Genomic DNA, 66,161 nt, shown 5'->3' on the forward strand with positions numbered 1-66,161 from the left:
CAGTCAAAGACAGGCAAGCAGATGAAAGAATGGATGGAGGCCACAGGCTAAGAGTGGATATGGATGACCATCTTTTCAGTGCTGCTGGGAAAACTGGCCAATATGTAAAAAAGTGAAAGCCATGTGCCTATACAGAAAATAAAACACAAAATGATTACAAAGACCCTGTGAAGACTGTAACTTAACTTTAAAAATCTTATTTAGGAAACATAAATATAACAAGTAAACTTATTCAATTATTGCACTAAGAATCCACTGTGATCCTACCCCAAGAAATGAAAATAAAAACAAGACCTATTAATTAAAGTTTAAAACTTTGTAAAGATAAACCAGGTTGAAAAGAAACCTCAGAATGGGAGAAGAAAAAGCAAAAAGCGAAAAAAAAAAAGAAAGAAAGAAAGAAAAAAAAAAAACTGACAAAGGAGATTACTTCCAAAATTATACGAGGAGTTAAAAATTCAATAAGAACACAGAGCCCCCCCAAAATGGGGCCAACAAAAATACTCCGCAAGAATAGGGATGCTAATAAAAAAGAAGAACTGAAATAAAGGTCTCATTTCAGGAAAAGCTACATGAGACAATGGAAATAATCAGAAACTCATAATAATGTGTGGAGAGGGTAAGGAAAAGGGAAAGTGTTCACTGTGGTGGAACTAAAGAACACTAGAGAAAGGCCACAGATATATATAAAAAAAAAAAGAACCCAAAAAATGGAAGAAGGAAAAGGAAGCAAAAAAGGCCACGGAGAGAGAAAAGGAGCTGAAGAAAGGAATCCAAAGTTGCAGCAAGCCCATGCCTTTGTAAATGAGCTCGCTTTGGGTCGTGACCCACGGCCCTGAAGGGAGGAAAACGTATGTGCCAGACTCCCGGCGTCTTTCGGTGCCAGGACCCCGAACGCTAGAAGAGTGGCGAGTGAGAAACCATAGAACATGGAGTGGCCCTCACTCGAGAGCCAAGTTGAGGCAAGGGTTTAGTGTTGTCCGGGGAGGGGTTGTCCTCAGGCAGGGGTCTGGGGTGGGGATGACCGGTAAAGGGGAGCGGGCAGGTGGGCGGACAGGTGTGCGTTTCCACAAGTGTGTTAGGATCTGAATGGTGAGCCCACGGAATTCCTCCCCAGCCCGCATCTGTGTGCTGAACTTGGAAGCCCCGCGGCGCATCTCCAGCGGGCAAGGCCGGAAGGAAGGCCAAATGCCCGCGAATAACACTCGCGTCCCGAGCCCTTTGGTCCGGGGGGCCAGGTCGGAAGTGCGTGCGGGGCTTGGTCAGGGGGAATTCCCCGAGAAGAGGGTGGGCGGTGGGATGTGGCGGGAGTGGGAGTGACACGCCCTCGGCCGCCTCAGCCAATGAGGAGCCTGCACGTGCGGGGGCGGGGCGGTGGGACAGCCCCCGAGGGGCCGAGGGGGCGGGGCCCGGGCCCTCTTTCGGAGGCCGGCCGTCGGAGGGAAGGAGGCGTCGTGGTGCAGCTGCAGGTAGGAGATGGAAACCCTCGTGGGCCTTGTTGGCAGAGACCCGGGGGCTGCTTCTGAGCACGGGGGAGGTGCGGGTCGGTCTCCCTTCCACGCCTTCCCCGGAGGGCAAGGTTGTCGGCCCAGCGCCGCTGGTGCGGATGCCCTTCGGGGACCCTCTGTCCCCGAGGGGCCGTCGCCGGCGGTTGGGCGCCCCCAGCGGGGTGACTTGGCTCCTGGGTCAGCAGGGCCGGCGCCCGGCCAGGAAGTCGCCCTGAGGTGGAGGGGGCCGTGGGGGGTGGGGGCTGGGCTTCAGAACCTGGGGAACACCTGCTACGTGAATGCGGCGCTGCAGTGTCTGAGCCACACGCCGCCCCTGGCCAGCTGGATGGTGTCCCAGCGGCACGCCGCCCTCTGTCCGGCCCGCAGCCCCTGCAGGCTCTGTGCCGTGCGAGCTCACGTGACCCGAGCCCTCCTTCACGCGGGAGAGGTGATCCGGCCCCGCAAGGCCCTGCTGGCGGGCTTCCACAGACACCAGCAGGAAGATGCCCACGAGTTTCTGATGTTCACTCTGAATGCCATGCAGCACGGGTGCTTGAGTGCACCCCAGCCGTCGGGCCACCCCTCCGAGGACACCACCCTCGTCCGTCAGATCTTCGGCGGGACCTGGAGGTCTCAGGTCCAGTGTCTCCGCTGCCTCGGTGTCTCGGACACGTTCGACCCTTATCTGGACATCAGCCTGGATATCTCGGCGGCTGAGAGCGTGGAGCAAGCGCTGAGAGAGCTGGTGAAGCCCGAGAAGCTGGACGCCGAAAATGCCTATGACTGTGGCATTTGTCTCCGGAAGGTGCCTGCCACCAAGAGGTTGACTCTGCACGGCACCTCCCAGGTCCTGGTGCTGGTGCTGAAGCGGTTCACGCAGGTGAACGGGGCCAAAAGGGCTCAGGAGGTGCGCTATCCCCAGTGCCTCGACGTGCAGCCCTACACGTCTGAGCGGAAGGCGGGGCCCCTGGGCTACGTGCTCTATGCCGTGCTGGTGCACTCCGGGTGGAGTTGTGAGCGAGGACACTACTTCTGTTACGTCCGAGCGGGCAACGGCCAGTGGTATAAGATGGACGATGCCAAGGTGACCGCCTGTGACGAGACCGCTGCCCTGAGCCAGAGTGCCTACGTCCTCTTCTACGCCCGGGAGGGTGCGTTGGAAGGGGGCGCTGGGCGAGGGGCAGCGGCCCCCCTCGGGGCAGACCCCACAGACCCCGGGCAGCCTGCAGGAGACGCCAGCGGCAGAGCTCCTGGGTCGGAGGTGTCCCCGGGGGACACAGAGGTCGAAGGGATGAGCTTAGAGCAGTGGAGACGCCTGCAAGAGCACAACCGACCCAAGCCGGCCTTCGACCTCCGGAAGATCCAGTCCGCCCTGCCTGCCGGCGCAGTCGTGATTCACCACTCCAGAGGCGGAGGAGGGAGAAACCGCACGCCCCCCGAACAGGAGCACGACCTGCGCGACCGTCCCGCCACGGACAGCCCGCCTCTGGGGCCGACAAACGTGGGCAACGGCCCTTGTGCCAGCGGGAGGGCCAGAGCGACCAAGGGGAAGAACAAGAAGCCGCGGCCGTCGCTGGGGCTGTGGCGGTAGGCAGGCTCTGCCGCACGTGCGTGCAGGCGCCCACGCACACGCTGTGTGCGGCACGCCCTGAGGGACGCACCCGACAGTTCCCACGAGGATCCAGTTCCTCTCAGCGGCGGCGGCGGCGGCGGCGGCGTTTGTGAGGCAGCCTCCCGGGGCCTCGGTGTTCAGCTTGGGACGTGTTCGTGCCTGAGCGGCTGAGCTCTGGAGCGCTGGCTCTGCGGGGAAGTCGCTGGAGAGGATGGGGGTGCATGACCGGGCCCGAGCCCGGTCCGAGGGCCTTCCCACTTCTGCGGGGGTGGCGGGAGAGTCCTCTCTGGCTGGGGCCCGTGTGGGTTTGCCTCTCTTTCCCCGTCTCCTCTCACTGGCCGCACCGCTGGCCTCTGGTGAGTGAGGGACGCGGCCCGGAGACGCCTGCCAGAACGCTCACAGCCAGCCAGCCAGCCAGCCGAGCACGGAGACGATCTCCGGAGCCCTTCGGGGGGCAGGGAGGAGCGGGTGCAGGTCCGTGAATCGTCTCCTTCCGGCCGGTCAGGCCCTCGGAAACGCCCCACACGTCGCGCAGCGTCCGGGGAGAAGATGGGCAAGCAGTCTTTACGGGTGGCCGTCCTTGGGAGGCCCAGGGCTACTCGGGAAAGGGTGCGGCACGAATGACGCGGGCATCCGTGCGTCACCGGCACAACAGTCATCCGCAGAGACCCCTGGGGCTCCATTTCCGGTGCACGGAGGATGCTGGAGACGCTCCAAGTGCCGAACGGGAGCAGCGACCCACAGTGCCACGAGCGCCCCCCACGGGCGCCACCGGCACCGCCACGCAGGCCAAGGGGAGAAGGGTCACCCGGCGGGTCCCGGAGAAACCTCTCCACCAGCACTGCGCTGGTGCCCGAGCGGAGACACGTCATGCGGCCTTCATTTCCGAAGGCAGAGGTCCTCCGCGCCGCCCTGGGGAAAGACCCAAGCCCGACCAAGACTGGGAGAGCAAGTCAACTGGACTTCCGACCCTGCCCGTCCTGTGTGTCAGTCAGTTGTCTCGTCCAGCTTGGCCCCGGACAAACGCCGCTGGACGCGAGGAGACGCGGCCGGCCTCCAAAGTGTCCGGGGCGGTGGCGACACTGTCCTCCCCTAGCTGCTTTCTCGACTGCCTCATGATCCCGTGACCCGGTGGAGGGGCGCCCGAGCACCCTTACCGGTCACCTCTTGCGTTTCATTTCTTTTTCCTGGCTGTTGGCTTCAAACCCCCAAACCCTCCATCAAACGGCAGCTCGGGGAATTTGCGATTTAGCCTCTCAGACCTCGAGGGACAACTGTGGCTGCTGACTGCGCTGGTCGGCTTGGCGAGGATCGGAGAACGTTCCGATGGCTTGTTTCCCCCGCACGGTTACCTGCACCGCACCAAGCGGAGAGGAAGAAGAATGCCGGGGCAGTCTCTTGCCCCAAGGACACGAGCAAGCGTGCCCTGGACGAGGAAGTGGAGCCACCCGCAGCCCGCCCCCCTCGTCACCACCCGTCTTCCTCCGCCCCAGCGCCTCAAATGGACTTACTGCTAGCCCCATCCACACCCTCTGAAGAAGAAGAAGAGAAAGGAGAAGACTGGCGATTGGAGCGGCGTGGCCGAGGGCATGGGAAGGTGGGGAAATCCGCGCAAAAGAGAGAAAAAGCCCGGCTGATCTGGCTTCTCTGTGCCATGGGAAGGAGGCAAAAGGGCAGCAAGGGTGTGAGCGCTTGGATGATAAGGCACAAAGCCGTAGGGTCCTGGGAGGGGGTGGGGGAGCGGGAGGTGGGAGGGGTGCAATAGGCTGAGGAGGAAAGCGGGGTCAGGGCCGTCCTTTCCTAGTAAGGACCAACGGAATCAACACTTCAGCTGTGGTAAACCCGTGGACTGTGGAACCCACAGAGGCCCGGAAGGCAAGCATAACGTCCAGGACGGGAGAGCAAACAAACACACGTGTCACACACCAAGAAGGAAACCAACAAGTCATCCTCCCCCAGGACGGAAATCTTTTGTTTACCTTGAGTTATAGAGCGTTTGGAGCCCCTGAATTGGAGAGACGACTCTACGAGGCAGCTAGTGTATTTAAAACAGGGAAAGAGAATGAAAGCAACAAAAAGATAATAAAATGAACACAAAACCCAAGAAAAAAGTTTAAAAGAGAAAGGGAAAAACGAAAACAAAAACCACAAAAAACCCCAAAACCAACCAACCAACCAACCAAAGGAAAAACCCCCGCAAAATGGAAGGAGGAAAAGGAAGCAAAAAAGGCCACGGAGAGAGAAAAGGAGCTGAAGAAAGGAATCCAAAGTTGCAGCAAGCCCATGCCTTTGTAAATGAGCTCGCTTTGGGTCGTGACCCACGGCCCTGAAGGGAGGAAAACGTATGTGCCAGACTCCCGGCGTCTTTCGGTGCCAGGACCCCGAACGCTAGAAGAGTGGCGAGTGAGAAACCATAGAACATGGAGTGGCCCTCACTCGAGAGCCAAGTTGAGGCAAGGGTTTAGTGTTGTCCGGGGAGGGGTTGTCCTCAGGCAGGGGTCTGGGGTGGGGATGACCGGTAAAGGGGAGCGGGCAGGTGGGCGGACAGGTGTGCGTTTCCACAAGTGTGTTAGGATCTGAATGGTGAGCCCACGGAATTCCTCCCCAGCCCGCATCTGTGTGCTGAACTTGGAAGCCCCGCGGCGCATCTCCAGCGGGCAAGGCCGGAAGGAAGGCCAAATGCCCGCGAATAACACTCGCGTCCCGAGCCCTTTGGTCCGGGGGGCCAGGTCGGAAGTGCGTGCGGGGCTTGGTCAGGGGGAATTCCCCGAGAAGAGGGTGGGCGGTGGGATGTGGCGGGAGTGGGAGTGACACGCCCTCGGCCGCCTCAGCCAATGAGGAGCCTGCACGTGCGGGGGCGGGGCGGTGGGACAGCCCCCGAGGGGCCGAGGGGGCGGGGCCCGGGCCCTCTTTCGGAGGCCGGCCGTCGGAGGGAAGGAGGCGTCGTGGTGCAGCTGCAGGTAGGAGATGGAAACCCTCGTGGGCCTTGTTGGCAGAGACCCGGGGGCTGCTTCTGAGCACGGGGGAGGTGCGGGTCGGTCTCCCTTCCACGCCTTCCCCGGAGGGCAAGGTTGTCGGCCCAGCGCCGCTGGTGCGGATGCCCTTCGGGGACCCTCTGTCCCCGAGGGGCCGTCGCCGGCGGTTGGGGGCCCCCAGCGGGGTGACTTGGCTCCTGGGTCAGCAGGGCCGGCGCCCGGCCAGGAAGTCGCCCTGAGGTGGAGGGGGCCGTGGGGGGTGGGGGCTGGGCTTCAGAACCTGGGGAACACCTGCTACGTGAATGCGGCGCTGCAGTGTCTGAGCCACACGCCGCCCCTGGCCAGCTGGATGGTGTCCCAGCGGCACGCCGCCCTCTGTCCGGCCCGCAGCCCCTGCAGGCTCTGTGCCGTGCGAGCTCACGTGACCCGAGCCCTCCTTCACGCGGGAGAGGTGATCCGGCCCCGCAAGGCCCTGCTGGCGGGCTTCCACAGACACCAGCAGGAAGATGCCCACGAGTTTCTGATGTTCACTCTGAATGCCATGCAGCACGGGTGCTTGAGTGCACCCCAGCCGTCGGGCCACCCCTCCGAGGACACCACCCTCGTCCGTCAGATCTTCGGCGGGACCTGGAGGTCTCAGGTCCAGTGTCTCCGCTGCCTCGGTGTCTCGGACACGTTCGACCCTTATCTGGACATCAGCCTGGATATCTCGGCGGCTGAGAGCGTGGAGCAAGCGCTGAGAGAGCTGGTGAAGCCCGAGAAGCTGGACGCCGAAAATGCCTATGACTGTGGCATTTGTCTCCGGAAGGTGCCTGCCACCAAGAGGTTGACTCTGCACGGCACCTCCCAGGTCCTGGTGCTGGTGCTGAAGCGGTTCACGCAGGTGAACGGGGCCAAAAGGGCTCAGGAGGTGCGCTATCCCCAGTGCCTCGACGTGCAGCCCTACACGTCTGAGCGGAAGGCGGGGCCCCTGGGCTACGTGCTCTATGCCGTGCTGGTGCACTCCGGGTGGAGTTGTGAGCGAGGACACTACTTCTGTTACGTCCGAGCGGGCAACGGCCAGTGGTATAAGATGGACGATGCCAAGGTGACCGCCTGTGACGAGACCGCTGCCCTGAGCCAGAGTGCCTACGTCCTCTTCTACGCCCGGGAGGGTGCGTTGGAAGGGGGCGCTGGGCGAGGGGCAGCGGCCCCCCTCGGGGCAGACCCCACAGACCCCGGGCAGCCTGCAGGAGACGCCAGCGGCAGAGCTCCTGGGTCGGAGGTGTCCCCGGGGGACACAGAGGTCGAAGGGATGAGCTTAGAGCAGTGGAGACGCCTGCAAGAGCACAACCGACCCAAGCCGGCCTTCGACCTCCGGAAGATCCAGTCCGCCCTGCCTGCCGGCGCAGTCGTGATTCACCACTCCAGAGGCGGAGGAGGGAGAAACCGCACGCCCCCCGAACAGGAGCACGACCTGCGCGACCGTCCCGCCACGGACAGCCCGCCTCTGGGGCCGACAAACGTGGGCAACGGCCCTTGTGCCAGCGGGAGGGCCAGAGCGACCAAGGGGAAGAACAAGAAGCCGCGGCCGTCGCTGGGGCTGTGGCGGTAGGCAGGCTCTGCCGCACGTGCGTGCAGGCGCCCACGCACACGCTGTGTGCGGCACGCCCTGAGGGACGCACCCGACAGTTCCCACGAGGATCCAGTTCCTCTCAGCGGCGGCGGCGGCGGCGGCGGCGTTTGTGAGGCAGCCTCCCGGGGCCTCGGTGTTCAGCTTGGGACGTGTTCGTGCCTGAGCGGCTGAGCTCTGGAGCGCTGGCTCTGCGGGGAAGTCGCTGGAGAGGATGGGGGTGCATGACCGGGCCCGAGCCCGGTCCGAGGGCCTTCCCACTTCTGCGGGGGTGGCGGGAGAGTCCTCTCTGGCTGGGGCCCGTGTGGGTTTGCCTCTCTTTCCCCGTCTCCTCTCACTGGCCGCACCGCTGGCCTCTGGTGAGTGAGGGACGCGGCCCGGAGACGCCTGCCAGAACGCTCACAGCCAGCCAGCCAGCCAGCCGAGCACGGAGACGATCTCCGGAGCCCTTCGGGGGGCAGGGAGGAGCGGGTGCAGGTCCGTGAATCGTCTCCTTCCGGCCGGTCAGGCCCTCGGAAACGCCCCACACGTCGCGCAGCGTCCGGGGAGAAGATGGGCAAGCAGTCTTTACGGGTGGCCGTCCTTGGGAGGCCCAGGGCTACTCGGGAAAGGGTGCGGCACGAATGACGCGGGCATCCGTGCGTCACCGGCACAACAGTCATCCGCAGAGACCCCTGGGGCTCCATTTCCGGTGCACGGAGGATGCTGGAGACGCTCCAAGTGCCGAACGGGAGCAGCGACCCACAGTGCCACGGGCGCCCCCCACGGGCGCCACCGGCACCGCCACGCAGGCCAAGGGGAGAAGGGTCACCCGGCGGGTCCCGGAGAAACCTCTCCACCAGCACTGCGCTGGTGCCCGAGCGGAGACACGTCATGCGGCCTTCATTTCCGAAGGCAGAGGTCCTCCGCGCCGCCCTGGGGAAAGACCCAAGCCCGACCAAGACTGGGAGAGCAAGTCAACTGGACTTCCGACCCTGCCCGTCCTGTGTGTCAGTCAGTTGTCTCGTCCAGCTTGGCCCCGGACAAACGCCGCTGGACGCGAGGAGACGCGGCCGGCCTCCAAAGTGTCCGGGGCGGTGGCGACACTGTCCTCCCCTAGCTGCTTTCTCGACTGCCTCATGATCCCGTGACCCGGTGGAGGGGCGCCCGAGCACCCTTACCGGTCACCTCTTGCGTCTCATTTCTTTTTCCTGGCTGTTGGCTTCAAACCCCCAAACCCTCCATCAAACGGCAGCTCGGGGAATTTGCGATTTAGCCTCTCAGACCTCGAGGGACAACTGTGGCTGCTGACTGCGCTGGTCGGCTTGGCGAGGATCGGAGAACGTTCCGATGGCTTGTTTCCCCCGCACGGTTACCTGCACCGCACCAAGCGGAGAGGAAGAAGAATGCCGGGGCAGTCTCTTGCCCCAAGGACACGAGCAAGCGTGCCCTGGACGAGGAAGTGGAGCCACCCGCAGCCCGCCCCCCTCGTCACCACCCGTCTTCCTCCGCCCCAGCGCCTCAAATGGACTTACTGCTTGCCCCATCCACACCCTCTGAAGAAGAAGAAGAGAAAGGAGAAGACTGGCGATTGGAGCGGCGTGGCCGAGGGCATGGGAGGGTGGGGAAATCCGCGCAAAAGAGAGAAAAAGCCCGGCTGATCTGGCTTCTCTGTGCCATGGGAAGGAGGCAAAAGGGCAGCAAGGGTGTGAGCGCTTGGATGATAAGGCACAAAGCCGTAGGGTCCTGGGAGGGGGTGGGGGAGCGGGAGGTGGGAGGGGTGCAATAGGCTGAGGAGGAAAGCGGGGTCAGGGCCGTCCTTTCCTAGTAAGGACCAACGGAATCAACACTTCAGCTGTGGTAAACCCGTGGACTGTGGAACCCACAGAGGCCCGGAAGGCAAGCATAACGTCCAGGACGGGAGAGCAAACAAACACACGTGTCACACACCAAGAAGGAAACCAACAAGTCATCCTCCCCCAGGACGGAAATCTTTTGTTTACCTTGAGTTATAGAGCGTTTGGAGCCCCTGAATTGGAGAGACGACTCTACGAGGCAGCTAGTGTATTTAAAACAGGGAAAGAGAATGAAAGCAACAAAAAGATAATAAAATGAACACAAAACCCAAGAAAAAAGTTTAAAAGAGAAAGGGAAAAACGAAAACAAAAACCACAAAAAAACCCCAAAACCAACCAACCAACCAACCAAAGGAAAAACCCCCGCAAAATGGAAGGAGGAAAAGGAAGCAAAAAAGGCCACGGAGAGAGAAAAGGAGCTGAAGAAAGGAATCCAAAGTTGCAGCAAGCCCATGCCTTTGTAAATGAGCTCGCTTTGGGTCGTGACCCACGGCCCTGAAGGGAGGAAAACGTATGTGCCAGACTCCCGGCGTCTTTCGGTGCCAGGACCCCGAACGCTAGAAGAGTGGCGAGTGAGAAACCATAGAACATGGAGTGGCCCTCACTCGAGAGCCAAGTTGAGGCAAGGGTTTAGTGTTGTCCGAGGAGGGGTTGTCCTCAGGCAGGGGTCTGGGGTGGGGATGACCGGTAAAGGGGAGCGGGCAGGTGGGCGGACAGGTGTGCGTTTCCACAAGTGTGTTAGGATCTGAATGGTGAGCCCACGGAATTCCTCCCCAGCCCGCATCTGTGTGCTGAACTTGGAAGCCCCGCGGCGCATCTCCAGCGGGCAAGGCCGGAAGGAAGGCCAAATGCCCGCGAATAACACTCGCGTCCCGAGCCCTTTGGTCCGGGGGGCCAGGTCGGAAGTGCGTGCGGGGCTTGGTCAGGGGGAATTCCCCGAGAAGAGGGTGGGCGGTGGGATGTGGCGGGAGTGGGAGTGACACGCCCTCGGCCGCCTCAGCCAATGAGGAGCCTGCACGTGCGGGGGCGGGGCGGTGGGACAGCCCCCGAGGGGCCGAGGGGGCGGGGCCCGGGCCCTCTTTCGGAGGCCGGCCGTCGGAGGGAAGGAGGCGTCGTGGTGCAGCTGCAGGTAGGAGATGGAAACCCTCGTGGGCCTTGTTGGCAGAGACCCGGGGGCTGCTTCTGAGCACGGGGGAGGTGCGGGTCGGTCTCCCTTCCACGCCTTCCCCGGAGGGCAAGGTTGTCGGCCCAGCGCCGCTGGTGCGGATGCCCTTCGGGGACCCTCTGTCCCCGAGGGGCCGTCGCCGGCGGTTGGGGGCCCCCAGCGGGGTGACTTGGCTCCTGGGTCAGCAGGGCCGGCGCCCGGCCAGGAAGTCGCCCTGAGGTGGAGGGGGCCGTGGGGGGTGGGGGCTGGGCTTCAGAACCTGGGGAACACCTGCTACGTGAATGCGGCGCTGCAGTGTCTGAGCCACACGCCGCCCCTGGCCAGCTGGATGGTGTCCCAGCGGCACGCCGCCCTCTGTCCGGCCCGCAGCCCCTGCAGGCTCTGTGCCGTGCGAGCTCACGTGACCCGAGCCCTCCTTCACGCGGGAGAGGTGATCCGGCCCCGCAAGGCCCTGCTGGCGGGCTTCCACAGACACCAGCAGGAAGATGCCCACGAGTTTCTGATGTTCACTCTGAATGCCATGCAGCACGGGTGCTTGAGTGCACCCCAGCCGTCGGGCCACCCCTCCGAGGACACCACCCTCGTCCGTCAGATCTTCGGCGGGACCTGGAGGTCTCAGGTCCAGTGTCTCCGCTGCCTCGGTGTCTCGGACACGTTCGACCCTTATCTGGACATCAGCCTGGATATCTCGGCGGCTGAGAGCGTGGAGCAAGCGCTGAGAGAGCTGGTGAAGCCCGAGAAGCTGGACGCCGAAAATGCCTATGACTGTGGCATTTGTCTCCGGAAGGTGCCTGCCACCAAGAGGTTGACTCTGCACGGCACCTCCCAGGTCCTGGTGCTGGTGCTGAAGCGGTTCACGCAGGTGAACGGGGCCAAAAGGGCTCAGGAGGTGCGCTATCCCCAGTGCCTCGACGTGCAGCCCTACACGTCTGAGCGGAAGGCGGGGCCCCTGGGCTACGTGCTCTATGCCGTGCTGGTGCACTCCGGGTGGAGTTGTGAGCGAGGACACTACTTCTGTTACGTCCGAGCGGGCAACGGCCAGTGGTATAAGATGGACGATGCCAAGGTGACCGCCTGTGACGAGACCGCTGCCCTGAGCCAGAGTGCCTACGTCCTCTTCTACGCCCGGGAGGGTGCGTTGGAAGGGGGCGCTGGGCGAGGGGCAGCGGCCCCCCTCGGGGCAGACCCCACAGACCCCGGGCAGCCTGCAGGAGACGCCAGCGGCAGAGCTCCTGGGTCGGAGGTGTCCCCGGGGGACACAGAGGTCGAAGGGATGAGCTTAGAGCAGTGGAGACGCCTGCAAGAACACAACCGACCCAAGCCGGCCTTCGACCTCCGGAAGATCCAGTCCGCCCTGCCTGCCGGCGCAGTCGTGATTCACCACTCCAGAGGCGGAGGAGGGAGAAACCGCACGCCCCCCGAACAGGAGCACGACCTGCGCGACCGTCCCGCCACGGACAGCCCGCCTCTGGGGCCGACAAACGTGGGCAACGGCCCTTGTGCCAGCGGGAGGGCCAGAGCGACCAAGGGGAAGAACAAGAAGCCGCGGCCGTCGCTGGGGCTGTGGCGGTAGGCAGGCTCTGCCGCACGTGCGTGCAGGCGCCCACGCACACGCTGTGTGCGGCACGCCCTGAGGGACGCACCCGACAGTTCCCACGAGGATCCAGTTCCTCTCAGCGGCGGCGGCGGCGGCGGCGTTTGTGAGGCAGCCTCCCGGGGCCTCGGTGTTCAGCTTGGGACGTGTTCGTGCCTGAGCGGCTGAGCTCTGGAGCGCTGGCTCTGCGGGGAAGTCGCTGGAGAGGATGGGGGTGCATGACCGGGCCCGAGCCCGGTCCGAGGGCCTTCCCACTTCTGCGGGGGTGGCGGGAGAGTCCTCTCTGGCTGGGGCCTGTGTGGGTTTGCCTCTCTTTCCCCGTCTCCTCTCACTGGCCGCACCGCTGGCCTCTGGTGAGTGAGGGACGCGGCCCGGAGACGCCTGCCAGAACGCTCACAGCCAGCCAGCCAGCCAGCCGAGCACGGAGACGATCTCCGGAGCCCTTCGGGGGGCAGGGAGGAGCGGGTGCAGGTCCGTGAATCGTCTCCTTCCGGCCGGTCAGGCCCTCGGAAACGCCCCACACGTCGCGCAGCGTCCGGGGAGAAGATGGGCAAGCAGTCTTTACGGGTGGCCGTCCTTGGGAGGCCCAGGGCTACTCGGGAAAGGGTGCGGCACGAATGACGCGGGCATCCGTGCGTCACCGGCACAACAGTCATCCGCAGAGACCCCTGGGGCTCCATTTCCGGTGCACGGAGGATGCTGGAGACGCTCCAAGTGCCGAACGGGAGCAGCGACCCACAGTGCCACGGGCGCCCCCCACGGGCGCCACCGGCACCGCCACGCAGGCCAAGGGGAGAAGGGTCACCCGGCGGGTCCCGGAGAAACCTCTCCACCAGCACTGCGCTGGTGCCCGAGCGGAGACACGTCATGCGGCCTTCATTTCCGAAGGCAGAGGTCCTCCGCGCCGCCCTGGGGAAAGACCCAAGCCCGACCAAGACTGGGAGAGCAAGTCAACTGGACTTCCGACCCTGCCCGTCCTGTGTGTCAGTCAGTTGTCTCGTCCAGCTTGGCCCCGGACAAACGCCGCTGGACGCGAGGAGACGCGGCCGGCCTCCAAAGTGTCCGGGGCGGTGGCGACACTGTCCTCCCCTAGCTGCTTTCTCGACTGCCTCATGATCCCGTGACCCGGTGGAGGGGCGCCCGAGCACCCTTACCGGTCACCTCTTGCGTCTCATTTCTTTTTCCTGGCTGTTGGCTTCAAACCCCCAAACCCTCCATCAAACGGCAGCTCGGGGAATTTGCGATTTAGCCTCTCAGACCTCGAGGGACAACTGTGGCTGCTGACTGCGCTGGTCGGCTTGGCGAGGATCGGAGAACGTTCCGATGGCTTGTTTCCCCCGCACGGTTACCTGCACCGCACCAAGCGGAGAGGAAGAAGAATGCCGGGGCAGTCTCTTGCCCCAAGGACACGAGCAAGCGTGCCCTGGACGAGGAAGTGGAGCCACCCGCAGCCCGCCCCCCTCGTCACCACCCGTCTTCCTCCGCCCCAGCGCCTCAAATGGACTTACTGCTTGCCCCATCCACACCCTCTGAAGAAGAAGAAGAGAAAGGAGAAGACTGGCGATTGGAGCGGCGTGGCCGAGGGCATGGGAGGGTGGGGAAATCCGCGCAAAAGAGAGAAAAAGCCCGGCTGATCTGGCTTCTCTGTGCCATGGGAAGGAGGCAAAAGGGCAGCAAGGGTGTGAGCGCTTGGATGATAAGGCACAAAGCCGTAGGGTCCTGGGAGGGGGTGGGGGAGCGGGAGGTGGGAGGGGTGCAATAGGCTGAGGAGGAAAGCGGGGTCAGGGCCGTCCTTTCCTAGTAAGGACCAACGGAATCAACACTTCAGCTGTGGTAAACCCGTGGACTGTGGAACCCACAGAGGCCCGGAAGGCAAGCATAACGTCCAGGACGGGAGAGCAAACAAACACACGTGTCACACACCAAGAAGGAAACCAACAAGTCATCCTCCCCCAGGACGGAAATCTTTTGTTTACCTTGAGTTATAGAGCGTTTGGAGCCCCTGAATTGGAGAGACGACTCTACGAGGCAGCTAGTGTATTTAAAACAGGGAAAGAGAATGAAAGCAACAAAAAGATAATAAAATGAACACAAAACCCAAGAAAAAAGTTTAAAAGAGAAAGGGAAAAACGAAAACAAAAACCACAAAAAAACCCCAAAACCAACCAACCAACCAACCAAAGGAAAAACCCCCGCAAAATGGAAGGAGGAAAAGGAAGCAAAAAAGGCCACGGAGAGAGAAAAGGAGCTGAAGAAAGGAATCCAAAGTTGCAGCAAGCCCATGCCTTTGTAAATGAGCTCGCTTTGGGTCGTGACCCACGGCCCTGAAGGGAGGAAAACGTATGTGCCAGACTCCCGGCGTCTTTCGGTGCCAGGACCCCGAACGCTAGAAGAGTGGCGAGTGAGAAACCATAGAACATGGAGTGGCCCTCACTCGAGAGCCAAGTTGAGGCAAGGGTTTAGTGTTGTCCGAGGAGGGGTTGTCCTCAGGCAGGGGTCTGGGGTGGGGATGACCGGTAAAGGGGAGCGGGCAGGTGGGCGGACAGGTGTGCGTTTCCACAAGTGTGTTAGGATCTGAATGGTGAGCCCACGGAATTCCTCCCCAGCCCGCATCTGTGTGCTGAACTTGGAAGCCCCGCGGCGCATCTCCAGCGGGCAAGGCCGGAAGGAAGGCCAAATGCCCGCGAATAACACTCGCGTCCCGAGCCCTTTGGTCCGGGGGGCCAGGTCGGAAGTGCGTGCGGGGCTTGGTCAGGGGGAATTCCCCGAGAAGAGGGTGGGCGGTGGGATGTGGCGGGAGTGGGAGTGACACGCCCTCGGCCGCCTCAGCCAATGAGGAGCCTGCACGTGCGGGGGCGGGGCGGTGGGACAGCCCCCGAGGGGCCGAGGGGGCGGGGCCCGGGCCCTCTTTCGGAGGCCGGCCGTCGGAGGGAAGGAGGCGTCGTGGTGCAGCTGCAGGTAGGAGATGGAAACCCTCGTGGGCCTTGTTGGCAGAGACCCGGGGGCTGCTTCTGAGCACGGGGGAGGTGCGGGTCGGTCTCCCTTCCACGCCTTCCCCGGAGGGCAAGGTTGTCGGCCCAGCGCCGCTGGTGCGGATGCCCTTCGGGGACCCTCTGTCCCCGAGGGGCCGTCGCCGGCGGTTGGGGGCCCCCAGCGGGGTGACTTGGCTCCTGGGTCAGCAGGGCCGGCGCCCGGCCAGGAAGTCGCCCTGAGGTGGAGGGGGCCGTGGGGGGTGGGGGCTGGGCTTCAGAACCTGGGGAACACCTGCTACGTGAATGCGGCGCTGCAGTGTCTGAGCCACACGCCGCCCCTGGCCAGCTGGATGGTGTCCCAGCGGCACGCCGCCCTCTGTCCGGCCCGCAGCCCCTGCAGGCTCTGTGCCGTGCGAGCTCACGTGACCCGAGCCCTCCTTCACGCGGGAGAGGTGATCCGGCCCCGCAAGGCCCTGCTGGCGGGCTTCCACAGACACCAGCAGGAAGATGCCCACGAGTTTCTGATGTTCACTCTGAATGCCATGCAGCACGGGTGCTTGAGTGCACCCCAGCCGTCGGGCCACCCCTCCGAGGACACCACCCTCGTCCGTCAGATCTTCGGCGGGACCTGGAGGTCTCAGGTCCAGTGTCTCCGCTGCCTCGGTGTCTCGGACACGTTCGACCCTTATCTGGACATCAGCCTGGATATCTCGGCGGCTGAGAGCGTGGAGCAAGCGCTGAGAGAGCTGGTGAAGCCCGAGAAGCTGGACGCCGAAAATGCCTATGACTGTGGCATTTGTCTCCGGAAGGTGCCTGCCACCAAGAGGTTGACTCTGCACGGCACCTCCCAGGTCCTGGTGCTGGTGCTGAAGCGGTTCACGCAGGTGAACGGGGCCAAAAGGGCTCAGGAGGTGCGCTATCCCCAGTGCCTCGACGTGCAGCCCTACACGTCTGAGCGGAAGGCGGGGCCCCTGGGCTACGTGCTCTATGCCGTGCTGGTGCACTCCGGGTGGAGTTGTGAGCGAGGACACTACTTCTGTTACGTCCGAGCGGGCAACGGCCAGTGGTATAAGATGGACGATGCCAAGGTGACCGCCTGTGACGAGACCGCTGCCCTGAGCCAGAGTGCCTACGTCCTCTTCTACGCCCGGGAGGGTGCGTTGGAAGGGGGCGCTGGGCGAGGGGCAGCGGCCCCCCTCGGGGCAGACCCCACAGACCCCGGGCAGCCTGCAGGAGACGCCAGCGGCAGAGCTCCTGGGTCGGAGGTGTCCCCGGGGGACACAGAGGTCGAAGGGATGAGCTTAGAGCAGTGGAGACGCCTGCAAGAACACAACCGACCCAAGCCGGCCTTCGACCTCCGGAAGATCCAGTCCGCCCTGCCTGCCGGCGCAGTCGTGATTCACCACTCCAGAGGCGGAGGAGGGAGAAACCGCACGCCCCCCGAACAGGAGCACGACCTGCGCGACCGTCCCGCCACGGACAGCCCGCCTCTGGGGCCGACAAACGTGGGCAACGGCCCTTGTGCCAGCGGGAGGGCCAGAGCGACCAAGGGGAAGAACAAGAAGCCGCGGCCGTCGCTGGGGCTGTGGCGGTAGGCAGGCTCTGCCGCACGTGCGTGCAGGCGCCCACGCACACGCTGTGTGCGGCACGCCCTGAGGGACGCACCCGACAGTTCCCACGAGGATCCAGTTCCTCTCAGCGGCGGCGGCGGCGGCGGCGTTTGTGAGGCAGCCTCCCGGGGCCTCGGTGTTCAGCTTGGGACGTGTTCGTGCCTGAGCGGCTGAGCTCTGGAGCGCTGGCTCTGCGGGGAAGTCGCTGGAGAGGATGGGGGTGCATGACCGGGCCCGAGCCCGGTCCGAGGGCCTTCCCACTTCTGCGGGGGTGGCGGGAGAGTCCTCTCTGGCTGGGGCCTGTGTGGGTTTGCCTCTCTTTCCCCGTCTCCTCTCACTGGCCGCACCGCTGGCCTCTGGTGAGTGAGGGACGCGGCCCGGAGACGCCTGCCAGAACGCTCACAGCCAGCCAGCCAGCCAGCCGAGCACGGAGACGATCTCCGGAGCCCTTCGGGGGGCAGGGAGGAGCGGGTGCAGGTCCGTGAATCGTCTCCTTCCGGCCGGTCAGGCCCTCGGAAACGCCCCACACGTCGCGCAGCGTCCGGGGAGAAGATGGGCAAGCAGTCTTTACGGGTGGCCGTCCTTGGGAGGCCCAGGGCTACTCGGGAAAGGGTGCGGCACGAATGACGCGGGCATCCGTGCGTCACCGGCACAACAGTCATCCGCAGAGACCCCTGGGGCTCCATTTCCGGTGCACGGAGGATGCTGGAGACGCTCCAAGTGCCGAACGGGAGCAGCGACCCACAGTGCCACGGGCGCCCCCCACGGGCGCCACCGGCACCGCCACGCAGGCCAAGGGGAGAAGGGTCACCCGGCGGGTCCCGGAGAAACCTCTCCACCAGCACTGCGCTGGTGCCCGAGCGGAGACACGTCATGCGGCCTTCATTTCCGAAGGCAGAGGTCCTCCGCGCCGCCCTGGGGAAAGACCCAAGCCCGACCAAGACTGGGAGAGCAAGTCAACTGGACTTCCGACCCTGCCCGTCCTGTGTGTCAGTCAGTTGTCTCGTCCAGCTTGGCCCCGGACAAACGCCGCTGGACGCGAGGAGACGCGGCCGGCCTCCAAAGTGTCCGGGGCGGTGGCGACACTGTCCTCCCCTAGCTGCTTTCTCGACTGCCTCATGATCCCGTGACCCGGTGGAGGGGCGCCCGAGCACCCTTACCGGTCACCTCTTGCGTCTCATTTCTTTTTCCTGGCTGTTGGCTTCAAACCCCCAAACCCTCCATCAAACGGCAGCTCGGGGAATTTGCGATTTAGCCTCTCAGACCTCGAGGGACAACTGTGGCTGCTGACTGCGCTGGTCGGCTTGGCGAGGATCGGAGAACGTTCCGATGGCTTGTTTCCCCCGCACGGTTACCTGCACCGCACCAAGCGGAGAGGAAGAAGAATGCCGGGGCAGTCTCTTGCCCCAAGGACACGAGCAAGCGTGCCCTGGACGAGGAAGTGGAGCCACCCGCAGCCCGCCCCCCTCGTCACCACCCGTCTTCCTCCGCCCCAGCGCCTCAAATGGACTTACTGCTTGCCCCATCCACACCCTCTGAAGAAGAAGAAGAGAAAGGAGAAGACTGGCGATTGGAGCGGCGTGGCCGAGGGCATGGGAGGGTGGGGAAATCCGCGCAAAAGAGAGAAAAAGCCCGGCTGATCTGGCTTCTCTGTGCCATGGGAAGGAGGCAAAAGGGCAGCAAGGGTGTGAGCGCTTGGATGATAAGGCACAAAGCCGTAGGGTCCTGGGAGGGGGTGGGGGAGCGGGAGGTGGGAGGGGTGCAATAGGCTGAGGAGGAAAGCGGGGTCAGGGCCGTCCTTTCCTAGTAAGGACCAACGGAATCAACACTTCAGCTGTGGTAAACCCGTGGACTGTGGAACCCACAGAGGCCCGGAAGGCAAGCATAACGTCCAGGACGGGAGAGCAAACAAACACACGTGTCACACACCAAGAAGGAAACCAACAAGTCATCCTCCCCCAGGACGGAAATCTTTTGTTTACCTTGAGTTATAGAGCGTTTGGAGCCCCTGAATTGGAGAGACGACTCTACGAGGCAGCTAGTGTATTTAAAACAGGGAAAGAGAATGAAAGCAACAAAAAGATAATAAAATGAACACAAAACCCAAGAAAAAAGTTTAAAAGAGAAAGGGAAAAACGAAAACAAAAACCACAAAAAACCCCAAAACCAACCAACCAACCAACCAAAGGAAAAACCCCCGCAAAATGGAAGGAGGAAAAGGAAGCAAAAAAGGCCACGGAGAGAGAAAAGGAGCTGAAGAAAGGAATCCAAAGTTGCAGCAAGCCCATGCCTTTGTAAATGAGCTCGCTTTGGGTCGTGACCCACGGCCCTGAAGGGAGGAAAACGTATGTGCCAGACTCCCGGCGTCTTTCGGTGCCAGGACCCCGAACGCTAGAAGAGTGGCGAGTGAGAAACCATAGAACATGGAGTGGCCCTCACTCGAGAGCCAAGTTGAGGCAAGGGTTTAGTGTTGTCCGGGGAGGGGTTGTCCTCAGGCAGGGGTCTGGGGTGGGGATGACCGGTAAAGGGGAGCGGGCAGGTGGGCGGACAGGTGTGCGTTTCCACAAGTGTGTTAGGATCTGAATGGTGAGCCCACGGAATTCCTCCCCAGCCCGCATCTGTGTGCTGAACTTGGAAGCCCCGCGGCGCATCTCCAGCGGGCAAGGCCGGAAGGAAGGCCAAATGCCCGCGAATAACACTCGCGTCCCGAGCCCTTTGGTCCGGGGGGCCAGGTCGGAAGTGCGTGCGGGGCTTGGTCAGGGGGAATTCCCCGAGAAGAGGGTGGGCGGTGGGATGTGGCGGGAGTGGGAGTGACACGCCCTCGGCCGCCTCAGCCAATGAGGAGCCTGCACGTGCGGGGGCGGGGCGGTGGGACAGCCCCCGAGGGGCCGAGGGGGCGGGGCCCGGGCCCTCTTTCGGAGGCCGGCCGTCGGAGGGAAGGAGGCGTCGTGGTGCAGCTGCAGGTAGGAGATGGAAACCCTCGTGGGCCTTGTTGGCAGAGACCCGGGGGCTGCTTCTGAGCACGGGGGAGGTGCGGGTCGGTCTCCCTTCCACGCCTTCCCCGGAGGGCAAGGTTGTCGGCCCAGCGCCGCTGGTGCGGATGCCCTTCGGGGACCCTCTGTCCCCGAGGGGCCGTCGCCGGCGGTTGGGGGCCCCCAGCGGGGTGACTTGGCTCCTGGGTCAGCAGGGCCGGCGCCCGGCCAGGAAGTCGCCCTGAGGTGGAGGGGGCCGTGGGGGGTGGGGGCTGGGCTTCAGAACCTGGGGAACACCTGCTACGTGAATGCGGCGCTGCAGTGTCTGAGCCACACGCCGCCCCTGGCCAGCTGGATGGTGTCCCAGCGGCACGCCGCCCTCTGTCCGGCCCGCAGCCCCTGCAGGCTCTGTGCCGTGCGAGCTCACGTGACCCGAGCCCTCCTTCACGCGGGAGAGGTGATCCGGCCCCGCAAGGCCCTGCTGGCGGGCTTCCACAGACACCAGCAGGAAGATGCCCACGAGTTTCTGATGTTCACTCTGAATGCCATGCAGCACGGGTGCTTGAGTGCACCCCAGCCGTCGGGCCACCCCTCCGAGGACACCACCCTCGTCCGTCAGATCTTCGGCGGGACCTGGAGGTCTCAGGTCCAGTGTCTCCGCTGCCTCGGTGTCTCGGACACGTTCGACCCTTATCTGGACATCAGCCTGGATATCTCGGCGGCTGAGAGCGTGGAGCAAGCGCTGAGAGAGCTGGTGAAGCCCGAGAAGCTGGACGCGGAAAATGCCTATGACTGTGGCATTTGTCTCCGGAAGGTGCCTGCCACCAAGAGGTTGACTCTGCACGGCACCTCCCAGGTCCTGGTGCTGGTGCTGAAGCGGTTCACGCAGGTGAACGGGGCCAAAAGGGCTCAGGAGGTGCGCTATCCCCAGTGCCTCGACGTGCAGCCCTACACATCTGAGCGGAAGGCGGGGCCCCTGGGCTACGTGCTCTATGCCGTGCTGGTGCACTCCGGGTGGAGTTGTGAGCGAGGACACTACTTCTGTTACGTCCGAGCGGGCAACGGCCAGTGGTATAAGATGGACGATGCCAAGGTGACCGCCTGTGACGAGACCGCTGCCCTGAGCCAGAGTGCCTACGTCCTCTTCTACGCCCGGGAGGGTGCGTTGGAAGGGGGCGCTGGGCGAGGGGCAGCGGCCCCCCTCGGGGCAGACCCCACAGACCCCGGGCAGCCTGCAGGAGACGCCAGCGGCAGAGCTCCTGGGTCGGAGGTGTCCCCGGGGGACACAGAGGTCGAAGGGATGAGCTTAGAGCAGTGGAGACGCCTGCAAGAACACAACCGACCCAAGCCGGCCTTCGACCTCCGGAAGATCCAGTCCGCCCTGCCTGCCGGCGCAGTCGTGATTCACCACTCCAGAGGCGGAGGAGGGAGAAACCGCACGCCCCCCGAACAGGAGCACGACCTGCGCGACCGTCCCGCCACGGACAGCCCGCCTCTGGGGCCGACAAACGTGGGCAACGGCCCTTGTGCCAGCGGGAGGGCCAGAGCGACCAAGGGGAAGAACAAGAAGCCGCGGCCGTCGCTGGGGCTGTGGCGGTAGGCAGGCTCTGCCGCACGTGCGTGCAGGCGCCCACGCACACGCTGTGTGCGGCACGCCCTGAGGGACGCACCCGACAGTTCCCACGAGGATCCAGTTCCTCTCAGCGGCGGCGGCGGCGGCGGCGTTTGTGAGGCAGCCTCCCGGGGCCTCGGTGTTCAGCTTGGGACGTGTTCGTGCCTGAGCGGCTGAGCTCTGGAGCGCTGGCTCTGCGGGGAAGTCGCTGGAGAGGATGGGGGTGCATGACCGGGCCCGAGCCCGGTCCGAGGGCCTTCCCACTTCTGCGGGGGTGGCGGGAGAGTCCTCTCTGGCTGGGGCCTGTGTGGGTTTGCCTCTCTTTCCCCGTCTCCTCTCACTGGCCGCACCGCTGGCCTCTGGTGAGTGAGGGACGCGGCCCGGAGACGCCTGCCAGAACGCTCACAGCCAGCCAGCCAGCCAGCCGAGCACGGAGACGATCTCCGGAGCCCTTCGGGGGGCAGGGAGGAGCGGGTGCAGGTCCGTGAATCGTCTCCTTCCGGCCGGTCAGGCCCTCGGAAACGCCCCACACGTCGCGCAGCGTCCGGGGAGAAGATGGGCAAGCAGTCTTTACGGGTGGCCGTCCTTGGGAGGCCCAGGGCTACTCGGGAAAGGGTGCGGCACGAATGACGCGGGCATCCGTGCGTCACCGGCACAACAGTCATCCGCAGAGACCCCTGGGGCTCCATTTCCGGTGCACGGAGGATGCTGGAGACGCTCCAAGTGCCGAACGGGAGCAGCGACCCACAGTGCCACGGGCGCCCCCCACGGGCGCCACCGGCACCGCCACGCAGGCCAAGGGGAGAAGGGTCACCCGGCGGGTCCCGGAGAAACCTCTCCACCAGCACTGCGCTGGTGCCCGAGCGGAGACACGTCATGCGGCCTTCATTTCCGAAGGCAGAGGTCCTCCGCGCCGCCCTGGGGAAAGACCCAAGCCCGACCAAGACTGGGAGAGCAAGTCAACTGGACTTCCGACCCTGCCCGTCCTGTGTGTCAGTCAGTTGTCTCGTCCAGCTTGGCCCCGGACAAACGCCGCTGGACGCGAGGAGACGCGGCCGGCCTCCAAAGTGTCCGGGGCGGTGGCGACACTGTCCTCCCCTAGCTGCTTTCTCGACTGCCTCATGATCCCGTGACCCGGTGGAGGGGCGCCCGAGCACCCTTACCGGTCACCTCTTGCGTCTCATTTCTTTTTCCTGGCTGTTGGCTTCAAACCCCCAAACCCTCCATCAAACGGCAGCTCGGGGAATTTGCGATTTAGCCTCTCAGACCTCGAGGGACAACTGTGGCTGCTGACTGCGCTGGTCGGCTTGGCGAGGATCGGAGAACGTTCCGATGGCTTGTTTCCCCCGCACGGTTACCTGCACCGCACCAAGCGGAGAGGAAGAAGAATGCCGGGGCAGTCTCTTGCCCCAAGGACACGAGCAAGCGTGCCCTGGACGAGGAAGTGGAGCCACCCGCAGCCCGCCCCCCTCGTCACCACCCGTCTTCCTCCGCCCCAGCGCCTCAAATGGACTTACTGCTTGCCCCATCCACACCCTCTGAAGAAGAAGAAGAGAAAGGAGAAGACTGGCGATTGGAGCGGCGTGGCCGAGGGCATGGGAGGGTGGGGAAATCCGCGCAAAAGAGAGAAAAAGCCCGGCTGATCTGGCTTCTCTGTGCCATGGGAAGGAGGCAAAAGGGCAGCAAGGGTGTGAGCGCTTGGATGATAAGGCACAAAGCCGTAGGGTCCTGGGAGGGGGTGGGGGAGCGGGAGGTGGGAGGGGTGCAATAGGCTGAGGAGGAAAGCGGGGTCAGGGCCGTCCTTTCCTAGTAAGGACCAACGGAATCAACACTTCAGCTGTGGTAAACCCGTGGACTGTGGAACCCACAGAGGCCCGGAAGGCAAGCATAACGTCCAGGACGGGAGAGCAAACAAACACACGTGTCACACACCAAGAAGGAAACCAACAAGTCATCCTCCCCCAGGACGGAAATCTTTTGTTTACCTTGAGTTATAGAGCGTTTGGAGCCCCTGAATTGGAGAGACGACTCTACGAGGCAGCTAGTGTATTTAAAACAGGGAAAGAGAATGAAAGCAACAAAAAGATAATAAAATGAACACAAAACCCAAGAAAAAAGTTTAAAAGAGAAAGGGAAAAACGAAAACAAAAACCACAAAAAAACCCCAAAACCAACCAACCAACCAACCAAAGGAAAAACCCCCGCAAAATGGAAGGAGGAAAAGGAAGCAAAAAAGGCCACGGAGAGAGAAAAGGAGCTGAAGAAAGGAATCCAAAGTTGCAGCAAGCCCATGCCTTTGTAAATGAGCTCGCTTTGGGTCGTGACCCACGGCCCTGAAGGGAGGAAAACGTATGTGCCAGACTCCCGGCGTCTTTCGGTGCCAGGACCCCGAACGCTAGAAGAGTGGCGAGTGAGAAACCATAGAACATGGAGTGGCCCTCACTCGAGAGCCAAGTTGAGGCAAGGGTTTAGTGTTGTCCGAGGAGGGGTTGTCCTCAGGCAGGGGTCTGGGGTGGGGATGACCGGTAAAGGGGAGCGGGCAGGTGGGCGGACAGGTGTGCGTTTCCACAAGTGTGTTAGGATCTGAATGGTGAGCCCACGGAATTCCTCCCCAGCCCGCATCTGTGTGCTGAACTTGGAAGCCCCGCGGCGCATCTCCAGCGGGCAAGGCCGGAAGGAAGGCCAAATGCCCGCGAATAACACTCGCGTCCCGAGCCCTTTGGTCCGGGGGGCCAGGTCGGAAGTGCGTGCGGGGCTTGGTCAGGGGGAATTCCCCGAGAAGAGGGTGGGCGGTGGGATGTGGCGGGAGTGGGAGTGACACGCCCTCGGCCGCCTCAGCCAATGAGGAGCCTGCACGTGCGGGGGCGGGGCGGTGGGACAGCCCCCGAGGGGCCGAGGGGGCGGGGCCCGGGCCCTCTTTCGGAGGCCGGCCGTCGGAGGGAAGGAGGCGTCGTGGTGCAGCTGCAGGTAGGAGATGGAAACCCTCGTGGGCCTTGTTGGCAGAGACCCGGGGGCTGCTTCTGAGCACGGGGGAGGTGCGGGTCGGTCTCCCTTCCACGCCTTCCCCGGAGGGCAAGGTTGTCGGCCCAGCGCCGCTGGTGCGGATGCCCTTCGGGGACCCTCTGTCCCCGAGGGGCCGTCGCCGGCGGTTGGGGGCCCCCAGCGGGGTGACTTGGCTCCTGGGTCAGCAGGGCCGGCGCCCGGCCAGGAAGTCGCCCTGAGGTGGAGGGGGCCGTGGGGGGTGGGGGCTGGGCTTCAGAACCTGGGGAACACCTGCTACGTGAATGCGGCGCTGCAGTGTCTGAGCCACACGCCGCCCCTGGCCAGCTGGATGGTGTCCCAGCGGCACGCCGCCCTCTGTCCGGCCCGCAGCCCCTGCAGGCTCTGTGCCGTGCGAGCTCACGTGACCCGAGCCCTCCTTCACGCGGGAGAGGTGATCCGGCCCCGCAAGGCCCTGCTGGCGGGCTTCCACAGACACCAGCAGGAAGATGCCCACGAGTTTCTGATGTTCACTCTGAATGCCATGCAGCACGGGTGCTTGAGTGCACCCCAGCCGTCGGGCCACCCCTCCGAGGACACCACCCTCGTCCGTCAGATCTTCGGCGGGACCTGGAGGTCTCAGGTCCAGTGTCTCCGCTGCCTCGGTGTCTCGGACACGTTCGACCCTTATCTGGACATCAGCCTGGATATCTCGGCGGCTGAGAGCGTGGAGCAAGCGCTGAGAGAGCTGGTGAAGCCCGAGAAGCTGGACGCCGAAAATGCCTATGACTGTGGCATTTGTCTCCGGAAGGTGCCTGCCACCAAGAGGTTGACTCTGCACGGCACCTCCCAGGTCCTGGTGCTGGTGCTGAAGCGGTTCACGCAGGTGAACGGGGCCAAAAGGGCTCAGGAGGTGCGCTATCCCCAGTGCCTCGACGTGCAGCCCTACACGTCTGAGCGGAAGGCGGGGCCCCTGGGCTACGTGCTCTATGCCGTGCTGGTGCACTCCGGGTGGAGTTGTGAGCGAGGACACTACTTCTGTTACGTCCGAGCGGGCAACGGCCAGTGGTATAAGATGGACGATGCCAAGGTGACCGCCTGTGACGAGACCGCTGCCCTGAGCCAGAGTGCCTACGTCCTCTTCTACGCCCGGGAGGGTGCGTTGGAAGGGGGCGCTGGGCGAGGGGCAGCGGCCCCCCTCGGGGCAGACCCCACAGACCCCGGGCAGCCTGCAGGAGACGCCAGCGGCAGAGCTCCTGGGTCGGAGGTGTCCCCGGGGGACACAGAGGTCGAAGGGATGAGCTTAGAGCAGTGGAGACGCCTGCAAGAACACAACCGACCCAAGCCGGCCTTCGACCTCCGGAAGATCCAGTCCGCCCTGCCTGCCGGCGCAGTCGTGATTCACCACTCCAGAGGCGGAGGAGGGAGAAACCGCACGCCCCCCGAACAGGAGCACGACCTGCGCGACCGTCCCGCCACGGACAGCCCGCCTCTGGGGCCGACAAACGTGGGCAACGGCCCTTGTGCCAGCGGGAGGGCCAGAGCGACCAAGGGGAAGAACAAGAAGCCGCGGCCGTCGCTGGGGCTGTGGCGGTAGGCAGGCTCTGCCGCACGTGCGTGCAGGCGCCCACGCACACGCTGTGTGCGGCACGCCCTGAGGGACGCACCCGACAGTTCCCACGAGGATCCAGTTCCTCTCAGCGGCGGCGGCGGCGGCGGCGTTTGTGAGGCAGCCTCCCGGGGCCTCGGTGTTCAGCTTGGGACGTGTTCGTGCCTGAGCGGCTGAGCTCTGGAGCGCTGGCTCTGCGGGGAAGTCGCTGGAGAGGATGGGGGTGCATGACCGGGCCCGAGCCCGGTCCGAGGGCCTTCCCACTTCTGCGGGGGTGGCGGGAGAGTCCTCTCTGGCTGGGGCCTGTGTGGGTTTGCCTCTCTTTCCCCGTCTCCTCTCACTGGCCGCACCGCTGGCCTCTGGTGAGTGAGGGACGCGGCCCGGAGACGCCTGCCAGAACGCTCACAGCCAGCCAGCCAGCCAGCCGAGCACGGAGACGATCTCCGGAGCCCTTCGGGGGGCAGGGAGGAGCGGGTGCAGGTCCGTGAATCGTCTCCTTCCGGCCGGTCAGGCCCTCGGAAACGCCCCACACGTCGCGCAGCGTCCGGGGAGAAGATGGGCAAGCAGTCTTTACGGGTGGCCGTCCTTGGGAGGCCCAGGGCTACTCGGGAAAGGGTGCGGCACGAATGACGCGGGCATCCGTGCGTCACCGGCACAACAGTCATCCGCAGAGACCCCTGGGGCTCCATTTCCGGTGCACGGAGGATGCTGGAGACGCTCCAAGTGCCGAACGGGAGCAGCGACCCACAGTGCCACGGGCGCCCCCCACGGGCGCCACCGGCACCGCCACGCAGGCCAAGGGGAGAAGGGTCACCCGGCGGGTCCCGGAGAAACCTCTCCACCAGCACTGCGCTGGTGCCCGAGCGGAGACACGTCATGCGGCCTTCATTTCCGAAGGCAGAGGTCCTCCGCGCCGCCCTGGGGAAAGACCCAAGCCCGACCAAGACTGGGAGAGCAAGTCAACTGGACTTCCGACCCTGCCCGTCCTGTGTGTCAGTCAGTTGTCTCGTCCAGCTTGGCCCCGGACAAACGCCGCTGGACGCGAGGAGACGCGGCCGGCCTCCAAAGTGTCCGGGGCGGTGGCGACACTGTCCTCCCCTAGCTGCTTTCTCGACTGCCTCATGATCCCGTGACCCGGTGGAGGGGCGCCCGAGCACCCTTACCGGTCACCTCTTGCGTCTCATTTCTTTTTCCTGGCTGTTGGCTTCAAACCCCCAAACCCTCCATCAAACGGCAGCTCGGGGAATTTGCGATTTAGCCTCTCAGACCTCGAGGGACAACTGTGGCTGCTGACTGCGCTGGTCGGCTTGGCGAGGATCGGAGAACGTTCCGATGGCTTGTTTCCCCCGCACGGTTACCTGCACCGCACCAAGCGGAGAGGAAGAAGAATGCCGGGGCAGTCTCTTGCCCCAAGGACACGAGCAAGCGTGCCCTGGACGAGGAAGTGGAGCCACCCGCAGCCCGCCCCCCTCGTCACCACCCGTCTTCCTCCGCCCCAGCGCCTCAAATGGACTTACTGCTTGCCCCATCCACACCCTCTGAAGAAGAAGAAGAGAAAGGAGAAGACTGGCGATTGGAGCGGCGTGGCCGAGGGCATGGGAGGGTGGGGAAATCCGCGCAAAAGAGAGAAAAAGCCCGGCTGATCTGGCTTCTCTGTGCCATGGGAAGGAGGCAAAAGGGCAGCAAGGGTGTGAGCGCTTGGATGATAAGGCACAAAGCCGTAGGGTCCTGGGAGGGGGTGGGGGAGCGGGAGGTGGGAGGGGTGCAATAGGCTGAGGAGGAAAGCGGGGTCAGGGCCGTCCTTTCCTAGTAAGGACCAACGGAATCAACACTTCAGCTGTGGTAAACCCGTGGACTGTGGAACCCACAGAGGCCCGGAAGGCAAGCATAACGTCCAGGACGGGAGAGCAAACAAACACACGTGTCACACACCAAGAAGGAAACCAACAAGTCATCCTCCCCCAGGACGGAAATCTTTTGTTTACCTTGAGTTATAGAGCGTTTGGAGCCCCTGAATTGGAGAGACGACTCTACGAGGCAGCTAGTGTATTTAAAACAGGGAAAGAGAATGAAAGCAACAAAAAGATAATAAAATGAACACAAAACCCAAGAAAAAAGTTTAAAAGAGAAAGGGAAAAACGAAAACAAAAACCACAAAAAAACCCCAAAACCAACCAACCAACCAACCAAAGGAAAAACCCCCGCAAAATGGAAGGAGGAAAAGGAAGCAAAAAAGGCCACGGAGAGAGAAAAGGAGCTGAAGAAAGGAATCCAAAGTTGCAGCAAGCCCATGCCTTTGTAAATGAGCTCGCTTTGGGTCGTGACCCACGGCCCTGAAGGGAGGAAAACGTATGTGCCAGACTCCCGGCGTCTTTCGGTGCCAGGACCCCGAACGCTAGAAGAGTGGCGAGTGAGAAACCATAGAACATGGAGTGGCCCTCACTCGAGAGCCAAGTTGAGGCAAGGGTTTAGTGTTGTCCGAGGAGGGGTTGTCCTCAGGCAGGGGTCTGGGGTGGGGATGACCGGTAAAGGGGAGCGGGCAGGTGGGCGGACAGGTGTGCGTTTCCACAAGTGTGTTAGGATCTGAATGGTGAGCCCACGGAATTCCTCCCCAGCCCGCATCTGTGTGCTGAACTTGGAAGCCCCGCGGCGCATCTCCAGCGGGCAAGGCCGGAAGGAAGGCCAAATGCCCGCGAATAACACTCGCGTCCCGAGCCCTTTGGTCCGGGGGGCCAGGTCGGAAGTGCGTGCGGGGCTTGGTCAGGGGGAATTCCCCGAGAAGAGGGTGGGCGGTGGGATGTGGCGGGAGTGGGAGTGACACGCCCTCGGCCGCCTCAGCCAATGAGGAGCCTGCACGTGCGGGGGCGGGGCGGTGGGACAGCCCCCGAGGGGCCGAGGGGGCGGGGCCCGGGCCCTCTTTCGGAGGCCGGCCGTCGGAGGGAAGGAGGCGTCGTGGTGCAGCTGCAGGTAGGAGATGGAAACCCTCGTGGGCCTTGTTGGCAGAGACCCGGGGGCTGCTTCTGAGCACGGGGGAGGTGCGGGTCGGTCTCCCTTCCACGCCTTCCCCGGAGGGCAAGGTTGTCGGCCCAGCGCCGCTGGTGCGGATGCCCTTCGGGGACCCTCTGTCCCCGAGGGGCCGTCGCCGGCGGTTGGGGGCCCCCAGCGGGGTGACTTGGCTCCTGGGTCAGCAGGGCCGGCGCCCGGCCAGGAAGTCGCCCTGAGGTGGAGGGGGCCGTGGGGGGTGGGGGCTGGGCTTCAGAACCTGGGGAACACCTGCTACGTGAATGCGGCGCTGCAGTGTCTGAGCCACACGCCGCCCCTGGCCAGCTGGATGGTGTCCCAGCGGCACGCCGCCCTCTGTCCGGCCCGCAGCCCCTGCAGGCTCTGTGCCGTGCGAGCTCACGTGACCCGAGCCCTCCTTCACGCGGGAGAGGTGATCCGGCCCCGCAAGGCCCTGCTGGCGGGCTTCCACAGACACCAGCAGGAAGATGCCCACGAGTTTCTGATGTTCACTCTGAATGCCATGCAGCACGGGTGCTTGAGTGCACCCCAGCCGTCGGGCCACCCCTCCGAGGACACCACCCTCGTCCGTCAGATCTTCGGCGGGACCTGGAGGTCTCAGGTCCAGTGTCTCCGCTGCCTCGGTGTCTCGGACACGTTCGACCCTTATCTGGACATCAGCCTGGATATCTCGGCGGCTGAGAGCGTGGAGCAAGCGCTGAGAGAGCTGGTGAAGCCCGAGAAGCTGGACGCCGAAAATGCCTATGACTGTGGCATTTGTCTCCGGAAGGTGCCTGCCACCAAGAGGTTGACTCTGCACGGCACCTCCCAGGTCCTGGTGCTGGTGCTGAAGCGGTTCACGCAGGTGAACGGGGCCAAAAGGGCTCAGGAGGTGCGCTATCCCCAGTGCCTCGACGTGCAGCCCTACACGTCTGAGCGGAAGGCGGGGCCCCTGGGCTACGTGCTCTATGCCGTGCTGGTGCACTCCGGGTGGAGTTGTGAGCGAGGACACTACTTCTGTTACGTCCGAGCGGGCAACGGCCAGTGGTATAAGATGGACGATGCCAAGGTGACCGCCTGTGACGAGACCGCTGCCCTGAGCCAGAGTGCCTACGTCCTCTTCTACGCCCGGGAGGGTGCGTTGGAAGGGGGCGCTGGGCGAGGGGCAGCGGCCCCCCTCGGGGCAGACCCCACAGACCCCGGGCAGCCTGCAGGAGACGCCAGCGGCAGAGCTCCTGGGTCGGAGGTGTCCCCGGGGGACACAGAGGTCGAAGGGATGAGCTTAGAGCAGTGGAGACGCCTGCAAGAACACAACCGACCCAAGCCGGCCTTCGACCTCCGGAAGATCCAGTCCGCCCTGCCTGCCGGCGCAGTCGTGATTCACCACTCCAGAGGCGGAGGAGGGAGAAACCGCACGCCCCCCGAACAGGAGCACGACCTGCGCGACCGTCCCGCCACGGACAGCCCGCCTCTGGGGCCGACAAACGTGGGCAACGGCCCTTGTGCCAGCGGGAGGGCCAGAGCGACCAAGGGGAAGAACAAGAAGCCGCGGCCGTCGCTGGGGCTGTGGCGGTAGGCAGGCTCTGCCGCACGTGCGTGCAGGCGCCCACGCACACGCTGTGTGCGGCACGCCCTGAGGGACGCACCCGACAGTTCCCACGAGGATCCAGTTCCTCTCAGCGGCGGCGGCGGCGGCGGCGGCGGCGTTTGTGAGGCAGCCTCCCGGGGCCTCGGTGTTCAGCTTGGGACGTGTTCGTGCCTGAGCGGCTGAGCTCTGGAGCGCTGGCTCTGCGGGGAAGTCGCTGGAGAGGATGGGGGTGCATGACCGGCCCGAGCCCGGTCCGAGGGCCTTCCCACTTCTGCGGGGGTGGCGGGAGAGTCCTCTCTGGCTGGGGCCTGTGTGGGTTTGCCTCTCTTTCCCCGTCTCCTCTCACTGGCCGCACCGCTGGCCTCTGGTGAGTGAGGGACGCGGCCCGGAGACGCCTGCCAGAACGCTCACAGCCAGCCAGCCAGCCAGCCGAGCACGGAGACGATCTCCGGAGCCCTTCGGGGGGCAGGGAGGAGCGGGTGCAGGTCCGTGAATCGTCTCCTTCCGGCCGGTCAGGCCCTCGGAAACGCCCCACACGTCGCGCAGCGTCCGGGGAGAAGATGGGCAAGCAGTCTTTACGGGTGGCCGTCCTTGGGAGGCCCAGGGCTACTCGGGAAAGGGTGCGGCACGAATGACGCGGGCATCCGTGCGTCACCGGCACAACAGTCATCCGCAGAGACCCCTGGGGCTCCATTTCCGGTGCACGGAGGATGCTGGAGACGCTCCAAGTGCCGAACGGGAGCAGCGACCCACAGTGCCACGGGCGCCCCCCACGGGCGCCACCGGCACCGCCACGCAGGCCAAGGGGAGAAGGGTCACCCGGCGGGTCCCGGAGAAACCTCTCCACCAGCACTGCGCTGGTGCCCGAGCGGAGACACGTCATGCGGCCTTCATTTCCGAAGGCAGAGGTCCTCCGCGCCGCCCTGGGGAAAGACCCAAGCCCGACCAAGACTGGGAGAGCAAGTCAACTGGACTTCCGACCCTGCCCGTCCTGTGTGTCAGTCAGTTGTCTCGTCCAGCTTGGCCCCGGACAAACGCCGCTGGACGCGAGGAGACGCGGCCGGCCTCCAAAGTGTCCGGGGCGGTGGCGACACTGTCCTCCCCTAGCTGCTTTCTCGACTGCCTCATGATCCCGTGACCCGGTGGAGGGGCGCCCGAGCACCCTTACCGGTCACCTCTTGCGTCTCATTTCTTTTTCCTGGCTGTTGGCTTCAAACCCCCAAACCCTCCATCAAACGGCAGCTCGGGGAATTTGCGATTTAGCCTCTCAGACCTCGAGGGACAACTGTGGCTGCTGACTGCGCTGGTCGGCTTGGCGAGGATCGGAGAACGTTCCGATGGCTTGTTTCCCCCGCACGGTTACCTGCACCGCACCAAGCGGAGAGGAAGAAGAATGCCGGGGCAGTCTCTTGCCCCAAGGACACGAGCAAGCGTGCCCTGGACGAGGAAGTGGAGCCACCCGCAGCCCGCCCCCCTCGTCACCACCCGTCTTCCTCCGCCCCAGCGCCTCAAATGGACTTACTGCTTGCCCCATCCACACCCTCTGAAGAAGAAGAAGAGAAAGGAGAAGACTGGCGATTGGAGCGGCGTGGCCGAGGGCATGGGAAGGTGGGGAAATCCGCGCAAAAGAGAGAAAAAGCCCGGCTGATCTGGCTTCTCTGTGCCATGGGAAGGAGGCAAAAGGGCAGCAAGGGTGTGAGCGCTTGGATGATAAGGCACAAAGCCGTAGGGTCCTGGGAGGGGGTGGGGGAGCGGGAGGTGGGAGGGGTGCAATAGGCTGAGGAGGAAAGCGGGGTCAGGGCCGTCCTTTCCTAGTAAGGACCAACGGAATCAACACTTCAGCTGTGGTAAACCCGTGGACTGTGGAACCCACAGAGGCCCGGAAGGCAAGCATAACGTCCAGGACGGGAGAGCAAACAAACACACGTGTCACACACCAAGAAGGAAACCAACAAGTCATCCTCCCCCAGGACGGAAATCTTTTGTTTACCTTGAGTTATAGAGCGTTTGGAGCCCCTGAATTGGAGAGACGACTCTACGAGGCAGCTAGTGTATTTAAAACAGGGAAAGAGAATGAAAGCAACAAAAAGATAATAAAATGAACACAAAACCCGAGAAAAAAGTTTAAAAGAGAAAGGGAAAAACGAAAACAAAAACCACAAAAAACCCCAAAACCAACCAACCAACCAACCAAAGGAAAAACCCCCGCAAAATGGAAGGAGGAAAAGGAAGCAAAAAAGGCCACGGAGAGAGAAAAGGAGCTGAAGAAAGGAATCCAAAGTTGCAGCAAGCCCATGCCTTTGTAAATGAGCTCGCTTTGGGTCGTGACCCACGGCCCTGAAGGGAGGAAAACGTATGTGCCAGACTCCCGGCGTCTTTCGGTGCCAGGACCCCGAACGCTAGAAGAGTGGCGAGTGAGAAACCATAGAACATGGAGTGGCCCTCACTCGAGAGCCAAGTTGAGGCAAGGGTTTAGTGTTGTCCGGGGAGGGGTTGTCCTCAGGCAGGGGTCTGGGGTGGGGATGACCGGTAAAGGGGAGCGGGCAGGTGGGCGGACAGGTGTGCGTTTCCACAAGTGTGTTAGGATCTGAATGGTGAGCCCACGGAATTCCTCCCCAGCCCGCATCTGTGTGCTGAACTTGGAAGCCCCGCGGCGCATCTCCAGCGGGCAAGGCCGGAAGGAAGGCCAAATGCCCGCGAATAACACTCGCGTCCCGAGCCCTTTGGTCCGGGGGGCCAGGTCGGAAGTGCGTGCGGGGCTTGGTCAGGGGGAATTCCCCGAGAAGAGGGTGGGCGGTGGGATGTGGCGGGAGTGGGAGTGACACGCCCTCGGCCGCCTCAGCCAATGAGGAGCCTGCACGTGCGGGGGCGGGGCGGTGGGACAGCCCCCGAGGGGCCGAGGGGGCGGGGCCCGGGCCCTCTTTCGGAGGCCGGCCGTCGGAGGGAAGGAGGCGTCGTGGTGCAGCTGCAGGTAGGAGATGGAAACCCTCGTGGGCCTTGTTGGCAGAGACCCGGGGGCTGCTTCTGAGCACGGGGGAGGTGCGGGTCGGTCTCCCTTCCACGCCTTCCCCGGAGGGCAAGGTTGTCGGCCCAGCGCCGCTGGTGCGGATGCCCTTCGGGGACCCTCTGTCCCCGAGGGGCCGTCGCCGGCGGTTGGGGGCCCCCAGCGGGGTGACTTGGCTCCTGGGTCAGCAGGGCCGGCGCCCGGCCAGGAAGTCGCCCTGAGGTGGAGGGGGCCGTGGGGGGTGGGGGCTGGGCTTCAGAACCTGGGGAACACCTGCTACGTGAATGCGGCGCTGCAGTGTCTGAGCCACACGCCGCCCCTGGCCAGCTGGATGGTGTCCCAGCGGCACGCCGCCCTCTGTCCGGCCCGCAGCCCCTGCAGGCTCTGTGCCGTGCGAGCTCACGTGACCCGAGCCCTCCTTCACGCGGGAGAGGTGATCCGGCCCCGCAAGGCCCTGCTGGCGGGCTTCCACAGACACCAGCAGGAAGATGCCCACGAGTTTCTGATGTTCACTCTGAATGCCATGCAGCACGGGTGCTTGAGTGCACCCCAGCCGTCGGGCCACCCCTCCGAGGACACCACCCTCGTCCGTCAGATCTTCGGCGGGACCTGGAGGTCTCAGGTCCAGTGTCTCCGCTGCCTCGGTGTCTCGGACACGTTCGACCCTTATCTGGACATCAGCCTGGATATCTCGGCGGCTGAGAGCGTGGAGCAAGCGCTGAGAGAGCTGGTGAAGCCCGAGAAGCTGGACGCCGAAAATGCCTATGACTGTGGCATTTGTCTCCGGAAGGTGCCTGCCACCAAGAGGTTGACTCTGCACGGCACCTCCCAGGTCCTGGTGCTGGTGCTGAAGCGGTTCACGCAGGTGAACGGGGCCAAAAGGGCTCAGGAGGTGCGCTATCCCCAGTGCCTCGACGTGCAGCCCTACACGTCTGAGCGGAAGGCGGGGCCCCTGGGCTACGTGCTCTATGCCGTGCTGGTGCACTCCGGGTGGAGTTGTGAGCGAGGACACTACTTCTGTTACGTCCGAGCGGGCAACGGCCAGTGGTATAAGATGGACGATGCCAAGGTGACCGCCTGTGACGAGACCGCTGCCCTGAGCCAGAGTGCCTACGTCCTCTTCTACGCCCGGGAGGGTGCGTTGGAAGGGGGCGCTGGGCGAGGGGCAGCGGCCCCCCTCGGGGCAGACCCCACAGACCCCGGGCAGCCTGCAGGAGACGCCAGCGGCAGAGCTCCTGGGTCGGAGGTGTCCCCGGGGGACACAGAGGTCGAAGGGATGAGCTTAGAGCAGTGGAGACGCCTGCAAGAACACAACCGACCCAAGCCGGCCTTCGACCTCCGGAAGATCCAGTCCGCCCTGCCTGCCGGCGCAGTCGTGATTCACCACTCCAGAGGCGGAGGAGGGAGAAACCGCACGCCCCCCGAACAGGAGCACGACCTGCGCGACCGTCCCGCCACGGACAGCCCGCCTCTGGGGCCGACAAACGTGGGCAACGGCCCTTGTGCCAGCGGGAGGGCCAGAGCGACCAAGGGGAAGAACAAGAAGCCGCGGCCGTCGCTGGGGCTGTGGCGGTAGGCAGGCTCTGCCGCACGTGCGTGCAGGCGCCCACGCACACGCTGTGTGCGGCACGCCCTGAGGGACGCACCCGACAGTTCCCACGAGGATCCAGTTCCTCTCAGCGGCGGCGGCGGCGGCGGCGTTTGTGAGGCAGCCTCCCGGGGCCTCGGTGTTCAGCTTGGGACGTGTTCGTGCCTGAGCGGCTGAGCTCTGGAGCGCTGGCTCTGCGGGGAAGTCGCTGGAGAGGATGGGGGTGCATGACCGGGCCCGAGCCCGGTCCGAGGGCCTTCCCACTTCTGCGGGGGTGGCGGGAGAGTCCTCTCTGGCTGGGGCCTGTGTGGGTTTGCCTCTCTTTCCCCGTCTCCTCTCACTGGCCGCACCGCTGGCCTCTGGTGAGTGAGGGACGCGGCCCGGAGACGCCTGCCAGAACGCTCACAGCCAGCCAGCCAGCCAGCCGAGCACGGAGACGATCTCCGGAGCCCTTCGGGGGGCAGGGAGGAGCGGGTGCAGGTCCGTGAATCGTCTCCTTCCGGCCGGTCAGGCCCTCGGAAACGCCCCACACGTCGCGCAGCGTCCGGGGAGAAGATGGGCAAGCAGTCTTTACGGGTGGCCGTCCTTGGGAGGCCCAGGGCTACTCGGGAAAGGGTGCGGCACGAATGACGCGGGCATCCGTGCGTCACCGGCACAACAGTCATCCGCAGAGACCCCTGGGGCTCCATTTCCGGTGCACGGAGGATGCTGGAGACGCTCCAAGTGCCGAACGGGAGCAGCGACCCACAGTGCCACGGGCGCCCCCCACGGGCGCCACCGGCACCGCCACGCAGGCCAAGGGGAGAAGGGTCACCCGGCGGGTCCCGGAGAAACCTCTCCACCAGCACTGCGCTGGTGCCCGAGCGGAGACACGTCATGCGGCCTTCATTTCCGAAGGCAGAGGTCCTCCGCGCCGCCCTGGGGAAAGACCCAAGCCCGACCAAGACTGGGAGAGCAAGTCAACTGGACTTCCGACCCTGCCCGTCCTGTGTGTCAGTCAGTTGTCTCGTCCAGCTTGGCCCCGGACAAACGCCGCTGGACGCGAGGAGACGCGGCCGGCCTCCAAAGTGTCCGGGGCGGTGGCGACACTGTCCTCCCCTAGCTGCTTTCTCGACTGCCTCATGATCCCGTGACCCGGTGGAGGGGCGCCCGAGCACCCTTACCGGTCACCTCTTGCGTTTCATTTCTTTTTCCTGGCTGTTGGCTTCAAACCCCCAAACCCTCCATCAAACGGCAGCTCGGGGAATTTGCGATTTAGCCTCTCAGACCTCGAGGGACAACTGTGGCTGCTGACTGCGCTGGTCGGCTTGGCGAGGATCGGAGAACGTTCCGATGGCTTGTTTCCCCCGCACGGTTACCTGCACCGCACCAAGCGGAGAGGAAGAAGAATGCCGGGGCAGTCTCTTGCCCCAAGGACACGAGCAAGCGTGCCCTGGACGAGGAAGTGGAGCCACCCGCAGCCCGCCCCCCTCGTCACCACCCGTCTTCCTCCGCCCCAGCGCCTCAAATGGACTTACTGCTTGCCCCATCCACACCCTCTGAAGAAGAAGAAGAGAAAGGAGAAGACTGGCGATTGGAGCGGCGTGGCCGAGGGCATGGGAAGGTGGGGAAATCCGCGCAAAAGAGAGAAAAAGCCCGGCTGATCTGGCTTCTCTGTGCCATGGGAAGGAGGCAAAAGGGCAGCAAGGGTGTGAGCGCTTGGATGATAAGGCACAAAGCCGTAGGGTCCTGGGAGGGGGTGGGGGAGCGGGAGGTGGGAGGGGTGCAATAGGCTGAGGAGGAAAGCGGGGTCAGGGCCGTCCTTTCCTAGTAAGGACCAACGGAATCAACACTTCAGCTGTGGTAAACCCGTGGACTGTGGAACCCACAGAGGCCCGGAAGGCAAGCATAACGTCCAGGACGGGAGAGCAAACAAACACACGTGTCACACACCAAGAAGGAAACCAACAAGTCATCCTCCCCCAGGACGGAAATCTTTTGTTTACCTTGAGTTATAGAGCGTTTGGAGCCCCTGAATTGGAGAGACGACTCTACGAGGCAGCTAGTGTATTTAAAACAGGGAAAGAGAATGAAAGCAACAAAAAGATAATAAAATGAACACAAAACCCGAGAAAAAAGTTTAAAAGAGAAAGGGAAAAACGAAAACAAAAACCACAAAAAACCCCAAAACCAACCAACCAACCAACCAAAGGAAAAACCCCCGCAAAATGGAAGGAGGAAAAGGAAGCAAAAAAGGCCACGGAGAGAGAAAAGGAGCTGAAGAAAGGAATCCAAAGTTGCAGCAAGCCCATGCCTTTGTAAATGAGCTCGCTTTGGGTCGTGACCCACGGCCCTGAAGGGAGGAAAACGTATGTGCCAGACTCCCGGCGTCTTTCGGTGCCAGGACCCCGAACGCTAGAAGAGTGGCGAGTGAGAAACCATAGAACATGGAGTGGCCCTCACTCGAGAGCCAAGTTGAGGCAAGGGTTTAGTGTTGTCCGGGGAGGGGTTGTCCTCAGGCAGGGGTCTGGGGTGGGGATGACCGGTAAAGGGGAGCGGGCAGGTGGGCGGACAGGTGTGCGTTTCCACAAGTGTGTTAGGATCTGAATGGTGAGCCCACGGAATTCCTCCCCAGCCCGCATCTGTGTGCTGAACTTGGAAGCCCCGCGGCGCATCTCCAGCGGGCAAGGCCGGAAGGAAGGCCAAATGCCCGCGAATAACACTCGCGTCCCGAGCCCTTTGGTCCGGGGGGCCAGGTCGGAAGTGCGTGCGGGGCTTGGTCAGGGGGAATTCCCCGAGAAGAGGGTGGGCGGTGGGATGTGGCGGGAGTGGGAGTGACACGCCCTCGGCCGCCTCAGCCAATGAGGAGCCTGCACGTGCGGGGGCGGGGCGGTGGGACAGCCCCCGAGGGGCCGAGGGGGCGGGGCCCGGGCCCTCTTTCGGAGGCCGGCCGTCGGAGGGAAGGAGGCGTCGTGGTGCAGCTGCAGGTAGGAGATGGAAACCCTCGTGGGCCTTGTTGGCAGAGACCCGGGGGCTGCTTCTGAGCACGGGGGAGGTGCGGGTCGGTCTCCCTTCCACGCCTTCCCCGGAGGGCAAGGTTGTCGGCCCAGCGCCGCTGGTGCGGATGCCCTTCGGGGACCCTCTGTCCCCGAGGGGCCGTCGCCGGCGGTTGGGGGCCCCCAGCGGGGTGACTTGGCTCCTGGGTCAGCAGGGCCGGCGCCCGGCCAGGAAGTCGCCCTGAGGTGGAGGGGGCCGTGGGGGGTGGGGGCTGGGCTTCAGAACCTGGGGAACACCTGCTACGTGAATGCGGCGCTGCAGTGTCTGAGCCACACGCCGCCCCTGGCCAGCTGGATGGTGTCCCAGCGGCACGCCGCCCTCTGTCCGGCCCGCAGCCCCTGCAGGCTCTGTGCCGTGCGAGCTCACGTGACCCGAGCCCTCCTTCACGCGGGAGAGGTGATCCGGCCCCGCAAGGCCCTGCTGGCGGGCTTCCACAGACACCAGCAGGAAGATGCCCACGAGTTTCTGATGTTCACTCTGAATGCCATGCAGCACGGGTGCTTGAGTGCACCCCAGCCGTCGGGCCACCCCTCCGAGGACACCACCCTCGTCCGTCAGATCTTCGGCGGGACCTGGAGGTCTCAGGTCCAGTGTCTCCGCTGCCTCGGTGTCTCGGACACGTTCGACCCTTATCTGGACATCAGCCTGGATATCTCGGCGGCTGAGAGCGTGGAGCAAGCGCTGAGAGAGCTGGTGAAGCCCGAGAAGCTGGACGCGGAAAATGCCTATGACTGTGGCATTTGTCTCCGGAAGGTGCCTGCCACCAAGAGGTTGACTCTGCACGGCACCTCCCAGGTCCTGGTGCTGGTGCTGAAGCGGTTCACGCAGGTGAACGGGGCCAAAAGGGCTCAGGAGGTGCGCTATCCCCAGTGCCTCGACGTGCAGCCCTACACGTCTGAGCGGAAGGCGGGGCCCCTGGGCTACGTGCTCTATGCCGTGCTGGTGCACTCCGGGTGGAGTTGTGAGCGAGGACACTACTTCTGTTACGTCCGAGCGGGCAACGGCCAGTGGTATAAGATGGACGATGCCAAGGTGACCGCCTGTGACGAGACCGCTGCCCTGAGCCAGAGTGCCTACGTCCTCTTCTACGCCCGGGAGGGTGCGTTGGAAGGGGGCGCTGGGCGAGGGGCAGCGGCCCCCCTCGGGGCAGACCCCACAGACCCCGGGCAGCCTGCAGGAGACGCCAGCGGCAGAGCTCCTGGGTCGGAGGTGTCCCCGGGGGACACAGAGGTCGAAGGGATGAGCTTAGAGCAGTGGAGACGCCTGCAAGAACACAACCGACCCAAGCCGGCCTTCGACCTCCGGAAGATCCAGTCCGCCCTGCCTGCCGGCGCAGTCGTGATTCACCACTCCAGAGGCGGAGGAGGGAGAAACCGCACGCCCCCCGAACAGGAGCACGACCTGCGCGACCGTCCCGCCACGGACAGCCCGCCTCTGGGGCCGACAAACGTGGGCAACGGCCCTTGTGCCAGCGGGAGGGCCAGAGCGACCAAGGGGAAGAACAAGAAGCCGCGGCCGTCGCTGGGGCTGTGGCGGTAGGCAGGCTCTGCCGCACGTGCGTGCAGGCGCCCACGCACACGCTGTGTGCGGCACGCCCTGAGGGACGCACCCGACAGTTCCCACGAGGATCCAGTTCCTCTCAGCGGCGGCGGCGGCGGCGGCGGCGGCGTTTGTGAGGCAGCCTCCCGGGGCCTCGGTGTTCAGCTTGGGACGTGTTCGTGCCTGAGCGGCTGAGCTCTGGAGCGCTGGCTCTGCGGGGAAGTCGCTGGAGAGGATGGGGGTGCATGACCGGGCCCGAGCCCGGTCCGAGGGCCTTCCCACTTCTGCGGGGGTGGCGGGAGAGTCCTCTCTGGCTGGGGCCTGTGTGGGTTTGCCTCTCTTTCCCCGTCTCCTCTCACTGGCCGCACCGCTGGCCTCTGGTGAGTGAGGGACGCGGCCCGGAGACGCCTGCCAGAACGCTCACAGCCAGCCAGCCAGCCAGCCGAGCACGGAGACGATCTCCGGAGCCCTTCGGGGGGCAGGGAGGAGCGGGTGCAGGTCCGTGAATCGTCTCCTTCCGGCCGGTCAGGCCCTCGGAAACGCCCCACACGTCGCGCAGCGTCCGGGGAGAAGATGGGCAAGCAGTCTTTACGGGTGGCCGTCCTTGGGAGGCCCAGGGCTACTCGGGAAAGGGTGCGGCACGAATGACGCGGGCATCCGTGCGTCACCGGCACAACAGTCATCCGCAGAGACCCCTGGGGCTCCATTTCCGGTGCACGGAGGATGCTGGAGACGCTCCAAGTGCCGAACGGGAGCAGCGACCCACAGTGCCACGGGCGCCCCCCACGGGCGCCACCGGCACCGCCACGCAGGCCAAGGGGAGAAGGGTCACCCGGCGGGTCCCGGAGAAACCTCTCCACCAGCACTGCGCTGGTGCCCGAGCGGAGACACGTCATGCGGCCTTCATTTCCGAAGGCAGAGGTCCTCCGCGCCGCCCTGGGGAAAGACCCAAGCCCGACCAAGACTGGGAGAGCAAGTCAACTGGACTTCCGACCCTGCCCGTCCTGTGTGTCAGTCAGTTGTCTCGTCCAGCTTGGCCCCGGACAAACGCCGCTGGACGCGAGGAGACGCGGCCGGCCTCCAAAGTGTCCGGGGCGGTGGCGACACTGTCCTCCCCTAGCTGCTTTCTCGACTGCCTCATGATCCCGTGACCCGGTGGAGGGGCGCCCGAGCACCCTTACCGGTCACCTCTTGCGTCTCATTTCTTTTTCCTGGCTGTTGGCTTCAAACCCCCAAACCCTCCATCAAACGGCAGCTCGGGGAATTTGCGATTTAGCCTCTCAGACCTCGAGGGACAACTGTGGCTGCTGACTGCGCTGGTCGGCTTGGCGAGGATCGGAGAACGTTCCGATGGCTTGTTTCCCCCGCACGGTTACCTGCACCGCACCAAGCGGAGAGGAAGAAGAATGCCGGGGCAGTCTCTTGCCCCAAGGACACGAGCAAGCGTGCCCTGGACGAGGAAGTGGAGCCACCCGCAGCCCGCCCCCCTCGTCACCACCCGTCTTCCTCCGCCCCAGCGCCTCAAATGGACTTACTGCTTGCCCCATCCACACCCTCTGAAGAAGAAGAAGAGAAAGGAGAAGACTGGCGATTGGAGCGGCGTGGCCGAGGGCATGGGAAGGTGGGGAAATCCGCGCAAAAGAGAGAAAAAGCCCGGCTGATCTGGCTTCTCTGTGCCATGGGAAGGAGGCAAAAGGGCAGCAAGGGTGTGAGCGCTTGGATGATAAGGCACAAAGCCGTAGGGTCCTGGGAGGGGGTGGGGGAGCGGGAGGTGGGAGGGGTGCAATAGGCTGAGGAGGAAAGCGGGGTCAGGGCCGTCCTTTCCTAGTAAGGACCAACGGAATCAACACTTCAGCTGTGGTAAACCCGTGGACTGTGGAACCCACAGAGGCCCGGAAGGCAAGCATAACGTCCAGGACGGGAGAGCAAACAAACACACGTGTCACACACCAAGAAGGAAACCAACAAGTCATCCTCCCCCAGGACGGAAATCTTTTGTTTACCTTGAGTTATAGAGCGTTTGGAGCCCCTGAATTGGAGAGACGACTCTACGAGGCAGCTAGTGTATTTAAAACAGGGAAAGAGAATGAAAGCAACAAAAAGATAATAAAATGAACACAAAACCCAAGAAAAAAGTTTAAAAGAGAAAGGGAAAAACGAAAACAAAAACCACAAAAAACCCCAAAACCAACCAACCAACCAACCAAAGGAAAAACCCCCGCAAAATGGAAGGAGGAAAAGGAAGCAAAAAAGGCCACGGAGAGAGAAAAGGAGCTGAAGAAAGGAATCCAAAGTTGCAGCAAGCCCATGCCTTTGTAAATGAGCTCGCTTTGGGTCGTGACCCACGGCCCTGAAGGGAGGAAAACGTATGTGCCAGACTCCCGGCGTCTTTCGGTGCCAGGACCCCGAACGCTAGAAGAGTGGCGAGTGAGAAACCATAGAACATGGAGTGGCCCTCACTCGAGAGCCAAGTTGAGGCAAGGGTTTAGTGTTGTCCGGGGAGGGGTTGTCCTCAGGCAGGGGTCTGGGGTGGGGATGACCGGTAAAGGGGAGCGGGCAGGTGGGCGGACAGGTGTGCGTTTCCACAAGTGTGTTAGGATCTGAATGGTGAGCCCACGGAATTCCTCCCCAGCCCGCATCTGTGTGCTGAACTTGGAAGCCCCGCGGCGCATCTCCAGCGGGCAAGGCCGGAAGGAAGGCCAAATGCCCGCGAATAACACTCGCGTCCCGAGCCCTTTGGTCCGGGGGGCCAGGTCGGAAGTGCGTGCGGGGCTTGGTCAGGGGGAATTCCCCGAGAAGAGGGTGGGCGGTGGGATGTGGCGGGAGTGGGAGTGACACGCCCTCGGCCGCCTCAGCCAATGAGGAGCCTGCACGTGCGGGGGCGGGGCGGTGGGACAGCCCCCGAGGGGCCGAGGGGGCGGGGCCCGGGCCCTCTTTCGGAGGCCGGCCGTCGGAGGGAAGGAGGCGTCGTGGTGCAGCTGCAGGTAGGAGATGGAAACCCTCGTGGGCCTTGTTGGCAGAGACCCGGGGGCTGCTTCTGAGCACGGGGGAGGTGCGGGTCGGTCTCCCTTCCACGCCTTCCCCGGAGGGCAAGGTTGTCGGCCCAGCGCCGCTGGTGCGGATGCCCTTCGGGGACCCTCTGTCCCCGAGGGGCCGTCGCCGGCGGTTGGGGGCCCCCAGCGGGGTGACTTGGCTCCTGGGTCAGCAGGGCCGGCGCCCGGCCAGGAAGTCGCCCTGAGGTGGAGGGGGCCGTGGGGGGTGGGGGCTGGGCTTCAGAACCTGGGGAACACCTGCTACGTGAATGCGGCGCTGCAGTGTCTGAGCCACACGCCGCCCCTGGCCAGCTGGATGGTGTCCCAGCGGCACGCCGCCCTCTGTCCGGCCCGCAGCCCCTGCAGGCTCTGTGCCGTGCGAGCTCACGTGACCCGAGCCCTCCTTCACGCGGGAGAGGTGATCCGGCCCCGCAAGGCCCTGCTGGCGGGCTTCCACAGACACCAGCAGGAAGATGCCCACGAGTTTCTGATGTTCACTCTGAATGCCATGCAGCACGGGTGCTTGAGTGCACCCCAGCCGTCGGGCCACCCCTCCGAGGACACCACCCTCGTCCGTCAGATCTTCGGCGGGACCTGGAGGTCTCAGGTCCAGTGTCTCCGCTGCCTCGGTGTCTCGGACACGTTCGACCCTTATCTGGACATCAGCCTGGATATCTCGGCGGCTGAGAGCGTGGAGCAAGCGCTGAGAGAGCTGGTGAAGCCCGAGAAGCTGGACGCGGAAAATGCCTATGACTGTGGCATTTGTCTCCGGAAGGTGCCTGCCACCAAGAGGTTGACTCTGCACGGCACCTCCCAGGTCCTGGTGCTGGTGCTGAAGCGGTTCACGCAGGTGAACGGGGCCAAAAGGGCTCAGGAGGTGCGCTATCCCCAGTGCCTCGACGTGCAGCCCTACACGTCTGAGCGGAAGGCGGGGCCCCTGGGCTACGTGCTCTATGCCGTGCTGGTGCACTCCGGGTGGAGTTGTGAGCGAGGACACTACTTCTGTTACGTCCGAGCGGGCAACGGCCAGTGGTATAAGATGGACGATGCCAAGGTGACCGCCTGTGACGAGACCGCTGCCCTGAGCCAGAGTGCCTACGTCCTCTTCTACGCCCGGGAGGGTGCGTTGGAAGGGGGCGCTGGGCGAGGGGCAGCGGCCCCCCTCGGGGCAGACCCCACAGACCCCGGGCAGCCTGCAGGAGACGCCAGCGGCAGAGCTCCTGGGTCGGAGGTGTCCCCGGGGGACACAGAGGTCGAAGGGATGAGCTTAGAGCAGTGGAGACGCCTGCAAGAACACAACCGACCCAAGCCGGCCTTCGACCTCCGGAAGATCCAGTCCGCCCTGCCTGCCGGCGCAGTCGTGATTCACCACTCCAGAGGCGGAGGAGGGAGAAACCGCACGCCCCCCGAACAGGAGCACGACCTGCGCGACCGTCCCGCCACGGACAGCCCGCCTCTGGGGCCGACAAACGTGGGCAACGGCCCTTGTGCCAGCGGGAGGGCCAGAGCGACCAAGGGGAAGAACAAGAAGCCGCGGCCGTCGCTGGGGCTGTGGCGGTAGGCAGGCTCTGCCGCACGTGCGTGCAGGCGCCCACGCACACGCTGTGTGCGGCACGCCCTGAGGGACGCACCCGACAGTTCCCACGAGGATCCAGTTCCTCTCAGCGGCGGCGGCGGCGGCGGCGGCGGCGTTTGTGAGGCAGCCTCCCGGGGCCTCGGTGTTCAGCTTGGGACGTGTTCGTGCCTGAGCGGCTGAGCTCTGGAGCGCTGGCTCTGCGGGGAAGTCGCTGGAGAGGATGGGGGTGCATGACCGGGCCCGAGCCCGGTCCGAGGGCCTTCCCACTTCTGCGGGGGTGGCGGGAGAGTCCTCTCTGGCTGGGGCCTGTGTGGGTTTGCCTCTCTTTCCCCGTCTCCTCTCACTGGCCGCACCGCTGGCCTCTGGTGAGTGAGGGACGCGGCCCGGAGACGCCTGCCAGAACGCTCACAGCCAGCCAGCCAGCCAGCCGAGCACGGAGACGATCTCCGGAGCCCTTCGGGGGGCAGGGAGGAGCGGGTGCAGGTCCGTGAATCGTCTCCTTCCGGCCGGTCAGGCCCTCGGAAACGCCCCACACGTCGCGCAGCGTCCGGGGAGAAGATGGGCAAGCAGTCTTTACGGGTGGCCGTCCTTGGGAGGCCCAGGGCTACTCGGGAAAGGGTGCGGCACGAATGACGCGGGCATCCGTGCGTCACCGGCACAACAGTCATCCGCAGAGACCCCTGGGGCTCCATTTCCGGTGCACGGAGGATGCTGGAGACGCTCCAAGTGCCGAACGGGAGCAGCGACCCACAGTGCCACGGGCGCCCCCCACGGGCGCCACCGGCACCGCCACGCAGGCCAAGGGGAGAAGGGTCACCCGGCGGGTCCCGGAGAAACCTCTCCACCAGCACTGCGCTGGTGCCCGAGCGGAGACACGTCATGCGGCCTTCATTTCCGAAGGCAGAGGTCCTCCGCGCCGCCCTGGGGAAAGACCCAAGCCCGACCAAGACTGGGAGAGCAAGTCAACTGGACTTCCGACCCTGCCCGTCCTGTGTGTCAGTCAGTTGTCTCGTCCAGCTTGGCCCCGGACAAACGCCGCTGGACGCGAGGAGACGCGGCCGGCCTCCAAAGTGTCCGGGGCGGTGGCGACACTGTCCTCCCCTAGCTGCTTTCTCGACTGCCTCATGATCCCGTGACCCGGTGGAGGGGCGCCCGAGCACCCTTACCGGTCACCTCTTGCGTCTCATTTCTTTTTCCTGGCTGTTGGCTTCAAACCCCCAAACCCTCCATCAAACGGCAGCTCGGGGAATTTGCGATTTAGCCTCTCAGACCTCGAGGGACAACTGTGGCTGCTGACTGCGCTGGTCGGCTTGGCGAGGATCGGAGAACGTTCCGATGGCTTGTTTCCCCCGCACGGTTACCTGCACCGCACCAAGCGGAGAGGAAGAAGAATGCCGGGGCAGTCTCTTGCCCCAAGGACACGAGCAAGCGTGCCCTGGACGAGGAAGTGGAGCCACCCGCAGCCCGCCCCCCTCGTCACCACCCGTCTTCCTCCGCCCCAGCGCCTCAAATGGACTTACTGCTTGCCCCATCCACACCCTCTGAAGAAGAAGAAGAGAAAGGAGAAGACTGGCGATTGGAGCGGCGTGGCCGAGGGCATGGGAAGGTGGGGAAATCCGCGCAAAAGAGAGAAAAAGCCCGGCTGATCTGGCTTCTCTGTGCCATGGGAAGGAGGCAAAAGGGCAGCAAGGGTGTGAGCGCTTGGATGATAAGGCACAAAGCCGTAGGGTCCTGGGAGGGGGTGGGGGAGCGGGAGGTGGGAGGGGTGCAATAGGCTGAGGAGGAAAGCGGGGTCAGGGCCGTCCTTTCCTAGTAAGGACCAACGGAATCAACACTTCAGCTGTGGTAAACCCGTGGACTGTGGAACCCACAGAGGCCCGGAAGGCAAGCATAACGTCCAGGACGGGAGAGCAAACAAACACACGTGTCACACACCAAGAAGGAAACCAACAAGTCATCCTCCCCCAGGACGGAAATCTTTTGTTTACCTTGAGTTATAGAGCGTTTGGAGCCCCTGAATTGGAGAGACGACTCTACGAGGCAGCTAGTGTATTTAAAACAGGGAAAGAGAATGAAAGCAACAAAAAGATAATAAAATGAACACAAAACCCAAGAAAAAAGTTTAAAAGAGAAAGGGAAAAACGAAAACAAAAACCACAAAAAACCCCAAAACCAACCAACCAACCAACCAAAGGAAAAACCCCCGCAAAATGGAAGGAGGAAAAGGAAGCAAAAAAGGCCACGGAGAGAGAAAAGGAGCTGAAGAAAGGAATCCAAAGTTGCAGCAAGCCCATGCCTTTGTAAATGAGCTCGCTTTGGGTCGTGACCCACGGCCCTGAAGGGAGGAAAACGTATGTGCCAGACTCCCGGCGTCTTTCGGTGCCAGGACCCCGAACGCTAGAAGAGTGGCGAGTGAGAAACCATAGAACATGGAGTGGCCCTCACTCGAGAGCCAAGTTGAGGCAAGGGTTTAGTGTTGTCCGGGGAGGGGTTGTCCTCAGGCAGGGGTCTGGGGTGGGGATGACCGGTAAAGGGGAGCGGGCAGGTGGGCGGACAGGTGTGCGTTTCCACAAGTGTGTTAGGATCTGAATGGTGAGCCCACGGAATTCCTCCCCAGCCCGCATCTGTGTGCTGAACTTGGAAGCCCCGCGGCGCATCTCCAGCGGGCAAGGCCGGAAGGAAGGCCAAATGCCCGCGAATAACACTCGCGTCCCGAGCCCTTTGGTCCGGGGGGCCAGGTCGGAAGTGCGTGCGGGGCTTGGTCAGGGGGAATTCCCCGAGAAGAGGGTGGGCGGTGGGATGTGGCGGGAGTGGGAGTGACACGCCCTCGGCCGCCTCAGCCAATGAGGAGCCTGCACGTGCGGGGGCGGGGCGGTGGGACAGCCCCCGAGGGGCCGAGGGGGCGGGGCCCGGGCCCTCTTTCGGAGGCCGGCCGTCGGAGGGAAGGAGGCGTCGTGGTGCAGCTGCAGGTAGGAGATGGAAACCCTCGTGGGCCTTGTTGGCAGAGACCCGGGGGCTGCTTCTGAGCACGGGGGAGGTGCGGGTCGGTCTCCCTTCCACGCCTTCCCCGGAGGGCAAGGTTGTCGGCCCAGCGCCGCTGGTGCGGATGCCCTTCGGGGACCCTCTGTCCCCGAGGGGCCGTCGCCGGCGGTTGGGCGCCCCCAGCGGGGTGACTTGGCTCCTGGGTCAGCAGGGCCGGCGCCCGGCCAGGAAGTCGCCCTGAGGTGGAGGGGGCCGTGGGGGGTGGGGGCTGGGCTTCAGAACCTGGGGAACACCTGCTACGTGAATGCGGCGCTGCAGTGTCTGAGCCACACGCCGCCCCTGGCCAGCTGGATGGTGTCCCAGCGGCACGCCGCCCTCTGTCCGGCCCGCAGCCCCTGCAGGCTCTGTGCCGTGCGAGCTCACGTGACCCGAGCCCTCCTTCACGCGGGAGAGGTGATCCGGCCCCGCAAGGCCCTGCTGGCGGGCTTCCACAGACACCAGCAGGAAGATGCCCACGAGTTTCTGATGTTCACTCTGAATGCCATGCAGCACGGGTGCTTGAGTGCACCCCAGCCGTCGGGCCACCCCTCCGAGGACACCACCCTCGTCCGTCAGATCTTCGGCGGGACCTGGAGGTCTCAGGTCCAGTGTCTCCGCTGCCTCGGTGTCTCGGACACGTTCGACCCTTATCTGGACATCAGCCTGGATATCTCGGCGGCTGAGAGCGTGGAGCAAGCGCTGAGAGAGCTGGTGAAGCCCGAGAAGCTGGACGCCGAAAATGCCTATGACTGTGGCATTTGTCTCCGGAAGGTGCCTGCCACCAAGAGGTTGACTCTGCACGGCACCTCCCAGGTCCTGGTGCTGGTGCTGAAGCGGTTCACGCAGGTGAACGGGGCCAAAAGGGCTCAGGAGGTGCGCTATCCCCAGTGCCTCGACGTGCAGCCCTACACGTCTGAGCGGAAGGCGGGGCCCCTGGGCTACGTGCTCTATGCCGTGCTGGTGCACTCCGGGTGGAGTTGTGAGCGAGGACACTACTTCTGTTACGTCCGAGCGGGCAACGGCCAGTGGTATAAGATGGACGATGCCAAGGTGACCGCCTGTGACGAGACCGCTGCCCTGAGCCAGAGTGCCTACGTCCTCTTCTACGCCCGGGAGGGTGCGTTGGAAGGGGGCGCTGGGCGAGGGGCAGCGGCCCCCCTCGGGGCAGACCCCACAGACCCCGGGCAGCCTGCAGGAGACGCCAGCGGCAGAGCTCCTGGGTCGGAGGTGTCCCCGGGGGACACAGAGGTCGAAGGGATGAGCTTAGAGCAGTGGAGACGCCTGCAAGAACACAACCGACCCAAGCCGGCCTTCGACCTCCGGAAGATCCAGTCCGCCCTGCCTGCCGGCGCAGTCGTGATTCACCACTCCAGAGGCGGAGGAGGGAGAAACCGCACGCCCCCCGAACAGGAGCACGACCTGCGCGACCGTCCCGCCACGGACAGCCCGCCTCTGGGGCCGACAAACGTGGGCAACGGCCCTTGTGCCAGCGGGAGGGCCAGAGCGACCAAGGGGAAGAACAAGAAGCCGCGGCCGTCGCTGGGGCTGTGGCGGTAGGCAGGCTCTGCCGCACGTGCGTGCAGGCGCCCACGCACACGCTGTGTGCGGCACGCCCTGAGGGACGCACCCGACAGTTCCCACGAGGATCCAGTTCCTCTCAGCGGCGGCGGCGGCGGCGGCGGCGGCGTTTGTGAGGCAGCCTCCCGGGGCCTCGGTGTTCAGCTTGGGACGTGTTCGTGCCTGAGCGGCTGAGCTCTGGAGCGCTGGCTCTGCGGGGAAGTCGCTGGAGAGGATGGGGGTGCATGACCGGGCCCGAGCCCGGTCCGAGGGCCTTCCCACTTCTGCGGGGGTGGCGGGAGAGTCCTCTCTGGCTGGGGCCTGTGTGGGTTTGCCTCTCTTTCCCCGTCTCCTCTCACTGGCCGCACCGCTGGCCTCTGGTGAGTGAGGGACGCGGCCCGGAGACGCCTGCCAGAACGCTCACAGCCAGCTAGCCAGCCAGCCGAGCACGGAGACGATCTCCGGAGCCCTTCGGGGGGCAGGGAGGAGCGGGTGCAGGTCCGTGAATCGTCTCCTTCCGGCCGGTCAGGCCCTCGGAAACGCCCCACACGTCGCGCAGCGTCCGGGGAGAAGATGGGCAAGCAGTCTTTACGGGTGGCCGTCCTTGGGAGGCCCAGGGCTACTCGGGAAAGGGTGCGGCACGAATGACGCGGGCATCCGTGCGTCACCGGCACAACAGTCATCCGCAGAGACCCCTGGGGCTCCATTTCCGGTGCACGGAGGATGCTGGAGACGCTCCAAGTGCCGAACGGGAGCAGCGACCCACAGTGCCACGGGCGCCCCCCACGGGCGCCACCGGCACCGCCACGCAGGCCAAGGGGAGAAGGGTCACCCGGCGGGTCCCGGAGAAACCTCTCCACCAGCACTGCGCTGGTGCCCGAGCGGAGACACGTCATGCGGCCTTCATTTCCGAAGGCAGAGGTCCTCCGCGCCGCCCTGGGGAAAGACCCAAGCCCGACCAAGACTGGGAGAGCAAGTCAACTGGACTTCCGACCCTGCCCGTCCTGTGTGTCAGTCAGTTGTCTCGTCCAGCTTGGCCCCGGACAAACGCCGCTGGACGCGAGGAGACGCGGCCGGCCTCCAAAGTGTCCGGGGCGGTGGCGACACTGTCCTCCCCTAGCTGCTTTCTCGACTGCCTCATGATCCCGTGACCCGGTGGAGGGGCGCCCGAGCACCCTTACCGGTCACCTCTTGCGTCTCATTTCTTTTTCCTGGCTGTTGGCTTCAAACCCCCAAACCCTCCATCAAACGGCAGCTCGGGGAATTTGCGATTTAGCCTCTCAGACCTCGAGGGACAACTGTGGCTGCTGACTGCGCTGGTCGGCTTGGCGAGGATCGGAGAACGTTCCGATGGCTTGTTTCCCCCGCACGGTTACCTGCACCGCACCAAGCGGAGAGGAAGAAGAATGCCGGGGCAGTCTCTTGCCCCAAGGACACGAGCAAGCGTGCCCTGGACGAGGAAGTGGAGCCACCCGCAGCCCGCCCCCCTCGTCACCACCCGTCTTCCTCCGCCCCAGCGCCTCAAATGGACTTACTGCTTGCCCCATCCACACCCTCTGAAGAAGAAGAAGAGAAAGGAGAAGACTGGCGATTGGAGCGGCGTGGCCAAGGGCATGGGAAGGTGGGGAAATCCGCGCAAAAGAGAGAAAAAGCCCGGCTGATCTGGCTTCTCTGTGCCATGGGAAGGAGGCAAAAGGGCAGCAAGGGTGTGAGCGCTTGGATGATAAGGCACAAAGCCGTAGGGTCCTGGGAGGGGGTGGGGGAGCGGGAGGTGGGAGGGGTGCAATAGGCTGAGGAGGAAAGCGGGGTCAGGGCCGTCCTTTCCTAGTAAGGACCAACGGAATCAACACTTCAGCTGTGGTAAACCCGTGGACTGTGGAACCCACAGAGGCCCGGAAGGCAAGCATAACGTCCAGGACGGGAGAGCAAACAAACACACGTGTCACACACCAAGAAGGAAACCAACAAGTCATCCTCCCCCAGGACGGAAATCTTTTGTTTACCTTGAGTTATAGAGCGTTTGGAGCCCCTGAATTGGAGAGACGACTCTACGAGGCAGCTAGTGTATTTAAAACAGGGAAAGAGAATGAAAGCAACAAAAAGATAATAAAATGAACACAAAACCCAAGAAAAAAGTTTAAAAGAGAAAGGGAAAAACGAAAACAAAAACCACAAAAAACCCCAAAACCAACCAACCAACCAACCAAAGGAAAAACCCCCGCAAAATGGAAGGAGGAAAAGGAAGCAAAAAAGGCCACGGAGAGAGAAAAGGAGCTGAAGAAAGGAATCCAAAGTTGCAGCAAGCCCATGCCTTTGTAAATGAGCTCGCTTTGGGTCGTGACCCACGGCCCTGAAGGGAGGAAAACGTATGTGCCAGACTCCCGGCGTCTTTCGGTGCCAGGACCCCGAACGCTAGAAGAGTGGCGAGTGAGAAACCATAGAACATGGAGTGGCCCTCACTCGAGAGCCAAGTTGAGGCAAGGGTTTAGTGTTGTCCGGGGAGGGGTTGTCCTCAGGCAGGGGTCTGGGGTGGGGATGACCGGTAAAGGGGAGCGGGCAGGTGGGCGGACAGGTGTGCGTTTCCACAAGTGTGTTAGGATCTGAATGGTGAGCCCACGGAATTCCTCCCCAGCCCGCATCTGTGTGCTGAACTTGGAAGCCCCGCGGCGCATCTCCAGCGGGCAAGGCCGGAAGGAAGGCCAAATGCCCGCGAATAACACTCGCGTCCCGAGCCCTTTGGTCCGGGGGGCCAGGTCGGAAGTGCGTGCGGGGCTTGGTCAGGGGGAATTCCCCGAGAAGAGGGTGGGCGGTGGGATGTGGCGGGAGTGGGAGTGACACGCCCTCGGCCGCCTCAGCCAATGAGGAGCCTGCACGTGCGGGGGCGGGGCGGTGGGACAGCCCCCGAGGGGCCGAGGGGGCGGGGCCCGGGCCCTCTTTCGGAGGCCGGCCGTCGGAGGGAAGGAGGCGTCGTGGTGCAGCTGCAGGTAGGAGATGGAAACCCTCGTGGGCCTTGTTGGCAGAGACCCGGGGGCTGCTTCTGAGCACGGGGGAGGTGCGGGTCGGTCTCCCTTCCACGCCTTCCCCGGAGGGCAAGGTTGTCGGCCCAGCGCCGCTGGTGCGGATGCCCTTCGGGGACCCTCTGTCCCCGAGGGGCCGTCGCCGGCGGTTGGGGGCCCCCAGCGGGGTGACTTGGCTCCTGGGTCAGCAGGGCCGGCGCCCGGCCAGGAAGTCGCCCTGAGGTGGAGGGGGCCGTGGGGGGTGGGGGCTGGGCTTCAGAACCTGGGGAACACCTGCTACGTGAATGCGGCGCTGCAGTGTCTGAGCCACACGCCGCCCCTGGCCAGCTGGATGGTGTCCCAGCGGCACGCCGCCCTCTGTCCGGCCCGCAGCCCCTGCAGGCTCTGTGCCGTGCGAGCTCACGTGACCCGAGCCCTCCTTCACGCGGGAGAGGTGATCCGGCCCCGCAAGGCCCTGCTGGCGGGCTTCCACAGACACCAGCAGGAAGATGCCCACGAGTTTCTGATGTTCACTCTGAATGCCATGCAGCACGGGTGCTTGAGTGCACCCCAGCCGTCGGGCCACCCCTCCGAGGACACCACCCTCGTCCGTCAGATCTTCGGCGGGACCTGGAGGTCTCAGGTCCAGTGTCTCCGCTGCCTCGGTGTCTCGGACACGTTCGACCCTTATCTGGACATCAGCCTGGATATCTCGGCGGCTGAGAGCGTGGAGCAAGCGCTGAGAGAGCTGGTGAAGCCCGAGAAGCTGGACGCCGAAAATGCCTATGACTGTGGCATTTGTCTCCGGAAGGTGCCTGCCACCAAGAGGTTGACTCTGCACGGCACCTCCCAGGTCCTGGTGCTGGTGCTGAAGCGGTTCACGCAGGTGAACGGGGCCAAAAGGGCTCAGGAGGTGCGCTATCCCCAGTGCCTCGACGTGCAGCCCTACACGTCTGAGCGGAAGGCGGGGCCCCTGGGCTACGTGCTCTATGCCGTGCTGGTGCACTCCGGGTGGAGTTGTGAGCGAGGACACTACTTCTGTTACGTCCGAGCGGGCAACGGCCAGTGGTATAAGATGGACGATGCCAAGGTGACCGCCTGTGACGAGACCGCTGCCCTGAGCCAGAGTGCCTACGTCCTCTTCTACGCCCGGGAGGGTGCGTTGGAAGGGGGCGCTGGGCGAGGGGCAGCGGCCCCCCTCGGGGCAGACCCCACAGACCCCGGGCAGCCTGCAGGAGACGCCAGCGGCAGAGCTCCTGGGTCGGAGGTGTCCCCGGGGGACACAGAGGTCGAAGGGATGAGCTTAGAGCAGTGGAGACGCCTGCAAGAACACAACCGACCCAAGCCGGCCTTCGACCTCCGGAAGATCCAGTCCGCCCTGCCTGCCGGCGCAGTCGTGATTCACCACTCCAGAGGCGGAGGAGGGAGAAACCGCACGCCCCCCGAACAGGAGCACGACCTGCGCGACCGTCCCGCCACGGACAGCCCGCCTCTGGGGCCGACAAACGTGGGCAACGGCCCTTGTGCCAGCGGGAGGGCCAGAGCGACCAAGGGGAAGAACAAGAAGCCGCGGCCGTCGCTGGGGCTGTGGCGGTAGGCAGGCTCTGCCGCACGTGCGTGCAGGCGCCCACGCACACGCTGTGTGCGGCACGCCCTGAGGGACGCACCCGACAGTTCCCACGAGGATCCAGTTCCTCTCAGCGGCGGCGGCGGCGGCGGCGTTTGTGAGGCAGCCTCCCGGGGCCTCGGTGTTCAGCTTGGGACGTGTTCGTGCCTGAGCGGCTGAGCTCTGGAGCGCTGGCTCTGCGGGGAAGTCGCTGGAGAGGATGGGGGTGCATGACCGGGCCCGAGCCCGGTCCGAGGGCCTTCCCACTTCTGCGGGGGTGGCGGGAGAGTCCTCTCTGGCTGGGGCCTGTGTGGGTTTGCCTCTCTTTCCCCGTCTCCTCTCACTGGCCGCACCGCTGGCCTCTGGTGAGTGAGGGACGCGGCCCGGAGACGCCTGCCAGAACGCTCACAGCCAGCCAGCCAGCCAGCCGAGCACGGAGACGATCTCCGGAGCCCTTCGGGGGGCAGGGAGGAGCGGGTGCAGGTCCGTGAATCGTCTCCTTCCGGCCGGTCAGGCCCTCGGAAACGCCCCACACGTCGCGCAGCGTCCGGGGAGATGATGGGCAAGCAGTCTTTACGGGTGGCCGTCCTTGGGAGGCCCAGGGCTACTCGGGAAAGGGTGCGGCACGAATGACGCGGGCATCCGTGCGTCACCGGCACAACAGTCATCCGCAGAGACCCCTGGGGCTCCATTTCCGGTGCACGGAGGATGCTGGAGACGCTCCAAGTGCCGAACGGGAGCAGCGACCCACAGTGCCACGGGCGCCCCCCACGGGCGCCACCGGCACCGCCACGCAGGCCAAGGGGAGAAGGGTCACCCGGCGGGTCCCGGAGAAACCTCTCCACCAGCACTGCGCTGGTGCCCGAGCGGAGACACGTCATGCGGCCTTCATTTCCGAAGGCAGAGGTCCTCCGCGCCGCCCTGGGGAAAGACCCAAGCCCGGCCAAGACTGGGAGAGCAAGTCAACTGGACTTCCGACCCTGCCCGTCCTGTGTGTCAGTCAGTTGTCTCGTCCAGCTTGGCCCCGGACAAACGCCGCTGGACGCGAGGAGACGCGGCCGGCCTCCAAAGTGTCCGGGGCGGTGGCGACACTGTCCTCCCCTAGCTGCTTTCTCGACTGCCTCATGATCCCGTGACCCGGTGGAGGGGCGCCCGAGCACCCTTACCGGTCACCTCTTGCGTCATGGCAATAAGTACGTGTTGTAGAAGCATGTGCCACAGAAGCGTGACGGTTAAAGGAAAAGGGATCAGAAGTCATTAATAAGTCCTGGCAAGTTGTTTCATGAGAGACTAAGAGCAGAATCAGACCACAGGATACAATGAAAGACAGATAAAAATTGGTAGGTAAAACTCATTCATGTTCAAATTGAGATTTTGTTAAAATGATCTTTTAAGGAACATAGAAATACAATCTCAGATGGGAAGCTGTTGAAGTTTAGGTGATGGCTGACAGAATGATTCCCTGCCTAAAAAGAGATGCCATCAGCAATGGTTCTGTGCAGAGTCGGGCAGAGAGCCGGTGACACAGCGGACAGATGTGATAGGAGATACGTGGAAAAGGCTGGTGACTGCAGGTCTTCAGGGAAGAGGGGGTTCTTGCAGTTTACACGTGCCATTATGCAGATAACATCAAGGGGGAGCTATTTGGGTCTTAGGAATTACTTAACCTGAAAAAATTACTTAAGCTGAATTTTAAACTGGCACCATGTAAAGTGCAATGGCTTCCCTGGTGGTTCGGTTGGTAAAGAATCTACCTCCAATGCCGGAGGCACAGGTTTGATCCCTGGGTCAGCAAGATCCCCTAGAGAAGAAAATGGTAACCCACTCCAGTATTCTTGGCTGGAGAATCCCATGGACAGAGGAGCCTGGCAGGCTACAGTCCATGGGAAAGCATGGTAGGAATAATTCCTGCAAAGTGAGGGAGGGTGCTATGTGCTGGGTACCTACCTCTTCACCAGGAGTAAGCCTGCCAGCTTTGGATCAACCCTTTTTGTCTCTGAACTTTTCCTGTATTTTAGTGTCCTTCTATTTTATAATTTAAAAGTTGCATTCCTTAAACTTTCCAAGCAGTTTTACTAGTGGCTTTCTCCCATGGAAGTAGGATTTCTAGGCATGGGTTCTATGTATCTTTCCTACATAAACTTCATAAAAAGCCCAACATTTTTTTTGAGGCAACAGTTCTGCAAACTGTATAAATAAATTCATTTTGGTTCATACTGGCCAAGACTACAAAAATCGCTCTTCAGTCTCCTGAGTTTAAAATAGGCTCTCTGGTGCCATTATGGTCCCTGCTGACTGCAGATCCTGTGATCTTGCTGGTGCCTTGACTACTGCATGCACTGTGTCTGACTGCCAAGGCCCTGTGCCAGCCATCTATGTGGGCACGTGGCATCTAACATGCTGTACTCATGTGAGCAATATTCAGAGCAGGATCAAATCCCGGGATCACGGACTGCCAGCACTGAGCTAGGCTCTGACTCCCCCCGGGCCCCGGCCTCCCCTTCACCATGTATGTGCTCACTCTTGTCAACTGAGCCACCACGTGTTTCCACCCTCCAAGTTGGTGCCCATCTCAGGGCCTTTGTACATGCTCTTCCCTCTGCCTAGAATGCCGTTGTCCTAGAGTTTAAACTGGCTGCTGATTTCTGCTCATCTGGATGGCAGCTCATATTAACCTCTCGGATGAATACTCTTGGACCACCCCATCTCATGCTGGTATTTCCCATTTACCATCCCATGTGACCCTGATTTTTTCCATCATTGCTGTTGTTTAGTCACTAAGTCATGTCTGACTCTTGCAGCTCCATGGACTGTAGCCCACCAGGCTCCTCTGTCCATGGGATTTCCCAGGCAGGAATACTGGAGTAGGTTGTCATTTTCTTCTCCAGGGGATCTTCCTGACCCAGAGATTGAACCCATGTCTCCTGCTTGGCAGGTGGATTCTTTACCACTGAGTCACCTGGAAAGCTCAGTTTTTTCTTTATAATGCTAATCAAAATTTTTTATTTATAAGAGTCTGTGTACTCCAGCAAGCCACATGAGAGTAGGGCCCTTATCTTTCCCATTAATTAATGTGCCTCCAGTGATTAAAATTCTCAGTTGATAAGTATTTATTGAGTAATGAATGCAAGAGCCTTAAAGTCCCTTTAATTCAAATTCATGGATTAGAAATGAGATGTGAGCTGCCAAGTGTCACACAGGTGGTCACCTTAAGCCAATCCAGAGATAGTGAACTGCACACTTTAGAGCAGAATGAGCTGCTAGTGGCTGAAAAGGACGAACACTGGGATTCAGGAAAAAAAAAAAATCTCAACAATATAAGCTGTGGGAAAATTTAGTGTGACTTATTAGACCAACAGATCTTATGAAACCGGGAGTAAAAATTGCCTCAGTGACTTGATAGTACGGGAAGGATTCAAATTCAAACACTCTGAAGACTTTACCGAGGATTTATTGGCATCAAGTTCTTCTAGGGGGAAAAATGCCATCTAAGTATGTCTCCTGGTATTTCATTTTATTTTAACATGTTCATGAGCAAAACAAAGAATATGAAACAAAAGACACCTTCAAGCATGTGTGGTTAGGCTATTTTAAATTATTGATTCAAAAGTATAACTTTCTCTTGAAATGTGATTTCTGCTTCTAAATATAACAGGGACAGAGTCTGGACTTCCTCACCAATACTGGTAATTAGAAAGCTGAACAAAATACATGAAATGAACCTTGAGTCAGAATGCTTGGCCAGAGGCGACCTGGAAACTAGCCCCATCACCATAAAACCTGAGACTGCAAGTCACGCGGCAGAGAAGTCCCCTTGGGTTTCCTTACCCTGCAGTTATCCTCCTGGGTGCCCCTTCCCAATCAAGTCTCTTGCTTTGTCAGCATGTGTGAGCCCACTCTAGGGCCCTGGAAAAGGTTCCCCTTCCTGCAACGATAAGCAGAACAAGGTCTAGACTTCCTCACCTACCACTGGGAATTAGAGGAACAAAATATGGAACCACTGTCCTCAGACCCTGAACAGCAGGCAGTGTCCCGAGGGTTCCAGGACTAGGTTCCTTGAGTGAAGGTGAACACACATATCAACCTGATGACTCCCCAGCTCTCGTCCTTCAGGCAGTTTTCACGCTGCAACTGAAGGTAGAGGAACCCCTAAACAATTCCTGCAAAAATCTGAATTGAGAACACCAGTGAGTTGGGAGGCCGGGGAAGCTATAATCTGTGTGGCAGGGCATCAAAAAGGAGGGAGTTGCTCAGAGAGAAAGTTCTACAGCTGCGTAATGATCCCTTTGAGTCTTTATTGAATATCAATCTGAGGACACACAGGTGAAATTCCATAATGAATAAAAACACAAAAACACTGGTCTCAGAAGCAAAAGATAAAATAATCCCTTCTATAGTCAATATTTTTCAAAATATGGCAATTAAATGAAGGCTAGTGAGCAGTACACACATACATAAATGAGTACATTTCTAGAGAGCAATTTTTAAAAGATGTCAATAAACCTCTTGTCATTCCACTTTTAGAATTCTACTAAAAAAAAGTGAAAAAAGTAATATGGGAATATGTCTTTGCATACAGAAGGCATTCAAATAGCTTTACTATTCTTTCTTTAAAAAATTTTTTTTAATTGGCGGAAAACTGTTTTACCATTTTGTGTTGGTTTCTGCCATACAACAATGCAAATTAGCCATAATTATTTATATATGTATATATTTGTATATCACTTGCTTCTTGAGCCTCCATCCCCTCTTTCAATAGCTTTAGTTTTAAGATGGAAAAGTTATAAAGGGCCCTGTATTTAGTGTCTAAAAAGTAAGGAAATTGTTAATGTCACACAGGTTCCTGACTCAATATTATGCGTCCATTATCAAGATGTTTAAAAGATTTTTAAATACAGATCAGTAAGTGCATTTAGCAGCTACTATTTGCATTACAAGAATTCAGCCAGCACCACTTGTATTAGGCTGAGACTGAGGGTCTGCATAGGAGTGGCAGCAAAACAGGAAGACAAGTCCTGCTTAGAGCTTGTGATGGAGGGAAGCTGGAGGCAGGCTGACAGGAAGAGGGGCACCATGGGATTGCTTAGGAGGAACATGTTCCCGTCGATTTGTTTCTAACTGGAAAGGATACAGGAGGAAACAGTCACCGACCAAGACCTGGCATTGCGGCCTATTACTGCAGAGAGTGGGGGTCTGGATGTCAGAACGATTGCTGAGGGGAATGGGGCAAGGCCCTGTGGGCTGTAGAGAGAGTTCCCTCTGTAAACAAGTAGTTCAGTTCAGTCTCTCAGTCATGTCTGACTCTCCGCGACCCCATGAATCACAGCACGCCAGGCCTCCCTGTCCATCACCAACTCCCGGAGTTCACTCAAACTCATGTCCATCGAGTCGGTGATGCCATCCAGCCATCTCATTCTCTGTCGTCCCCTTCTCCTCCTACCCCCAATCCCTCCCAGCATCAGAGTCTTTTCCAGTGAGTCAACTCGTCGCATGAGGTGGCCAAAGTATTGGAGTTTCAGCTTTAGCATCAGTATTTCAGTTCAGTTCAGTTCAGTCGCTCAGTCATGTCCGACTCTCCACGACCCCATGAATCACAGCACGCCAGGCCTCCCTGTCCATCACCAACTCTCGGACTTCACTCAAACTCATGTCCACAGAATCGGTGATGCCATCCAGCCATCTCATTCTCCGTCGTCCCCTTCTCCTCCCGCCCCCAATCTTTCCCAGCATCAGAGTCTTTTCCAGTGAGTCAACTCATCCCATGAGGTGGCCAAAGTATTGCAGTTTCAGCTTTAGCATCAGTCCTTCCAATGAATACCCAGGATCGATCTCCCTTAGAATGGACTGGTTGGATCTCTTTGCAGTACAAGGGACTCTCAAGAGTTTTCTCCAACACCACAGTTCAAAAGCATCAATTCTTTGGTGATCAGCTTTCTTCACAGTCCAACTCTCACATCCATACATGACCACGGGAAAAACCATAGCTTTGACTAGATGGACCTTGGTTGGCAAAGTAATGTCTCTGCTTTTTAATATACTATCAAGGTTGGTCATAACTTTCCTTCCTCCTTGGTCATCTTCAACAGAGAAATGAAGCCTGTGCACCCCAACTACTGAAGCGTGCACACCCTAGAGCAGGCGCTCCACGATTAGGGAGGCGCCACAGCGAGCAGCCGGGCACCGCCGTGAAGAGCGGCTTATGCAGGCCACGCCACAGAAAGCCTGTGCGCAGCAGTGACGGCCAGTGCTGCCAACAGAAATGCATCAGGTAGTTACATTTTTCGGAGACGGCAATGGCAACCCACTCCAGTACTCTTGCCTGGAGAATCCCATGGACGGAGGAGCCTGGTAGGCTACTCTTAGCTGGGGTCGCTAAGAGTCGGACACGACTGAGCGACTTCACTTTCACTTTTCACTTTCATGCCTTGGAGAAGGAAATGGCAACCCACTCCAATGTTCTTGCCTGGACAATCCCAGGACAGAAGAGACTGTTGGGCTGCCGTCTATGGGGTCACACAGAGTCGGACACGACTGATGTGACGTAGCAGCAGCAGCAGCAGCAGTTACATTTTTAAGACTGAGTCCAGCAAAAAAAAAAAAAAAAAGAATGACATTTCATTTCTCTTTATTTTCATTCTTCTTCTGACATTTTGTACCTGATTCTGTTAGATATTTAGAATGCTTACAAAACTCCAGGTCACAGAAAAGGAGGAATTCCTAGTGTGTTCAGTTTCTCAGGGAACAGGCACACGTCACTTCTGCTGAATAGTCCAAGGAGACAGTGAGGGTAGCAATGAACTAAAACCACCAGAAAGCCGCTAAAGGAGAGCAGCCCATGGAGCCCAGAGCAGCTGTCTGCGGGGCTCACCCAGGGGCAGCAGAGAGCCTGCAGGCTGGCTGGGCTTCCTGAGCCCCAGACTGTGGGGCAGGTTGCCATCTTTAAATGATGATTCAGACTCCCCATCAGGAAAACCAGAAACCCTGCTCTCAGCATCTCTGACTCAGTAAATACCTTTAGGACCCACCCCAAGTCCACCCTCTCCTCCTCTCTCGCAGGCAGAACGAATGCAGTGGGGCTAGGTAGCTGATCATCCTGGGGTGCTAAGGCCGGGGCTGGCCACATAACTCACCACCCGGGGATTCTCGGGGTCATAAGAACTTACCTACTTCCTCATTCAGGGTGAGGAACCACAGTGGCTGTGACATGCAGGACATCCCAGTAAGGCAAAGGGACAGGCAGAGTCAAGGTGAAACGACAGGAGGCTGTCTGTGCAGGAAGCTGACCAGGGCAGCGTGGCCAGCCCCTCTGTTCAGGGACAGGCAGACGCCCTTGTCGCCAGAAGCAAACGCGAAGCAGTCAGGGTCCCAGGGCTGTGACTCACAGCAGATAATGACATCAGCTTCTCGGTCCCTGTACCAGGTGGGCACTTGTGAATCTGGGATGGCCACGGAGAGCCAAGCCAGGTGGAAGGTCAGCCCACGGAACCTGCAGACCTTGACACCCACTGGGCGGAACACAGAGAGAAGGGCTGACCGGTCACCAGCTCTCAGTGAGGGGAGAGGGCGGGAAGCTTTGGCCTGAGTCTCATTCCTGGGACCTGCCTGCAAGGTGAAAGGCTGGCCTAACCATTACTAGATTCTTTCCAACAGAAGCCCAGGGTTCCTACTACACCCAGTTTCTAATGGGCCACGGTGAAGATGGAAGGAAATGTTAGCATCATTCCTTCTTGGATTCATTGATAAATTCATCCAATATTTATTGGACATTTTTATCACTAGTGATAAAGAGCAAACTCTCTCTGAGAAGCTCATTCTCTGCGGGTAATGCAGAAAGTAACCCCCATCACAGGGCAGTGGAGAGTCCACTCGCTCCGCCCAGGAGTCTGGAAGCCCTGACAGCCTCATAGGGGAGGGGAGGTTCCGGTGAGTCTTTAAAGTGAGACTTTTTCACCTGGAGGTGGGGGAGTGTGAAGAGCAAGAACGTTTGTGCAGATGAGCCTCCTTCCCAGCTTCTCCCAGTGCTCGGGCCACAGGGCGCCCTGGGCGGTTCTTGAAATCCCCAGGCCCCTCCAGGCACAGAGCATTTCCCTTTTCTCTGTGATCCCCCTGAAACACGCTTCTCTTCCAGCGACATAGCTCATCCCTTCACTGGCTTCGGGCCTTTACCTAAAGGCTCCTCCTGGGGGAGAGCTTCCGCACCACACACGGAAAGCAGCAGCTCCATCCTGCGCCTCCGCTTTTCCTGCTCTCTTGCTCTCTTATCTCCTGCATCTCTGACAGCCTCTAGGGATGGGGCTGTGGGTGAAGGGAGATGTGGGGAGAGGGTAGGGTATCTTCTCTCCACAGGCTTTGCTGGAAAAGAAGCTGTTTTCTTCAGAGACAAGGCATGAATATAAACTGCAGGTAAATTGAAACTTGAATTGAAGGTATTAATACATTAAACATTAAGTGTGAAAGACAAAAAACATGAAACCTTTTGGAGCATACCTAACAGAATGCTATTATGATCTCTGGGGGATGAAGAACTTCTTTAAAAAGCCAAACAAACAGGTGAGCAAAAGATGGATAAATATGACCATGTTACAAGGAACAACAGCTGCTCATCAAAAGACACCATAAAATGGGGAAAGCAAAAGCCAGGGAGCAGGAAGTGACATGCGCAACAAGTGTAAAGTTCTTTTAGCGATACATATTTTTAAAAGCAGATGTCAAAAACACATCAACAGGCATTTCGTGGAAGGTGAGACACGGAAGTCCAATGAACATTTAAAACTTGATCCATTTCATTTGTGATTGAGGTATAAGACGGTGTTTTGTTGCAATTTTAATTAGCATTTAGTCTATCACAAGTTAAATAAGCAGGGTGACAATGTACAGCCTTGATGGACTCCTTTCCCTGTTTGGAAGCAGCCTGTTGTGTTCCATGCCTAGTTCTAACTGTTGCTTCCTGACCTGCAGAAATAGATGTCTCCATTTTTTTTTTTTAATTCCCTAACCCTGGAGAAGGAAATGGCAACCCACTCCAGTATTCTTGCCTGCAGAATTCCATGGACGGAGGAACCTGGTGGGCTACAGTCCACGGGGTCTCAAAGAGTCGGACACGACTGAGCGACTTCACTCACTCACTGAGTGAAAAGCGAGAGAGACAGAGAGAAGACGGAGGGGCGGGCGGGCAGGAAAAACGACATACAGACATACAGACAATAATAAAAGGACCTACCGTTCAAATCTGTTGCGCTCCAGATACAAAGAGGAAACAAAGGACCGGAAGGACACAGCGTTTCACATGTGGGTTTTGACAGATGGACACATCCACTCGGTCACTGCATACCACACCCATGTCAGCAGAATGGAATCGTTTCTCTTTTTCTCTCTACCTGGTCCGTTCAGACTTCAGGAACTCTCAGGGAGGATTCTTTTTTTCTTTCTTTCACATTTTTCAAAAGAATTTATTAAGAAATAGGGGGGAAAAAAAGATTTAAAGTGCATGTAAGGTCGGACCCTGGTGGCCTTCTTGGCTTCCCCTTCCCGGTGGCTATCTTGGCTCCTTCTTCCCCTCTCCATCCCCCGCTGGAGGGAAAAAGTCCCTCCAAACCGCTGAGGAATCTCTGACGTAATAACCCTCTGCCGAGATCTACCCCCACTTCTTGACCTCCAGAGTGACCAACCCGGTCTCACCACCTCGACTAGCTGACCATTCGAAATCTCGCATTCCCAAGCTTTACCTTATTTTAGGCCTGTCCAGGTTATATGATGCCACTTCCTGCCCCAAAGGCATAAAAATCACACCCTGCCTTTGTTCGGGGCAGAACTCCTCGTGGCCATTCTTGCAGTCAATGGGTTCTGCCCGGGAGCGCACTGCCAATAAAGCCTGTTACTTTCCCTTGGTGTCTGGGTTATTTCCTTACAGCTTGAGACGCCGGTTTCCACGACCTTACAGTGCCCAGTCAAAGGAATGAAAGAGTTTACAAGATAGCTTCTTCAGGCCGGCGGCAACTAAGAAATATTTGCTGGGCCGACACCAAGCGGCACGGAGGCCCCGATGCCATTTTCAATCCCATTTCTCTTGGCTGCTAACCCAACCAGCTCGAAACTTCCTCCCCCCAAACTGCCTTTACGGTCCTTCTCTGCCTGGTCCCAGATTCCTCACCTGGGCTTTGGGTGAGGTCAGCCAGACCCTGCTGAACCTTCTCCGCTCTTTCAGTCACTCTACATCTATTTCTGTTGGGCTGGCTTGATCTGCTGCCTTTGGTCAAGTTCCCTCTTTTTCTAAGCCTACATCTGAACTTGATCCTCCTCCTGTTGGGAACAACTTCTTGAGCAGTGTCTCTGGCAGCTCCCTGCTCCAGTGAGTCCAAGGCTACTTTCTCCCCAGGACAGAACTCTGCACCCCCGTCCAGTCCAACCTCCCACTTAACTTCCAGGTGGCTCTAGTTCTCAGCGAACCCATCTGGATGGTGGTTTAGTCGCTAACTTGACTCTTGAGGCCTCATGGACTGTAGCCCACCAGGCTCCTCTGTCCATGGGATTCTCCAGGCAAGAACACTGGAGTGGGTTGCTGTTGCCTTCTCCAGGTCAGGGAGGATTCTTGTCTCCTTGGCGATAGTGATTTCCACATGTTCCTTAGGGGCCCAGAGGATGTTTCTGGGAAACGGGGATACACGCTTCTGGGATCGGAGAGTCCTGTGCTACTACGTGTGTCTGTTCCTTTGCGTGTGTTCCTCACCCGAAAGGGGGACTGGATCCTGAAGTTTTCCGACTTGCCTCCTATCCCTGGGGACAACCCTCTCCGTTGGGGGGAACGTGTCTCACGTTCTCTTGCCCTGCGGATGGAAGCTAGAGGACTTGGGGAACATTTCTGACAGAGCTTCCCTGGTGGCTCACACCGTCAAGAGTCTGCCTGCGATGCAGGAGACCCGGGTTCCATCCCCGGGCCAGGACGGTCTGCTGGAGAAGGACATGGCAACCTGCTCCAGGACCCGACCCTGATGTCTAGAAATCTCCTGGACTGACTCCCCCCTCCACTGGTTTCGAATCCGCTCCAGGGACAAACCTGTGTGTTTCCTTGGTTTCCCTACAAGTGCCTCTGAGGAAAAAATAAATACCTGATTGCTTGCACCCCAGGCCTGCTTTCCCGAACCCGTCCCTCAGCATCACAGCCTCCTGAGAGGAGATACGACAGATAACTGTTTCACTGAACGGAGGATCTGTGCTCAGAAACTCTTTCCACGACATGGAGGCCCGTACTAACTAACCTATTTGGTCCCTCCCTCCCTCCCTCCCTCCTTCCCTCGTCCCTTCCTTCTTTCCTTCTGGGTGGGTCCCCCCCCTTCCTTTCCTTTTTCTTCTTTTTCTCTCACGTCCATGCACACACACACACACACGCACACGCGCCGTCTCTCACATATACGCGTACATGCACGCACTCACACACACAGTCAGTCACCAGCTCAGCGTTTCATGGGTTCCAGGCAAATGTCAGAGGAGGGAACTGCTGGGGTCCGGAGTAGGCCGCCATCCCCACCCCACCCCACCCCACGTGAACCTCCGTGCCCTGTGGAGTGTTTTGGATTCAAGTGACTTTAAGAACCGGCCAGCGCCAGAGGAACGCTCTGCCCCTCCTTCCTTTTCTGTCTCTCTGAAGGCAGGCAGAAATGAAAACCTCCTCCCACGGAGGGGAAAGATGTCAAGTGATGATGGCCGCTTCGACGCACGTCCGTGATCCTCAAAGGCATGAGCGGGGTTTCCCAGGTTACAAAAAGGAGGCGACTCCTTTGGCCTGACACAAGGTGACTTTGTCCCTCAGCCTCCCTCCCCACCCCCCAGCCCCCTTCCTCCTCTGCCTCAAGGTGGAGAAATGGAGACGTGGGGGGGATGGGGGGTGGGTGGGGCGGATCACCATTCAATACAGAGAAGCTCGAGGCAAAGTCAAAGGCTCTGACTTGACTGGAAAGCTTTCTGCATCTGAATGAAGCTATCCGACGAGGCCCTGCAGAGGGGAGGGGCCCACAGACAATAGCCCCTGCCTGCCTGGGCTGGCCGGCCTGCCGGGCTGAGGAGGCCCTCTGGCGGCGGCGGGGCCACGCCCCTGACTCCTGCAACTCGATCCCTTCAAGAAAACTTCTGGGGTGACTCCTGTCCAGGGAACCATCCAAATTGGCCTGTTTCTGAAAAAGGCCCGGGTCACAGCTGTGACAGATTCTCTGAATCTCTTGACACATGGATTGACCTGCACCCTCGCATCCTGTCAGATCCTTTGGATACGCTTCAAGAGGTCTTTGGCCTCGGCCAGGAAACAAGCCCCAAGATAAACAAATACGTTTCTGTCTGTTTTTGGGAACGGGGCGGAAACGATCCATGGCCGTGGGTTGGAGAGAAAACTGCTCGTCTCACACGCCTGAAGACAGGAAGTTCTCAGCGGGACAGAAACTGCCTTCACTTCTCAGGGGGACCAGGAGGGTCCCCTCGCCTCACACGCTCCCAACCCCTAGCCCCAGCCACATACACACACACCCCGCCCGCCTCCCCCACCCCCCCCCCCCGTCTCCCCAACCTCACCCCCAACCCCGGCCACCACCGATGGG

General features: G+C 61.4%; 12 protein-coding genes across 12 annotated transcripts; all 12 read left to right on the forward strand.

Moving 5' to 3' along the window:
- Positions 1–1,457: 1,457 nt before the first annotated feature.
- LOC129536171 (ubiquitin carboxyl-terminal hydrolase 17-like protein 6) lies at positions 1,458–3,078 on the forward strand. Its single transcript, XM_088836777.1, has one exon. The coding sequence runs from the start codon at positions 1,477–1,479 to the stop codon at positions 3,076–3,078; it is 1,602 nt and encodes a 533-aa protein (XP_088692903.1). The 5' UTR covers positions 1,458–1,476.
- Positions 3,079–6,066: 2,988 nt separating this feature from the next.
- On the forward strand, positions 6,067–7,668 carry LOC129536529 (ubiquitin carboxyl-terminal hydrolase 17-like protein 6). The gene has a single exon (XM_088836778.1). It carries the CDS (start codon positions 6,067–6,069, stop codon positions 7,666–7,668), a length of 1,602 nt encoding a protein of 533 aa, XP_088692904.1.
- Positions 7,669–10,657: 2,989 nt separating this feature from the next.
- Positions 10,658–12,259, forward strand: LOC129535793 (ubiquitin carboxyl-terminal hydrolase 17-like protein 6). The gene has a single exon (XM_088836779.1). The coding sequence runs from the start codon at positions 10,658–10,660 to the stop codon at positions 12,257–12,259; it is 1,602 nt and encodes a 533-aa protein (XP_088692905.1).
- A 2,986-nt stretch (positions 12,260–15,245) lies between these two features.
- LOC129535610 (ubiquitin carboxyl-terminal hydrolase 17-like protein 6) lies at positions 15,246–16,847 on the forward strand. Its single transcript, XM_088836780.1, has one exon. It carries the CDS (start codon positions 15,246–15,248, stop codon positions 16,845–16,847), a length of 1,602 nt encoding a protein of 533 aa, XP_088692906.1.
- Positions 16,848–19,832: 2,985 nt separating this feature from the next.
- LOC148777761 (ubiquitin carboxyl-terminal hydrolase 17-like protein 6) lies at positions 19,833–21,434 on the forward strand. The gene has a single exon (XM_088836781.1). It carries the CDS (start codon positions 19,833–19,835, stop codon positions 21,432–21,434), a length of 1,602 nt encoding a protein of 533 aa, XP_088692907.1.
- A 2,986-nt stretch (positions 21,435–24,420) lies between these two features.
- Positions 24,421–26,022, forward strand: LOC148777762 (ubiquitin carboxyl-terminal hydrolase 17-like protein 6). Its single transcript, XM_088836782.1, has one exon. The coding sequence runs from the start codon at positions 24,421–24,423 to the stop codon at positions 26,020–26,022; it is 1,602 nt and encodes a 533-aa protein (XP_088692908.1).
- Positions 26,023–29,008: 2,986 nt separating this feature from the next.
- Positions 29,009–30,610, forward strand: LOC129536474 (ubiquitin carboxyl-terminal hydrolase 17-like protein 6). The gene has a single exon (XM_088836783.1). The coding sequence runs from the start codon at positions 29,009–29,011 to the stop codon at positions 30,608–30,610; it is 1,602 nt and encodes a 533-aa protein (XP_088692909.1).
- A 2,990-nt stretch (positions 30,611–33,600) lies between these two features.
- On the forward strand, positions 33,601–35,202 carry LOC129536507 (ubiquitin carboxyl-terminal hydrolase 17-like protein 6). Its single transcript, XM_088836784.1, has one exon. It carries the CDS (start codon positions 33,601–33,603, stop codon positions 35,200–35,202), a length of 1,602 nt encoding a protein of 533 aa, XP_088692910.1.
- A 2,985-nt stretch (positions 35,203–38,187) lies between these two features.
- LOC129536480 (ubiquitin carboxyl-terminal hydrolase 17-like protein 6) lies at positions 38,188–39,789 on the forward strand. Its single transcript, XM_088836785.1, has one exon. It carries the CDS (start codon positions 38,188–38,190, stop codon positions 39,787–39,789), a length of 1,602 nt encoding a protein of 533 aa, XP_088692911.1.
- Positions 39,790–42,780: 2,991 nt separating this feature from the next.
- On the forward strand, positions 42,781–44,382 carry LOC148777763 (ubiquitin carboxyl-terminal hydrolase 17-like protein 6). The gene has a single exon (XM_088836786.1). It carries the CDS (start codon positions 42,781–42,783, stop codon positions 44,380–44,382), a length of 1,602 nt encoding a protein of 533 aa, XP_088692912.1.
- A 2,972-nt stretch (positions 44,383–47,354) lies between these two features.
- On the forward strand, positions 47,355–48,975 carry LOC129537227 (ubiquitin carboxyl-terminal hydrolase 17-like protein 6). Its single transcript, XM_055396713.2, has one exon. The coding sequence runs from the start codon at positions 47,374–47,376 to the stop codon at positions 48,973–48,975; it is 1,602 nt and encodes a 533-aa protein (XP_055252688.2). The 5' UTR covers positions 47,355–47,373.
- A 2,991-nt stretch (positions 48,976–51,966) lies between these two features.
- LOC129536170 (ubiquitin carboxyl-terminal hydrolase 17-like protein 6) lies at positions 51,967–53,568 on the forward strand. The gene has a single exon (XM_088836788.1). The coding sequence runs from the start codon at positions 51,967–51,969 to the stop codon at positions 53,566–53,568; it is 1,602 nt and encodes a 533-aa protein (XP_088692914.1).
- Positions 53,569–66,161: the final 12,593 nt, after the last annotated feature.

The sequence above is a fragment of the Moschus berezovskii genome, chromosome 6 (assembly GCF_049115385.1).
Source record: "Moschus berezovskii isolate FMDL1 chromosome 6, NW_MosBer_1.0, whole genome shotgun sequence".
In the NCBI taxonomy this organism is placed as follows: domain Eukaryota; kingdom Metazoa; phylum Chordata; class Mammalia; order Artiodactyla; family Moschidae; genus Moschus; species Moschus berezovskii.

Coding starts and splice junctions, on each gene's coding strand:
- LOC129536171 (XM_088836777.1), top strand. CDS start 1,477: ATGGAAACCCTCGTGGGCCTTGTTGGCAGAGACCCGGGGGCTGCTTCT.
- LOC129536529 (XM_088836778.1), top strand. CDS start 6,067: ATGGAAACCCTCGTGGGCCTTGTTGGCAGAGACCCGGGGGCTGCTTCT.
- LOC129535793 (XM_088836779.1), top strand. CDS start 10,658: ATGGAAACCCTCGTGGGCCTTGTTGGCAGAGACCCGGGGGCTGCTTCT.
- LOC129535610 (XM_088836780.1), top strand. CDS start 15,246: ATGGAAACCCTCGTGGGCCTTGTTGGCAGAGACCCGGGGGCTGCTTCT.
- LOC148777761 (XM_088836781.1), top strand. CDS start 19,833: ATGGAAACCCTCGTGGGCCTTGTTGGCAGAGACCCGGGGGCTGCTTCT.
- LOC148777762 (XM_088836782.1), top strand. CDS start 24,421: ATGGAAACCCTCGTGGGCCTTGTTGGCAGAGACCCGGGGGCTGCTTCT.
- LOC129536474 (XM_088836783.1), top strand. CDS start 29,009: ATGGAAACCCTCGTGGGCCTTGTTGGCAGAGACCCGGGGGCTGCTTCT.
- LOC129536507 (XM_088836784.1), top strand. CDS start 33,601: ATGGAAACCCTCGTGGGCCTTGTTGGCAGAGACCCGGGGGCTGCTTCT.
- LOC129536480 (XM_088836785.1), top strand. CDS start 38,188: ATGGAAACCCTCGTGGGCCTTGTTGGCAGAGACCCGGGGGCTGCTTCT.
- LOC148777763 (XM_088836786.1), top strand. CDS start 42,781: ATGGAAACCCTCGTGGGCCTTGTTGGCAGAGACCCGGGGGCTGCTTCT.
- LOC129537227 (XM_055396713.2), top strand. CDS start 47,374: ATGGAAACCCTCGTGGGCCTTGTTGGCAGAGACCCGGGGGCTGCTTCT.
- LOC129536170 (XM_088836788.1), top strand. CDS start 51,967: ATGGAAACCCTCGTGGGCCTTGTTGGCAGAGACCCGGGGGCTGCTTCT.